General features: G+C 42.0%; 3 protein-coding genes across 3 annotated transcripts; 1 reads left to right on the top strand and 2 right to left on the bottom strand.

The window, feature by feature from the left end:
- Window positions 1-1,439: 1,439 nt before the first annotated feature.
- On the bottom strand, window positions 1,440-6,795 carry LOC112224940 (homeobox protein engrailed-1-B-like). Its single transcript, XM_024388533.2, has 2 exons — window positions 5,922-6,795; window positions 1,440-3,537 (listed from the first exon to the last, which is right to left on the bottom strand). The coding sequence occupies exons 1-2, from the start codon at window positions 6,448-6,450 to the stop codon at window positions 3,218-3,220; spliced, it is 849 nt and encodes a 282-aa protein (XP_024244301.1). The 5' UTR covers window positions 6,451-6,795; the 3' UTR covers window positions 1,440-3,217.
- Window positions 6,796-17,848: 11,053 nt separating this feature from the next.
- LOC112225499 (macrophage receptor MARCO) lies at window positions 17,849-25,948 on the top strand. The gene is made up of 14 exons (XM_024389514.2): window positions 17,849-18,008; window positions 19,302-19,403; window positions 19,544-19,834; window positions 20,423-20,449; window positions 20,570-20,623; window positions 21,674-21,754; window positions 21,974-22,006; window positions 23,371-23,448; window positions 23,890-23,934; window positions 24,154-24,243; window positions 24,484-24,528; window positions 24,660-24,734; window positions 25,005-25,169; window positions 25,358-25,948. Exons 1-14 carry the CDS (start codon window positions 17,891-17,893, stop codon window positions 25,486-25,488), a joined length of 1,335 nt encoding a protein of 444 aa, XP_024245282.1. The 5' UTR covers window positions 17,849-17,890; the 3' UTR covers window positions 25,489-25,948.
- A 24,414-nt stretch (window positions 25,949-50,362) lies between these two features.
- Window positions 50,363-52,362, bottom strand: LOC112224939 (complement C1q-like protein 2). Its single transcript, XM_024388532.1, has 2 exons — window positions 51,426-52,362; window positions 50,363-50,930 (listed from the first exon to the last, which is right to left on the bottom strand). Exons 1-2 carry the CDS (start codon window positions 52,032-52,034, stop codon window positions 50,751-50,753), a joined length of 789 nt encoding a protein of 262 aa, XP_024244300.1. The 5' UTR covers window positions 52,035-52,362; the 3' UTR covers window positions 50,363-50,750.
- Window positions 52,363-72,089: the final 19,727 nt, after the last annotated feature.

Here is a 72,089-nt window from a genome sequence, read left to right as displayed (position 1 = left end):
TATGATTATGCATCCTACCTGTATGATTATGCATCCTACCTGTATGATTATGCATCCTACCTGTATGATTATGCATCCTACCTGTATGATTATGTATCCTACCTGTATGATTATGCATCCTACCTGTATGATTATGTATCTTACCTGTATGATTATGCATCCTACCTGTATGATTATGCATCCTACCTGTATGATTATGTATCTTACCTGTATGATTATGTATCCTACCTGTATGATTATGTATCCTACCTGTATGATTATGTATCCTACCTGTATGATTATGTATTCTACTTGTATGGCTGTTGGTTAACTCAGATTGGAAAATAATATAAGAACAGTTACTTTCTTCTACCATAATAAACCATTCGTTTGATGATGTAAATTCAAATATTAGTAAAACAAAAGATGATTGAAATTAAGATTATTGAAATTAATTTAGAAAGCAGGGTGTAGGCCCTAATTAAAAACTCTCGATTAAGCAAAGGTTTTGGCATATTTCGAATGGGCAGGGGGGGGGGCGTAATTAGCAAATTAGCAAAAACATTAATAAATATGTCAATTGTAAATCAAAGATTGTGGATGAATTTACGTCGGGCATGTTTACCTTCAATTCCGGTTAGCTATAAGATAAACTAGATAGACATGGCCTAGGTCACCAATGGTCATAGTTCAGTGGAAAACGTACTAATTTTCCTGTTTTCATTATTATTATTAGTCTTATTTGTATTATAACTTGTTTAGTTTAAATCATCCGGTAACCAACAGGCAGTCATCAACTGGCAAAACATGTTCATCTGAATATTGTTAGACTACAGTGTCTCAAATTCAGGCAGCCCTCCTTATGTAAAGTAGGCAATGTACTGATCACAAATGATCTACAAAAAATGTATTGACAACGGGAAGACAGAAACAACGCATTGGTTTTGAGTCCACCTGGCGCTATCCAACTGGACCAACTGCATCTGAGCTTTAATCGACATCAGCGCTTACACAATAGGCATATAACGGATGTTGACGCTAGCTCATGTGGTAAATTATCAAATATATATATATATGTTAGCCTATATAAGCCTATCCATCTGTCATCTGAAACAGTAGGGCCTACAGCTGTTCTAAACGCAAGTACTCGCACAAACACAGAGAGAGAGAGAGAGAGAGAGTTACTTACTTTAACCATTTGTACATTGTTACAACACTGTATTTATATATATATATCACACACACACATATATATATATATATATGACATTTGTAATGTCTTTATTGTTTTGAAACTTTATTGTTTTGAAACTTCTGTATGTGTAATGTTTACTGTTCATTTGTATTGTTTATTTCATTTTTGTATATTATCTACCTCACTTGCTTTGGCAATGTTAACACATGTTTCCCATGCCAATAAAGCCCCTTGAATTGAATTGAATTGAATTGAATTGAATTGAGAGAGAGAGGGAGAGAGAGAGAGAACTGAATATTTGTCCGTTTGCTCATAACTGTAAAACGAGCTATAGGCTACAGTTTACTTATTATGTTTACGACAGCCTTCGGCCTACATTCCTGGTGAATAGGCTGGTAGAGGTTGCGTGTCAATAGTCTTCATTCATGCATCGTTGTTATAAGCCTATAAGATGTATTGTGTGGCTATTGGTTCTCTTTAATCAAAAAATAAGCCAAATTTGTACAAAAAGTGCAGTGCAAAGAGTGCTCTGCACGGAAAACAAAATGTATTATTATTTATCTGGGCCCGTTTATCCCCGGAAAAGGAAAGAACACCTTATTATGCTTAAAATGTGATCCAGTCCATTAGGGTGCGTTTCCTATTGAGTTTTATGGACTTCATTAAAGGCTATTTACCTGCTCTTCGTTTTCATCCTTTTAGATAAGACGCAGCTCTATATTGTGAGCAGGTCAGAATTCAAATTAATAATTTATTTTCAACTGATCAGGCTATAATATCCAAATGTTTGGGAAGATGTTTTTAATCGAAATGTTATATCTACAAGAATGCAAGAATAAGGCATGTCATTCTGAGTATAATTGTCATTAATAATGTTATTTTCATTGTTTATTTACCTGCAATATAGGCCTAAAGTGAAAAAGGAAGAAATCTTACATACTCGTGGACCCAACCTTGTGCACACAGACCGTGCGCATGATCTTGAAGAGAGTAGCGTGACCAATGACTCCAGCCGCACTTTGAGCCGCGTGCTCTGACTGGCTCTCATTCGTTACACGAGCAAATGGTGAGTTTTATCTTTGTAGTGCAACACAAAAAGTTAATGAAATGAGTGAGAGCTGTAGTAGTGCACGGCAAGGCAAGGCAATGTCATGCCCTGCAACGCTCTGAACAGGCCTGATGTCATGATGCCTCATAATAAAATGTTCCTTTGTAAAATACACCATGTGAATATGGATACAGTGACCCCACTCACTTGAATCAATGAGCTGTAAACCAACTCCATAGACACTACGATTTATTAATTTAATCATTGAACCTATTGCACAGAGTAGTGCACAATACAAAAAAAGAGTAGTGTTGCCTTTTTTCCAATATAAAAATGTTAATTTGGAAACATGGTTTAGATGTAGTAGATAATATACTCCCTCTAACTGTCGAGGGAGATCACATATATTTCGTTGTAGTATTCCAAGATATCGCGAATCCAACACGAGATGAGTCATATAGGCCAATCTTTCAGGCCCACACGTAGTTGAGGCAATACATCAAGCGGCAGGCAACGAAAAAAAAAAAACAGTGGCCTACTGATTGTTAGGGACTCGCAGTTCAGGAAGAAAGTATAGTCTATAAGAGAGAGATTCATAGATGTTTTTTTTCAGGCTGTTATTTCGATAAAATCTTTGGCTTGAAGTGGCAGATCACGCAGTCTGTAAATTCACCGAGGTTTGATATAAGAGAGAGATCACACATTAGGCCTAAAGCGACAAAGATAGCAATCATATCATTATCCAAGTGCAGGGTGAGTAGTACTGTATCCCTTTCTCCTTAAATTATCTATACAGTCTAATTTTTGGCTATTCATTTTCCATCATGTTCGTAGCTTGTATGCATATTTGTATCGTTCATCTTCATACACAAGCCTATCAACAAATTGAACATATTTTACACTAGCCTTGACTATCCACAAATATTTCGTCCCCAAAAGGTGACTCCTGCACCATAGTTTTCCGAGTTTGTAGCACATTTGGGGCAAGCGAAGGCTCAGTCACTCTCCTCCTTGTCTTCCTGAATGGTGGTGGTGGAATGGTTGTACAATCCTTGCGCCATGAGCTGGAGAGCCAGGCCGTTCTTATAGCCGTTGGCCTTTTTTATTTTGGCCCGTTTGTTCTGGAACCAGATTTTGATTTGTGACTCATTGAGGTTGAGCTCCTGGGCTAGAGACTGTCTCCTCTGCTCCGTAATGTAACGGTTGGCCTGGAACTCCGTCTTCAGTCTTTGAAGCTGCTCAGCCGTGAACGCCGTTCTGGGTCGCTTGTCTTCCTTTTCGTTTTTCGTCTTTTTCAATTTCCGTGTCCTTGGGCCTACAGTAGGGACGACAATAAAAACGGGAATATAAATATTCAGCGAGCGCCAGAGATCTATAGCTTTCATCACCCAGAAACAATTAAATTGAGGATTTTAGGTTAGACTTCATAATAATAGCCAAATAATAAAAGCAACGTACCCTAATAATAACCATGATCCTATATTCATAATAATAAAATTAAACAATGTAATAATGGTAGGCTACTAATAATAAACGATAATAAACTAAACGTTATTATAAGGTAAGTATTTGCTGTAGGCTATATAACGTTATGGCCATCCCAATGGTAGGCCTTTAATAATCACTGTGAATAACATTTGGCTACTGAAAAGAGTAAGGTCCACTCAGCGGCAGGCCTTTGTGTGAAGTAGCTATGGGTCGACTTTTCATAATTATTTAGCTAAAATTTGAAAACCATAAAACTTAAAGCCAACTACAGCAATTTTACAACATACAAGTTTTAGGACTTTTGGCAAGTGTGTCTGTTATAGGCCTACCATTGATCAAAAGCCTACTAAAAATATAAGCATTAAAGCTCAGTGATCTCTAGCTTTGTTGACATAGGCTAATAAAGGCATTCATTCAGATATCCTGAATTTACGTTAAAATATTTCGCCCAAAATGAAGATTTAGGTATAGGCCTATGTGCGTATGGGTACGCTACAGTATACATTTAAATATACAACATTATCAGGGGCTAAAGACAAACAAACAGCCACAAATAAACAATATGATAGGAAACAGGAAATATAATTTATCCGTTAATATTTATTTTTTAAGCTTATAGGCTATTTGATGCTAGGCCTATCTTCTTTTTCTAACACAAATACAAAATCTTCAGTGAATTGTTTTTTACATTTTATATTGATTTATATAGGCCTATCTTTAAATTCCCTGTCATTATTTTTGCAATGATTTTGTCAATACCTACTTTAGGTAGCCTAGTGGTTAGAGCGTTGGGCCAGTAACCCGAAAGGTTGCTGGATCAAATCCCCGAGCTGACAAGGTACAAATCTGTCGTTCTGCCCCTGAACAAGGCAGTTAACCCACTGTTCCCCGGTAGGCCGTCATTGTAAATAAGAATTTGTTCTTAACTGACTTACCTAATTAAATAAATAAATATAAAACGCAGTTGGACAAGTGTATTTTAATTATGAAAAGCTCATTTATTCACATGCCAAAACAGCATTGGAACCATTGGACTTTCTTAGCCCAAACAAAATAAACATTGTGCATGCTTACCATTTAACGTAGCCTAGGCTGCTATTGATTAACAAAGTAAGCGGGGAGAATTACACTAAGTCCATACACAGATAATATACATCCTCTATCAAGACAGTCAAAATTGTTAATTCATTCAATATGCCGACAGCAAATGAGATTCTTTTCCAGGTTCTCGTTTTTTCAAGTGCACCTTCTTTAACTTAATTATATTCAACCTTGATTTTTCTAGTCTCATTGAGATTTAAAAATATATTGAAAACGGTCCATTAAAATGATTGTAGGTTATGAATAATATACACTTATAGCCTATATGAGCCTACAGTTGTATTATGTCAAATGTAAGAACTATATGTCTCTTTCAATTCAATTAATGGAGTATGTTCTAATTTTAAGTTACATTCTTTTAAAAGATGTCACATCTGCAAGGATTTTGTTGTTGTAGGCCTTTAGCCTACAAGATGCAACCAGTGGTCATGGGACCAAGATTTCACTTGCAAATAAGAAGAGTGAAATGTTGGGCCACACAGTCATCAACGACATGTTGTTAACATGTTCTGATATGTTCTCAAATATGCTCTTGAAAACAAACTACTCGATTTTTCACTGTTTCCATTCATGTAACTTTATTGGTAGATTGTGCACATGCTAGACTAAGTCTTTCAGTCAATAGCTAGACAGATATTGGTAGACTATCTTGAATAGCATCAAACCAATACATTACTCAAGATCAATATATAAATGACAAAATATACAGTAGGTTAATACTGATGCTACACAATCCTTTTACAGTATTTATGTATAATTTCAACACACAATTGTCCAAGTGGCCTATATGTGCTTTATTGTTCCTTGTATTTTTTTTGTAATAAATGGAGAAGGTTTGATTCCAGTTGAACATTGATTGAGTCTGTTAGCCTATATTTTGCACTCAGTCAGTCATTATTTTCATGCAGTAACAGGACCACTAAGCATGCACTATAGCCTACATATTTTGTCCTTTTGTCGAAAAGAGAGTATAAAATACACTTTTATTTCACAAATAAAGGTATGAATTAATTTAAAACACATCAAATACAAGCGTATTGAGGAAAGACTACTATTTCTGCAATTGGACTATTGCGCATTTATAAAATTGTTAAAAAACTATTGCCTCACCAGATGAGGGCCTGTCCGAGTATCTAGTGCAATACACCCAGGCAGGCCACAGCAGCGGTTGGGCCTCGGGGGAGGGCGCTGCGCCGCCACTAACGCCGTTCACAACCATAACAGGAGAAGTGTTCTCGCCGAACTTGGGCGTGCTACCTCCAGAGCTGTCGTTGGCTTTCGAGGACGAGGTGCTCTTTTTGGGAGTTGGAGACAAGGCCAAGGACGAGGAGGAGGAAGAAGTGCTGTCGCTGCTGCAATTGGAATCCTGGCATGGCGTTCCAGGATGACTCGGTCTGGCGACCAAAGGGTGGGCGCGCTCTCGGCTGGAAGTCTGCGACCTCTCCCTCGCACCTAAACCCTGCTCCTTCCTGCAGCCGAAATCTGGCCGTAGAATATTGTCAATAAAAAAGTTGGTGGTTCTGTGCGCCTGCTGCGCTGCTTGGAGAGGCAGGATGGGCGGCGAAGGCAGACTTGGAGAAGGAGAAACGCTCTCCCCTTCACTCAACTCCGGGCTGTGTACATCCCTTTGCCCCTCCATCACTGAAAATGGTTGCAAAGGGGCCGATGCAGGCTCCTAACCAATTCCACTTGTTTGTGTGTATTTGAATCCAAATATGACAAGAATGAAGCTATACGGTGCACACTAAAGGAGAATTACTCCCTCTCTGATTTGGTGCACATATTGATTTCTAAATTGTTGACATCCCTCGTGCGTAACGCACCAACGTGTCATGGTAGTCGACTATGACAAGACTGACAAGGCATCGCACGCTCCTCTCGCAGCCACAAGCTTTTCACCACTGTCTATATGACAGTTCGATCTTCACTAACTCCTCACATCACTCAGCTTCTCCCACACGTTTCCCACACTAACCGGAAGCGCGTGAACCCCTTCGAACGTGCAGTGGGCCAATCAATGACTGAGACACTTTTGGACACGGGAGACGACATCCAATAAAGTCTCGCATCTCTGGGTAAGTAGGCTACATGGTACCAAATATGGGTTTTAAGAAAACCCAACAAGATTATCACCGCTACTCGCCTGCTGCAAACTTGCCTGTTGTATTCTCAGTAAAATAATGCTAGACCGAGAACACAGTAGTAGGCCTAAACTATACGGATGTATACACATTATACAATTGCAAATGCGTATAGCCCACATACGTCGCCTTTTTATAGGTTAGATGTATCTTTATGATATGTGCCCAAATTATAAGAAAGCTAAATGGGCTTATGCATGCACAAATGCTACTCTAAACAAAGTGGTGAAAGCGCATAATTCATTAATTGATTTTTAATATATAGGTATATTGATTGTATATATATATATATATATATATATATGTGTGTGTGTGTGTGTGTGTGTGTGTGTGTGTGTGTGTGTGTGTGTGTGTGTGTGTGTGTGTGTGTGTGTGTGTGTGTGTGTGTGTGTGTGTGTAAATATTGATATATGCAGGCTAATTTAATTCACGTGTGCCTTGGTCCCACAAACAAATGTGCAGACATAACCAGATGAGTGGCTTTCGCCCATAATCAAATACAAGCATAACCAGATGAGTGATCCATGATGTGTTTTGATTTATGCATGGTTATGTCCACAACATGAGCCCGTGTTCTATACCGTCTTTCGATTCTTTGTTTATCCATTAAAAAAAACGTTATTATGTATAGGCCCACTAACACACCTATCTGTGGGGTGTAATGGCATTATAGGTGTAATGGCATTATAGGAGCACCCACACGCACGCACACGCACGCACACACCAAAACATTAATTCAAAACAAATTAATAATTATAATGACTAGTAGGCCATGCAGATGCAACGCAATCATACGTCCAGCCCACATTGTTTTATTTCAGTTGGGCCTAAAGAGCTGAAATCTCTATCGACAAGCCATTTGCTGGTACTTAATTACATTTAAATTAGGACACTATCACTATTCCATTTTGCAAAGTAGCCATTGTGAGACGCAATTCTTTTCAGACGGTAAATGGGCGCAGGGACTGTTATCTTGCCTGCAAAGATACGCCTTGAGAGGGACTGCTAAGGATAATTTATAGCTTTTAATTACTCTTCATTCCGCTTGATCAGCTAGGCGTCCATCACACGGAACAGAGGAAAAAGCCAGTCAAAAGCTCTGTCACCAATCCCGCGCAGGAGGATTAATCAAAAAAGTGCAAGGGGCTGAGGCTCAAATACAGGCATGGGAGAAGCACTTCATTCTCAGGGTCCTCATAAAGCGCACTGAATAATACCAGGGTCCTCGGAGACGCAATTTACACAGATTACTTTACTGACGGTTTAACGTTCTGTAATTCATATCACCTTTCATGTAGCCTTCTGGAGCCGGATCCTCTACGGCGGAGATATGGATGTAGCTTTTATAATGTAAACGTCTTTGGATACGTTAACGGGAAATGGTCCGGAAAAAGCCGTTTCTGCAGTATAAAATTATTAATTTATATGTTCAATCACCATGAAGACTACAAGCACATTTTACTCGGCAAATCCAGAGAACAAGGTGTTCCAAAACGGCTGTTACACATCAATGAGGCATCGCGCAGTGGCTGTGAAAGGAACATAAGCCTACAGGCCTAGTAAACTATTGGAGAGGCATTTGTTAGGTGGCATATTTTTTTAGATGCGGTGAATTTGTTTGAAAATAAAATATGATAGTTTGATTTCTCCCCCACACTCACACACACACACACACACACACACACACACACACACACACACACACACACACACACACACACACACACACACACACACACACACACACACACACACACACACACACACACACACACACACACACACACACACACACACACACACTAACTGTGTCCTAAACGTCAACAAATTAATCCATAGGCCAGCATCCAAATTTCAAGATCCATTCGATGGAGGATTTATCCTCATTATTTTGACCATGCAGCCTTTAATTAGCCAGCTTCAACTCACTTAATAACTCACACCATGTAGTCACCTGTACATGCAGGCTGTCTGGGGGTTGGCGATGCCTTTGGAACTAACGATGCGCTTTGTTCATACAGTTGGAATGTTCACATCTTTTTGGAAACAGATGTTATTGAAACGTTGCATATATACATATATGTCAAACTCATTCCAAGGAGGGCCGAGTGTCTGCGGGTTTTCGCTCCACCCTTGTACTTGGTTGAAGAATTAAGGTCACTAATTAGTAAGGTATTTGTGGTTGACTTAATTGAAATAAGAAAAAAACGCAGACATTCGGCCTTCTGTGGAATGAGTTTGACACCCCTGCAATAGGCTATCTTGTATATAGGGCCTGCCTACCTTTCCATCATATTTCATTAGAAAGCATATATTGATTGCCTATAGCCTATGATACACACTTTTAAGGCACCTCGGAATTTTGTGATACATGGCCATTATACCACAGCCCGTGTCCTATCACTCAGCGTTGCGTCGAGAATAAGAACAGCCCTTAGCTGTGGTATATTGGCCATATACCACACCACCTCGAGCCTTATTGCATAATTAGCCAACACCACTGTCCTACTTCAATGCTTTATGCCTGAGTTGGATTAAGCATTTTATTTGTTACCCTTTGTAGGACGATTAGGCCTACATTCCACAAGCGTACTTTGTCATTTAAAAGGAATACTTAACATATTAACCGTTACTAAAGTGATTTTACTAAAGTAAAATTATTCTCTCAAACTTTTGCTCATTTGTTTACAAACTCTTAGGACAGTTCAACTGTATGTTTTTCCATCCAATTTATAGACAAATATTAGGGAAATGCTGTATCTGACACAGAAGGCTGCCTGCCGGTTGTTCGGCAGAATATAATAAACATTCATATGCGTGCCTCCAATCCACAGCTTTCCTTTTGAAACCGACATGCAAATCTGCAATATCATCAACAATAGCGGTCATGGGTACTAATCAACAGTAGGCCTAAACTTCAAAACTATTTTCTCTTTATCCATGATGTGTTTTTCTTTTATATGGTATTATGGAATTGTAAGTGTGAATCTTTCCTGACATAGCGCAATGAAGTTCAACAGAGAATTTACTGGAAGTTAGGAGAATGAGACAAAGGCGCATATGGTTTTAATTATAAGATAATTTACGATTTTCTGTCTTTACAATTCACTATAGGGCCTAGCATACTGGAACAACTAAAATGAAAACAGATTTAATTGACTATTTATAAAACATAATTCTACACTGCAGAATGACCTATCACACAATAATCTAATATGTCCACCAATGGCCAGTAATAATTTGATAGCCTAATTACCAAACTACACATTATTTCAATGTTTCTTTTGTTTTAACATACCGTGCCTTCAGAAAGTATTCACACCACTTTACTCTTTCCATATTTTGTTGTTTTACAAAGTGGGATTCAAATGTATTTAATTGTAATGTCAAAGTCGTAGAAGAATTCTAACATTTCTAAGAAATACATTAAAAAGAAAACACTGATATATGTTGATAAGAAAAGTATTCAACCCCCTGAGTCAATACCTGTTAGAATCGCCTTTGGCAGCGATTACAGTTGTGAATCTTTCTGGGTAAATCTCCTAGAGCTTTCCACACCTGGATTGCACAATATTTCCACATTATTCTTAAAAACGTTCTTCAACCTCTGTCATGTTGGTTGTTGATCATTGATAAACAGACATTTTTAAGTCTTGCCATAGATTTTCAAGCCAATATAATTCAAAACTTTACCTAGATCACTCAGAAACATTCAATGTCATCTTGGTAAGCAACTCCAGTGTATATTTGGCCTTGTGTTTTAGATTATTGTCCTGCTGAAAGGTGAATTTGTCTCCCGGTGTCTGTTGGAAAACAGACTGAACCAGGTTTTCCTCTAGGACTTTGCTTGTGCTTAACTAGATTCTGTTTATTTTCATCATTAAAAAAAACTCTGCCCTCCTTGCCAATGACAAGCATATACCCTTAACGTGGTGCAGCCACCACCATGCTTGAAAATGTAACGAGTGGTACCCCGTGATGTGTTCTGTTGGATTTGCCCCAAACATAACGCATTGTATTCAAGACATGAAGTTAATTTCTGCAGTTTTGCTTTAGTACCTTATTGCAAACAAGATGCATGTTTTGGAATATGTTTATTCTGTACAGGCTTCCTTCTTTTCACTCTGTCAATTAGGTTAGTTTTGTGGAGTAACTACAATGTTGTTGATCCATCTTCAGTTTTCTCCTATCACAGCCATTAAGCTCTGTAACATTGGCCTCATGGTGAAAGCCCTGAGCTGTGTCCTTCTTCTCCAGCAACTGAGTTAGGAAGGATGCCTGTATCTTTGTAGTGACTGGGTGTATTGATACACCAGCCGAAGTGTAATTAATAACGTCACCATGCTCAATGGGATATACAATGGCCTCTTTTTTTTGTTTGTTACCCCTTTACCAATAAGTATGCTTCTTTGCGAGGCATTGGAAAACCTGCCTTGTCTTTGTGGTTGAAACTGCGTTTGAAATGCACTGCTCGACTGAGGGACCTTACAGATACTTACTTGTATGTGTGGGGTACAGAGATGATGAGTCATTCAAAAATCACGTTAAATACTATTATTGCACACAGAGTGAGTTCATGCAACTTATTATGTGACCTATTAAGCAAATGTTTACTCCTGAGCGTATTTAGGCTTGCCATAACAAAAGGGTTGAAAACTTATTGATGCAAAACATTTCAGCTTTTCATTTAAAATGAATTAGTAAACATTTCAAAAAGCACAATTGCACTTTATGGGGTTACAGTTCAGCCTGTAACAACCAGATGTGGGAAAGGTCCAATGGTGTGAACACTTTCTGAAGGCACCTAACCTAATAATACACAAGCCTATTTTCTATGGAACAAGTGTGTATGCCCTACAACCCTACATGCCAATTGTGTATGCCCTACAACCCTACATGCCAATTATATGGGACAAGTGTGTAGCCCCTACAACCCTAAATGCCAATTATATGGGACAAGAGTTGTATTGTATGATATGAACCTAGATTGTTGGCATTGTCAGACTTACTGCATCTGTTGTCTGAGAACAAAATGTAAAAAAATTAATAATAATAATTAAGAGACAACAAACAATATCAGAACGTGTCAGAACGTAATATCAGAACTTCAGAACTTTAATGTAATTAAGGATCACTTGAAATGTGGGGTGGAAGACAATAACTGTCAAAATATAACAGCTTATCATAGCAGAATCAAATGTCTTAGCAGTGTATTTGATGCCAGTTCTGTTTGTGCAATGTCAGGGAACCACCTTGTGGTCATTCACAGCAGCACACCCTCACAAGTCTCTTCTAATTTCGTCCTACCATTATTGATCCTAAACCAGAATAAGGTAGCGTTGTATTACCAGACCATTCATGTAAGCTCGTGAGATCAGGCTGGTTTGCGAGTCTAAGAATAAGACACACTAACTCCAGTATTTATTATTGTGAAGTCATACCATATAAAAAAAAAAACACGACAGCTGTAATGGAAACAGGAAGTTTCGGTACAATTTTGTAAATGCCACAGATCATTTGTTTGTTTGACAGATCATTTGTTTGTTTGACATTGCAGATACAGTGTGGTTATAGCCTACATTGTGAAATTATTATTTACGAGATCATTTTAATTTGTCAAATGGCTGCCAAGCATCGATCATTATGTCACCAGAATAAGCCCACGATATTTATTGGAAAGGAGCATCAAGCTTGGCACTTTCACCACCCTGTCAAGTTCATCATAGCCAACAGCTTGCAGATACAGTGTGGTTATAGCCTGGCTGGCATAGCTTTCCAAGGGGGGGGGGTTGTCATTCGCGGTGCGATGCTTTCTCTCCTAACTCATAACAGTGTTCGGTTTTTACATGTAAGTTAACTTTAAGTAACTAGGTTTCAGGGACGAAATAACAGTTTTTTACTTTTAGTAAAAATTTTAAAAATCAACAGTTGACAGTACATGTCAAAGCAAAAACCAAACCATGAGGTCGAAGGAATTGGCATTGAGCTTCGAGACAGTATTGTGACGAGGCACAGATCTGAGGAAGAGTACCAAAACATTTCTGCAGCATTGAAGGTCCCCAAGAACACAGTGGCCTCCATCATTCTTAAATGGAAGAAGTTTTGAACCACCAAGACTCTTCCTAGAACTGGCCACCTGGCCAAACTGAGAAATCGGGGGAGAAGGGCCTTGGTCAGGGAGGTGACCAAGAACCCAATGGTCACTCTGACAGAGCTCCAGAGTTCTTCTGTGGAGATGGGAGAACCTTCCAGAAGGACAACAATCTCTGCAGCACTCCACTAATCAGGCTTTTATGGTAGAGTGACTAGATGGAAGCCACTCCTCAGTAAAAGGCACATGACAGTCCACTTGGAGTTTGCCAAAAGGCACCTAAAGACTCCTAAGACCATGAGAGAAAAGATTCTCTGGTCTTATGAAACCAAGATTGAACTCTTTGGCCTGAATGCCAAGCGTCACGTCTGGACGAAGCCTGGCAGCATCCCTACAGTGAAGCATGGTGGTGGCAGCATCATGCTCAGAGTATGTTTTTCAGCGGCAAGGACTGGGAGACTAGTCAGGATCGAGGGAAAGATGAACAGAGCAAAGTACAGAGAGATCCTTGATGAAAATGTGCTCCAGAGCGCTCAGGACCTCAGACTGGTGCAAAGGTTCACCTTCCAACAGGACAACAACCCTACTTCCCCTACTGTATTTATTTATTTAGCTCCTTTGCACCCCATTATTTTTATTTCTACTTTGCACATTCTTCCACTGCAAATCTACCATTCCAGTGTATTACTTGCTATATTGTACTTACTTCGCCACCATGGCCTTTTTTTGCCTTTACCTCCCTTATCTCACCTCATTAGCTCACATCGTATATAGACTCATTTTTCTACAGTATTAGTGACTGTATGTTTGTTTTATTCCATGTGTAACTCTGTGTTGTCTGCTCACACTGCTTTGCTTTATCTTGGCCATGTCGCAGTTGTAAATGAGAACTTGTTCTCAACTTGCCTACCTGTTTAAATAAAGGTGAAATAAAAAAGCACACAGCCAAGATAACACAGGAGTGTCTTCGGGACAAGTCTCTGAATGTCCTTGAGTGGCCCAGCCAGACCCCGGACTCGAACCTGATCGAACATCCCTGCAGACCTAAAAAATATCTGTGCAGCGATGCTCCCCATCCAACCTGACAGAGCTTGAGAGGATCTGCAGAGAAGAATGGGAGAAACTCACCAAATACAGGTGTGCCAAGCTTGTAGCGTCATACCCAAGAACACTCGAGGTTGTAATCGCTGCCAAAGGTCCTTCAACAATGTACTGAGTAAAGGGTCTGAATACTTATGTAAACTTCATATACATACATTTTTTTAAAGTTTGCAAACATTTCTAAATAACGGCTTTTGCTTTGTCATTATGGGGTAATTGTGTGTAGATTGATGAGGGAAAAACCTATTTAATACATTTTAGAATAAGGCTGTAACCTAACAAAATGTGTAAATACTTTCCGAAGACACTTCTTAGCTCAATGGTGCCGTCTTTTCAGCCGCATTTTAGTTAGCGAATCACTGGTCCTATGTTTAGTGTAGTTGAGTGCCAAATAGTTGTGATCTGCTCACTTATGACCACACCATTTCACTTTTGTTGTTTTGTTTTTGTGTTGTCTAGTTCTTCTTCCCTTCCCAAGGCTACGCTGTGCTTAACGCATCATACATCTAGATTTAATGCTTTCCGACGGAAATAAGCGGCTGAGCTTCTCCACATCGAACACAAAGGGAACGAGTCAGCTAATTCATCTTTTCTATAGGAGGCGCATCTCACAGAGATGGAGTACAAGAATCTGTGTAGAGGCTGGCTGGGTCATGTACTTTTTCTACTGGGTCTAGTAAGAGCAGTATCCGATTCTGATGGAAGGAGACTACAATCAGGTTCTTGATCCCATTCTGAATTCAGAAATTTGATGAAAATTACAGGTGTCTCTCATCTTTTTAAGTGGGAGAACTTGCACAATTGGTGGCTGACTAAATACTTTTTTTTTTGTATATCACATTGAAAAACGTTAGAGAAGCTCTACTACCCCCTTTCTCTGACCCCTTTTCAGAACAGATTATTATGATGTGTAGCCTATCAAGCTTTAGTTAACCCCCTATTTTTGTTGTTGTTTAAAAAAAAAAGATTATTTATTTTTGGTTTGCCCACTAGTGCTCTGTTTGTCTTGTTGGGTGTATGATTTTCTATTAGCTATTGAAGTGAGTCAGTGGCTGCGTTCGTTCGGATGTTTTGCAACAGTCTTTCGACTGGTCAGACCAGATCCTGTGTCAGTGTTTAGGCGGGGGATCTGGGTTTGGCTGACGCAGCCCATTATCACCAGGTGGGATACAGAATGTGTCTGATATTATATTGTAGGATAAAGTAATATTGTATAGAGTGTGGCTATTTTAAATGCATTATAGTATTGTACTGTGGTGTGGTTGTTTAACGTATGTTTGGGTATTTCATGTGTCTTAATGCTTATATTCCAAAGTACAGCAACACTAGATTTGTGTAGGGACTATATCTTGTGGAATGATGAAATAGTATGAGTACATTCATCAAAATAATGTTTGTAATTAAAATATGTCAATCATTATTTGAATATATTGGTAACTGTTGGCAATTCACAAGATATGATTTTGATTCCCATGATTCTATGAATTAAGTGATACTGCCTGAGAAACTGATGTTTGGAGGATATACTGGCACTGTTTGCCAACCCTTGACTTCGTCTCAGGCCTGACACCCGTACCAATATCTCCTCCAAACACTGGCCTCTGAGGGCATTATATTAATATAATAATGGGAATCAAAATAATAATATGTGAATTGCAAACAGTACAAGGAAAACATGTAGCTGTAGCCTTCCTTTCTAATTGTGTCCCTGCAAAACTAATTTAGTCGATATTCAAGTTGATTTGGACAATTATGGGACATTGCAACACAATAGATGCATGTAGTCAGCCTGAAGTTAACACCTGTAAAGGTAATCTATATAGTCTATTGGCTCTATAAAATTCTCATTACATGTTGAAAGTAATTTCCCCCCAAAACCTTCCCAATTAAATGTTGACTGCAAAGTTGGCCTACCTGGCAGAATGATATGATGATTTGTATCAAACGGGTGCACATTTGCTTTGCACACTCTACCATCATATGTGCAGTACAGAAACCTGACAGAAACACAGCTAGTCTAACACCAATGTACTGTGAATAAAACTTGAAGAGCTCAGTGACTTTCAACGTGGCACCGTCATAGGATGCCACATTTCCAACAAGTCAGTTTGTGAAATTTCTGCCATGTTAGAGCTGCGGAAAGGTCTAGGAGCAACATTGGCTCAGCCTCAAAATGGTAGGCCACACATGCTCACAAAGTCAGAGCAATGATACAGTTTCTGTTGGCTAAGTAATTTCTGGGGTTATCCTAGGGCTTTTGATTCAGTGAAGATCTTTCCATAATGAGAATAAGTTAAGGGGTTACCTCCTTCTGTTTGAGTGTGCTGGTGTTGTTTCAGGTGCCATGGCTGAGAAATTTGCTCTTCACACTCTGAGCAATGGTTAGGTTTCTCTCGTGATTTCTCAAGGTGCCTGATCTAGTGAATCTCTTCTCAAACACCTGATAAAGATAAGGTTTTATGTGAGCCCTATTCCCATCAGAATGGGCTTTTTGCTGTCTTTTAAGAACATAATCCTAAGAAATTTGTATCATACAGAGTGCTGTGGTGAGGTCTCTCTCCTGAGTAAGCTGGTAAGCTATACTCTTTGGTTTCTTGGTTTAACATTTCTCACCCTTGTGGATGTCCTTGGTTGTTTTTGTGTTTCTGATGCAGAGAACCTCTTTCCACAGTTCCGGTTATCATTAGGGATCTCTGCTGTGAGAGTAGATATCAACAGCTATGAGGCTACTTATCCTCTCCTCTTTTCCTTCAAAGCACTGATCAGTGCAGATGAAGGGGTGGAGACAAGGGCCCCGTTCCAGAGCTTAGATGTTGCTGACACATCTTCCAAAGCCTGGGTAGGTATTTTAAGTATCAGTGAACCACATCATATGTTATAGCAATTTGTCAGTTTATGACACAGTCAATGACCTGGCACGCAAACATTGGTTGTTGCATTACATTGCCTTAGCTGTGGAACCTGGCCAAGGAGAGGACAGATTTAGGCAATTGAGATAGAGCAACATTTCCCTCATCTAATCTAATCGACTGCAGTGCACAGCCACATTAAATGCACATTAGGGCAGGGAAGTGTTTTCGTTCCTTAGATTGCCTTCTGTCCAATGACCACAAGGTGGCAGGATGCAATCAAAAATCAGATGAGCCTGTTCAGTGCTGTCCTCTCAGTTGGGATTTCACATCTAAGATAGAGGGATAGAGAAGAAGAGAGAGGGGGGGAACGAGAGAGACAACAAAATAGTTGAAGGAAGAAAGGAGAAGGAAGGAATAAGAGTTGAGATGGAGAGAGAAGGCAACAGTAACCTATATAACCTTTGACCCACTGAGATCCCCACCAGGGAGAGAGCGAGAGAGAGAGAGATGTAATGTAATGTAATGTAGTGTTGTTTTCATTGCTTATATGCTTTTGTGTAGCAGTTCTCAATGAAAGATGTTTTTGTATACTTTTGGTATACTTCTCGAGAAACAGTACTTCCTGTGAAAGGCAATGGAACAGACATTCTTAGAAGGATATGTAGAATTTAGTGTCAGGATAATCCAAACGTATGTACCCCATGCTACTTCCCTTTTTCTACAGATTGCTGTTAACACTGTCAATATAGCTCATTTTTGCAACCTCAGCCCCAAATCAGATGACTTCCACTATGAGTCAAATGGGTGGGTTTTATGTTTTTTACGTAATGATGCGTTGTTATAAGAGGGTCTTGATGAGGATCTCAGGGGTGTTGTCTGTCACTTTGGAGTAACATGGAGACATCAGTAGAAAGAGGAGAGGATCACATCAGCTCGTTCTACCAGAGTAACCCACTGCTTGACTTGGACATGAAACTGAGCAGGACGGACATGTACACCTTCCAGAGCAGCGGTAAGCAGGGGTGGACCTGGGGGTCACAGGGGCAACATTTTAACACCTAAGTTCTTCTTGCGCCAAAGACCTGGTGATTCAACAGTAGTGAGCTATTTGTGTGATTTTTCTTATATTCCACCCCTGGTGCTAGGGGCCTATGTGGCCTTTCTTATTTCAAAGTATGTTCTTTACCCAATTCACTTTGAATTGGTGCAAAGTGTGATCCGTGGTAGCTCAGTTGGTAGAGCATGAGGCTTTGGATAAAACTGTCTGGATGTATTATATTATTACATTATAAAGTGGCTTGGAAGATCTTCAATACAGTGCATGGTAATTTATTGTAACTACATTCAAACTCTTAAGGGAGATAATCCTTGTGAGAACATAACTGGGAGGGATAAGATTGCTATGGTGCACACAATTTGAAAGTGCTGGTGGAGAATGAAACAGAAGTAGAAGTACTGTCTGTGCACTGCAAAAAATAACCAGTCTAGCCAAAGAGATTTTGCCATGTGCAGAGACCGATGACAGCACTGAGTTCTAACTTTATGTTCGTTAGCCAGACGCACCTGCTGTGGCAACCTACAGTAGATGAGTGCTATTAACCAAGCTCAACAGCCTGACTTTCTACACTGAGGCAGAAATAGAGAAATGGCCAGAAGAGAGCAGCCATGTCTGTGGATTTGTTGAGATCATTTCTCCATATTCCAAGGGATGCATTTATCTGAATTCTAAATCCCTACCTGTAATCCCTACCCCTTGACAGAACAAGAATTGGATAGGTTTAAGCAATATGATTGATTGTATGCTTTTGTGTAGCAGTTTTCAATGAAAGATAACGTTTTTGTATACTTTTGGTATACTTCTCGAGAAACAGTACTTCCTGTGAAAGGCAATGGAACAGATATTCTTAGAAGGATATGTAGAATTTAGTGTCAGGATAATCCAAACGTAAGTACCCCATGCTACTTCCCTTTTTCTACAGATTGCTATTAACACTGCCAATATAGCTCATTTTTGCAACCTCAGCCCCAAATCAGATGACTTCCACTATGAGTCAAATGGGTGGGTTTTATGTTTTTTACGTAATGATGCGTTGTTATAAGAGGGTCTTGATGAGGATCTCAGGGGTGTTGTCTGTCACTTTGGAGTAACATGGAGACATCAGTAGAAAGAGGAGAGGATCACATCAGCTCGTTCTACCAGAGTAACCCACTGCTTGACTTGGACATGTGCGTAGGGGAGTAGGTGGTAGTGGCCCATTTGGAATGTAGCATAAATGTTGTTTGTGTTCATGTCAACATGTTTCAGATCTAAAACCAGCCAAGGCCAGAGGAGCACAGCGATGTCAGAATGTTATTGTCGTTTACCTCGTCCTTCTGACTGCACTGAATATCTTCCTCCTTTACAAAGGTACATCAACCATTGGTTGGTTTTATGTCCAAAATGGTTCAAGCACATTTGTCTAATGTAAAGGAGAAACTAGATTTCCCATTATATCCTGAACTGTATTAGTGACACTATTTGTATGTCTCTGTGCACCTCTCCCCCAGTCTTTTCGATGGAGTCTAGTTGTTTCTCCTCCTCTGGCTCCAGGACAACGATGCTGACCGACATCCACATCCCCCTGGGGATGAACCAGGAGGAGGACCTCCGAACACTGGCCAGAAACACCAGCCTGGAGTCCAACTCTCTCAGAGGAGACCTGGGGAGGTTACAGGCCCAGGTCAGCAGCCTATGTGGGGAGGATGGACAGCTGGGCCAGCTGAGGACAGACCTGGGTGTGGTCAATGCAAGCACCACTCTCCTTCAGGACACAGTGAAAACACTCAGATTCCTCAAAGGTAGCTACTGTAAGAAATGGCAGGATGTCCAGGTTGATAGATTTGACATTTTATATAAAATATGGTTACACATGGACGTAGGTATACACCCATATTTTGTCATTATGCTTTGAAAAGTATAAAATACAAGAGTGTCAGGCTCTGTCGCAGCCGGCCACGACTGGGAGGTCCATGGGGCGACGCACAATTGGCCTAGCGTCGTCCGGGTTAGGGAGGGCTTGGCAGGTAGAGATGTCCTTGTCTCATCGCGCACCAGCGACTCCTGTGGCGGGCCGGGTGCGGTGAGTGCTAACCAGGTTGCCAGGTGCACGGTGTTTCCTCCGACACGTTGGTGCGGCTGGCTTCCGGGTTGGATGCGCACTGTGTTAAGAAGCAGTGCGGCTTGGTTGGGTTGTGTTTCGGAGGACGCATGGCTTTCGACCTTCGTCTCTCCCGAGCCCGTACGGGAGTTGTAGCGATGAGACAAGATAGTAACTACTAACAATTGGATATCACGAAATTGGAGAGAAAAGGGGGTAAAATTCAAAATAAAAATAAAAATACAAGAGTGTATCTGGTGTAATAATGCAGGTTATTTTTGCACTGCAGCTTCACCAGGCCCACAGGGACCTATTGGTAAGTCCCCTCATCCTTAGTGCAAAATCAACAACCACAGAAGAGAGTAAGAGAGCTATCAATGCCCCTTACACCACAAGCTTGGAATTCCCATGTCATTTGATGCTATGGTTTCCCTAGGTCCACCTGGTGTGAGGGGGGCAACTGGTGTGAGGGGGGAGAAGGGAGACACAGGTGAGTCCACCTAAAGTGCTACATTGCTCCATTGTAGTGGCATCACCGTGTCACTGCAACAACCAATGTTAGCTCAGCACCAATCTAACTCTACCACACATTGGAGGGTTGTAGGAGAGGAAATATGTAGCATTAGCATTTAGCTTCTCATCTGTCCAGTAATGATGAACTGATGACCTGTCATCTCCAGTCAGGATCAGAGAAAGTGAAGGATGAATGATCTGCCTGCCTCTCCATTTCATAATAACCCACTGCTTAGTCAATGCATTTACCCCTGTATGAAGTCTCAATCAGGGATGGACTTTCACACAAGCTAACATATTATCATTAGAGTCTGAGTCAGGCGTTTTCCAATAGGTCGTCCTACCAAAATGCCATCCTTCATCACACTATAGAGTGGATGCTAACTACTCCCGTTTAGTAAGCAGGCAGACAGTTTCAGTCAGCTAACATGGATAAGTGCCTTTTTTCGAGCCAATGATTGTATTTTTCACAATAACATAATTCATCAAAGAAAAATTAAGAATCCATCAGACTCAATATCAATAATGTTTCATACAGACCTTTCTCTGTCAAGTGATCTGTGACCGTTCTATGTAAAGCTGATTTGATGTAATTCGTAATTCACTCAGTAACATTTAAGGTTTGCTTTTGTATATAAGTAGATAGTGAAAGGGTTACTGTGTTCCACGTGAGACAGTAGATAGTGAGAGGGTTACTGTGTGTTCCAGGTGAGACAGTAGATAGTGAGAGGGTTACTGTGTGTTCCAGGTGAGACCGTAGATAGTGAGAGGGTTACTGTGTGTTCCAGGTGAGACAGTAGATAGTGAGAGGGTTACTGTGTGTTCCAGGTGAGACCGTAGATAGTGAGAGGGTTACTGTGTGTTCCAGGTGAGACAGTAGATAGTGAGAGGGTTACTGTGTGTTCCAGGTGAGACAGTAGATAGTGAGAGGGTTACTGTGTTCCAGGTGAGACAGTAGATAGTGAGAGGGTTACTGTGTGTTCCAGGTGAGACAGTAGATAGTGAGAGGGTTTACTGTGCGTTCCAGGTGAGACAGGACAAAAAGGAGACCCTGGAGTTGATGGCCAGACTGGTGCCAAGGGAAATCCAGGGGAACCAGGACCCAAAGGTGATTCACCTTACTCCTACTTGATATCAAAGCTTAACCTCAATCTAAACCCCAATAGGAAATGTGACATTATTACTGATCTTTTATGTCATAACAATGCATTTAGTAGTCTGTGGTTCTTAATGCTCATATCCACCCGCTCACACAGAGTTCACTTGTGGTTATATCACTATTGATCTCCATTCAGTACCTCAACTCTATAACATGTCAATGTTTCAGGTGAAGATGGTGCCACTGGACCACAAGGACCCGGTAAGTCTATTATTACTAACATAGAACCAGTCCAGTAGTACTAACATGGTATAGAACTCAAGCAGTAGAGTTGTGGAGAACATGGTGGATAAGTTAACTGTTTACCACGACAATTACCCATGCATCAACACTAACTTTATACAGCTCCCTAGGGGACAGGCTGGGAATATTTCACCATAGTTTGGTTGAAGTACTGTGGTATTAGTGAGCTCTTTTAGTCTAAGAGACATTTGGAGGCTAGATTAATTATTGACATTTTCACAAGGGCCGGGTCTGCAGGTGGAGTAGGCTAATTGTGTCAGGAATACTGAATATTCCCCCATTTTCCTTCTGACTCCGCCTCTCTCCCCCGCTCTCACCCCATCTGTCACAGAGTAAATGTGTGTCATGCACTTGTTGTCCCACAGCCCAATCAAAATAAATATGCTCTTGATTCATATTTGATTGGCTGAACTTGCTCCAAGACTTTGCTTTTTTTATAGCTGAAAAACTAGCCCTGACTCTTCAAAAGCTTTCGAGGGGTGACATTAATGCATTTTAAAAAGTGTAGGTTAGATGGTTAAAGCTACTGCTGCTGCTGCCCAGGCAGATACTATTCTTTCTCTCCATGAAAGGAAATGAATATTTTTACTTAATCGCCCTCACTGTTAATAGTCTTATCAGCCTGGTGAGCACAAGGATCTATTCCCTTCCACCCTTGAATAGGTAGGAGATTGACTCCTGACAATACACTCAAACTCCACTTTTGGGGTTAACAGTCATAAATATAAATATTCCCCACTAAATGTATCTTTTATATTATCCTATATTATGAGTTATCATAAATATGATGTCATCATGACTTGCACAAATGAACTTGTGATCTTTTCATCCAGTAGTTCCATTTCCATTTCAGCCTTCTCAGTTTCTGTTCCTGTTGTCACATTAATACGGAAACCATATCAGCAGATCGTTATTGTGAAATCTGTCCATTTTATGTCCTCTGAATTGAAATTAGAAGTGCTGAGTGAATGCATTCTATAAACAAAGGTAGTTTGGAGTTCTGCTTGCTTCAGCACAAATACAGTACATTTTTCTTAACATAGCCACTTCACAACAAGTAGCCACTGCTATGATGCCGGAGAAAATGTATATGATGTATAAAAGGGTTGAAGTTCCCCTGTGTTAAGTGTTTTAATGTGCATGTATTTGATTATCTTTAGTGGATAGTCTGTGTGTGTGTGTGTGTGTGTGTGTGTGTGTGTGTGTGTGTGTGTGTGTGTGTGTGTGTGTGTGTGTGTGTGTGTGTGTGTGTGTGTGTGTGTGTGTGTGTGTGTGTGTATATATATATATATATACAGTTACTCTGACTATGTGTCATACAGACAGTGCAGCCACTAATTGTTCAGGACCCCCTGGGCTGCCAGGACCACAGGGACCAAAGGGGGATATGGGTCACATTGGTGAGTCTGGGAGGGCTTAAATGGATCCTTCGGGGTTTTGGCAATGAGGCCCTTTATCTACTTCCTCAGTGTCAGATGAACTTGTGGATACCATTTTTATGTCTCTGTGTCCAGTATGAAGTAAGTTGTGGTAGATGTGTGAGCCATTGCTAACCAGCGTTAGCGCAATGACTGGAAGTCTATCACAATGGCTGGAATAGCATGCTAGCAGATACCCATAGATTTTCTGTCATTGTGCAAATGCTAGTTATCATTGGCTCGCAAAACTAACTCTAACTTCCTTCGTACTGTACACAGAGATATACTTCTCTGTGCATATTTGCATATTTGAAGTGCTTACTTCTAAACAACCTATTTTTTACTATTCAACAACAAGCTGAACCTGGTCTACTCTTTACTCTTGTTGCCACCTCTAACCTTTACCTTCCAACCTCTTCACAGGTTTACCAGGGATATCAGGCCAGAATGGAACCAAAGGGGACACTGGTAAATAACTGTTGATGTTTAACTGTTTCATGAGGCCAAGCTTGAGGTTGCCTTTACATGTTAGCGTGTGTGACTGGGTGCAAATCTTTTCAGATTTTCGTCTTTACTGTACTGTATAGCCTCCACATTGTAGAGCGAGTGTGACATAGTGTGCTGTGTGTACTGTATAGCCTCCACATTGTAGAGCGAGTGTGACATAGTGTGCTGTGAATCTTCCAGGAGTTCAGGGGCGTGATGGAGTAAAAGGGGCCCGTGGTCTGAAGGGTGACACAGGGCCGACAGGAGAGCCTGGACCCATAGGACCTGAAGGTGAATTTCACCCTGTCTCTGAGCTATAGGAGCCTCATAATTTGTACTGAAGCAATCAGGGGCGTAATAGAGTAAAATCCCCTCCTTCAAATGACTGATTACAAGAACGACAGGTTATGTAGATTGTCTACATTTTCCCATCTTTATTATATTCTCCTAACGTTAGGTGCTATTATAGTCATATGAAGTGTCATGTATGACTTTTTGTACAAATTTGTAGCTCTTGTTCTTCTTCCGCAGGACCAAGAGGACCTGCTGGTGTTAATGGAACAAGAGGACTTGCTGGTGTGTGCGTCTGTGTGTGTGTGTGTGCGTGCATGCGTGATGGCGTGTGAGTGTGTTTAATTTGTGTGTTTGTGCATCCGTGCGAGATTGTGTGTGTGTGTGTGTTTAATTTTAACTTCTGCATGTCCTAGGTCTTCCAGGGTTGCAGGGAAGTCCTGGAAGTCAAGGTCCACGTGGAGAAAAGGGTGAAAGAGCAGCTGGACCAGGTAAGTGTGTGGACCTATGGAGGCACACACACACACACACACACACACACACACACACACACACACACACACACACACACACACACATATATGTGCTGGTGTGCATTTGTTTACGTAAAATATATACTGTATGTAAATATCATATGTATTCATTTAACTAAATATTTATGTGAATAATCATTGGACTAATGGGCCTGGAATACAGTACAGTTCATTTTCAATCATTTGCATGTATAAGGTATTTTCAAATGTCTCTCTCTCTGGTGACAGCGAATGTGCGTATTGTTGGTGGGGTTACTCGTGGGAGAGTGGAGGTGATGTGGTTGGGGCAGTGGGGTACGGTGTGTGACGACAGCTTCGACACAGTGGATGGGACGGTGCTCTGCAAGACGCTGGGGTACCAAAGAGCCTCTGCAGTCTTCACGGCAAGCCCCGGTGAGTCCAAGAACCTTATCACTTCCATAGATCCTCCATTTGGTTTTGTCTGTTTGTTCCTACTGAGGATGTATAGAGATCCTTTCCTGGTTGAGTTTTGTTTTACTCTATATATATTCATGAATTGCTCATTGTTCATTGTTGAATCTCCTGGACTTGGCCTGTGGATTCTGTTGTGATTCTTTTAGGAGTGGGTAAGATCTGGTTTGATGACCTGCGCTGCACAGGCACAGAGGCCAGTGTGTTTGACTGCCCCCACAACGGCATGGGCATCAACAATTGTCAACACAATGAGGACGCTGGGGTGCAGTGTGTGTGAGTGTGTCCTGGATCCAAAAGAGAGACTCCTGGACTCCATCAAAAAGACTGGAGGAGAGATGCATAGAGACACACACACACACACACACACACACACACACACACACACACACACACACACACACACACACACACACACACACACACACACACACACACACACACACACACACACACACTTGATGCATCTACTTTGTCTCATCTTATTAAAACAACATTAATAGGCATTTCAATCAACATGGCATTTAACTAACATGAAGCTAACTTCTGATAATATAATAGTACCCTGGATGAAAGTTTATACAGAAAACAACATTAATAGGCATTTCAATCAACATGGCATTTAACTAACATGAAGCTAACTTATAATAATATATTGGATGAAAGTTTATACAGAAAAAACTGAATGGCATTTTGTAAACCAGTTTCATCAGTTTGAAGTAAAACAGTGAAAAATCAGACAAAATGAGTCAGATGCAGTTTGTTTAAATGTTGTGAAATGCTGTGTGACATCTACTTTCGCCTACACATACACACAAACACACCAAGACATCATTCTGCTTAGACAAGCATGGTTAAAGGTCCGTCTGAAGGACAAGCACCTCCTTCCTGACAGACATACAGAATTGGGGTCAACACTTCTACATGACACAGCCAGTCAGTCATGTTACATTAGATGAAGTGAAGTTAAGGGACCAAAATAACTTGAGTGTAAATATTATCTTGGGCTGGTGTCCAAATGATTAAATAAATGTATCCAAGCACATTTGGGTCCCGTGATCTAGAAAATGGCTAATAGTTTGTGACATAGGGCTTTTCACTTTGCAATAAGAAACTATTCAGTGTGAAACAAAATGTTTCACATTCAACATATGCCAACACTTTCATTTGCTGCCCAGTTAAGCAATGTCTTGTGAAAATGAAATGGTCTGTATTGTAGAATGAGGTGCTCTTAGTGTAAGACAGAAACAGCCACCTGCTTTCAGGGGAGCGACAGAGCATTTGATTCACAGCTCATTCGTCTACGACCATTCCCTTTCAGGGGACGCGAACCTGAGTCACTTCCTTAGGCACCACCATCAGCCCTCCTATAAGTGGCTCGCTTCTCTCCTCATCCTTCCATCTCTCCATCCATATGCCGGGGGACCAGGCATATTAAAACACAAAGTGCTGATTATCATTCAGCAGCCTTGTCTCTGTCTCTCCCGGGACTCCTGCTCTCAGCAAAGCTGGGAAATAAACATGAGGGGGTCTGTCTCCCTCGTTCATTAGCCAGTCGAAACCGGGGTCGCCCCGGCCCGTTCCCTGACCCCTGAACCACCGAATGTATTTGAGGTCTGGCGCAGATAAATAAATGATAGGAGCGGAGGGAGGGAGGAAGGAAGGGAGAGAGGGAAAGAGGAGGGGGCGGGCAGTGACAGAAAGGGTAATGAGCGTGACCTCCCTGTTCTCCTGACCTGTGTGAACTCAGCCACCTCAGAGCAGTCAGAGACTATGAGCAGCACAGACGTTTAGACAAATATTCATAACACATTACTGCCTATTACTACCATGGCCCTACTGTATAGAGATGTCTCAATATGTGCTATTAAAATAACATCAAATTGATCAGAAATACAGTGTAGACATTGTTCATGTTGTAAAATACTATTTTTTTATGGAATATCTACAGAGGCCCATTATCAGCAACCATCACTCCTGTGTTCCAATGCAACGTTGTGTTAGCTAATCCAAGTTTATAATTTTAAAAGGCTAATTGATCATTAGAAAACCCTTTTGCAGTTATGTTAGCACAACTGAAAACTGTTGTCATGATTAAAGAAGCAATACACCTGGCCTTCTTTAGACTAGTTGAGTATCCGGAGCATCAGCATTTGTGGGTTCGATTACAGGCTCAAAATGGCCAGAAACAAAGACCTTTCTTCTGAAACTCGTCAGGCTTTTCTTGTTCTGAGAAATTAATTCTATTCCATGCGAGAAATTGCCAAGAACCTGAAGATCTCGTACAACACTGTGTACTACTCCCTTCACAGAACAGCGCAAACTGGCAATAACCAGAATATAAAAAGTGGGAGGCCCCGGTGCACAACTGAGCAAGAGGACAAGTACATTAGAGTGTCTAGTTTGAGAAACAGACGCTTCACAAGTCCTCAACTGGCAGCTTCAATAAATAGTACCTGCAAAACACCAGTCTCAACGTCAACAGTGAAGAGGCTGTGATTTTCCTACCTCATGATGCCATCTATTTTGTGAAGTGCAGCAGTCCCTCCTGCAGCAAAGCACCCCTACATCATGATGCTTCCACCCCCGCGCTTCACGGTTGGGATGGTGTTCTTTGGCTTGCAAACGTTCCCCTTTTTCCTCCAAACATAACGATGGTCATTATGGCCAAACAGTTGTATTTTTGTTTCATCAGACCAGAGGGCATTTCTCCAAAAAGTACGATCTTTGTCCCCATGTGCAGTTGCAAACCGTAGTCTGTCTTTTTATGGCGGTTTTGGAGCAGTGGCTTCTTACTTGCTCAGCGGCCTTCCAGGTTATGTCGATATAGGACTCGTTTTTCTATGGATATAGATACTTCCTGAGTGGTATGACAGCTGCCTGGTCGCATGGTGTTTATACTTGCGTACTATTGTTTGTAGAGGTGAACGTGGTACCTTCAGGCATTTCGAAATTGCTCCCACAGATGAACCAGACTTGTGGAGGTCTACAAAAAAAAAATTCTGAGGTCTTGGCTGATTTCTTTTGATTTTCCCATGATGTCAAGCAAAGAGGCACTGAGTTTGAAGGTAGGCCTTGAAATACATCCACAAGTACACCTCCAATTGACTCAAATTATGTCAATTAGCCTATCAAAAACTTGTAAAGCCATGACATAATTTTCTGGAATTTTCCAAGCTGTTTAACAGCACAGTCAACTTAGTGTATGTAAAGTTCCAACCCACTGGATTTGTGATACAGTGAATTATAAGTGAAATAATCTGTCTGTAAATAATTGTTGGAAAAATTACTTGTGTCATGCACAAAGTAATGTCCTAACCGACTTGCCAAAACTATAGTTTGTTAACAAGAAGTTTGTGGAGTGGTTGAAAAACAAGATTTATGGACTTTAACCTAAGTGTATGTAAACTTCCGACTTCAACTGTAAATTCCCAGTGTTCCTCATGAGACACATTGTATTCAACAGCAGAAATTCCTGTCAAGGGTTAAGACCATTGTTTGCTGGTTTACCTTGACGTGACTCTCTGCCTAAACAGCAGTGAAAAGAAAAGGCTATTATGGTGGTGGGTTTTTAGGTAACCTCTCCTGACAGCTTTTGACCTTGTTTATTATGGTGTGTCAGTGTTTTTCACTAGAGCAGGCAGCACTCCAGCCAAGGCCAGACACTTCTTTCTGTGTTTTTATTCCATTTAGTGCCTGAAGTGCCCTCATCATCATTCAATTTGGCACACTGCATGCCGGAGCATTTGATCCACAACTCTGTATTCTCACACCTTTCTCCCTGAGTGCCCTTCAGGAATTTGGTTTCATGCCCATTGGATTGTGTTCTGCTCCAGTATTCTCACTGAGCATGTTTGGAAAGTCTTTCTTTGTGTTTGCCATTAAAGAACCATTAAAGCCTAACATTTTGTTAGTTTCATTTATGTGCTAATCGTATGACCGAGTTAACACTGACAAAGGACACTTGCAAGAAAATTGGGGAAGTATTTGGTTATAAGACTGCATGAAACTGTAACCCTCCTCGATTTCATAAAAGTGGCAGTTTCCCTCAACTTTTGAACAATAGGCTGTCAGCATGGGGAGTGCTGAGGGGTGACGTTTGCTGTTGGCTACGCTGTCGGTGTGTCCACTCCGTGACAGGACGGCGTCCGTGGATCGAGGCCAGCTGGACGCCCCTGCCGCACCGCAACACAGCGTAGTCCAGAAGACAAATCATCGATCATTTTCTTTCTCTGGCCATGGGCCTCGGACAGAAGACAGGGTCAGACCTGCTCCCTGAGACAGGCTCTGCCAAGACCACTCAAAAATTGACAGGCCCCGCCATGCCACACATGCCAAAAGATCTGCCAGCCATAGAGCCAGGGAAAGCAGTGCCACGCTTCATGGGAGAAATATATCTTATTGTATGGATCAACTGAACTTAACATGGCTTTACTTCATCATGGTATATCAAATATATTATATTAGTTGCTGATAAGACTATGTTTATTATGTATTCTAATACTTAGTGTATATAGGCCATGATCTGCTTCCATTTACACAAGGCTTGAGTCAAAATGAGCTGCTGTCATACTTGTCTTTTCTATGCATTGTTCAAACAACACATCTACACTATTTTTGGATTAGTCTGAAAGTGATCAAAATAGGTTGGTCATCCTTAGTACTAGGAGAGCAGAGTAAATTCATGTTTGCACCTTTATCTGTCAAAGGTGCTGCCCCTGACAGATCACCATAGTGTATTACCATGTTTTCAAAGATATTGCCTGTTCAGATACTAATGTTGCCCTCATATGCAAAGATTAGGCTAAATTAAGGAAGATTGCTGAGCAATCCTATATTTACATGGGACAAGTTGGTGTCAAAGAGGGCCAGTGGGTGACATGTAAATGTACAGTTTGAGGTGAAGTGTCATCTCTTTTGTACTCTAGGACAGATATGACATACAAATTAAGGATCTTCATTTGATCACCCTGTTGCGGGAAAACTTTCCTGATATGCAGGAAATTTCAAACCTGTAGTGTATTTGAAGTTTAAAAAGGCTTCTGAAGTTTGTAATTTCCACGTTGAAATTTCAGACTTGATTTTCCCTTATGAAAAATGTATCAACCCCTAACGAAATGTCCATTAATAATAATATTTCACATTTCCTGTTTATTATTATTTTCCTGCTGTAGCAAACTGACTCAAATTAAGATCCTACATCTGTTGAAACAGAGATAATTTATATGATGTTAAAAAGTACTGAAGTTCCCCTGTGTTAGGTGTGTGCATGTATTTGATTCTCTTTAGTGGATAGTGTGTGTGTATGTGTGTGTGTGTGTGTGTGTGTGTGTGTGTGTGTGTGTGTGTGTGTGTGTGTGTGTGTGTGTGTGTGTGTGTGTGTGTTTGTGTGTGTATATATATATATATATATACAGTAACTCTGACTATGTGTCATACAGACAGTGCAGCCACTAATTGTTCAGGACCCCCTGGGCTGCCAGGACCACAGGGACCAAAGGGGGATATGGGTCACATTGGTGAGTCTGCATGGGCTTAAAGGGATACTTTGGGATTTTGGCAGAGGCCCTTTATCTACTTCCCCAGAGTCAGATGGACTTGTGGATACCATTTCTATGTTTCTGTGTCCAGTATGAAGTAAGTTGTGGTAGATGCGTGAGCCATTGCTAACTAGCGAGCCATTGCTAGCATGCTTACAGACACCCATAGACTTCCAGTCATTGTGCTAACGCTAGTTAGTATTGGCTTGAAAAACTACCTCTAACTACCTCATATGGGCACAGAGATATGCTTCTCTGTGCATATTTGCATATTTGAAGGGCTTACTTGTAAACAACCTATTTTCACCCTGTCTCTGAGCTAAAGGAGCCTCATAATCACTGAAAATGTAGCTAGCTAGACTCTCTTGCCCATATACATCATGGATGGACGCTTCTCCCTGTCACGGATGTAATGGTTGCGCTTAGTTTGAAGATGTAATCTGGAGACAGGTGTTTTCTCCATCTCCTTAGCTATCATATTCTAATTCCACTGATTTCAATACTATTCCTCCAGAAAGTGGAGAGCAACATTTATGCAGTTCTACTACGCGATACATAAAAAATAAAGTCACTTTAGACAGGATTACCTACACATACTGACCAGCTCAAATAGACAGAAGAATGCTATATGGCAGACCAATCCGAACTCATCTCTCAGTATGTCCAACCCACTCATTATCTAAGCCAATAGTGGCTATTAGGAAGGTTGCTGTCTTTTCTGTGGCTATACCAACTAGGCTTGTAATTTAACAATCAAAGCACATGAAAGTTTACATGTTCCAGAAGGCATTTCTGCCAAAAAAAATACATTTTAATTTGAAAAAAAGTTTCCTGTGAAGTAGTGACCGCGACATCATATATCGAATCATATATCCACTCATGTGAGCGTGCCTGATTGCTGAGGTGTGGTCCTACCACCCAGCTTTAATATCTATTAAACCTCACCGTTGCTCCTATTGAGTCTTTTTGTTTGTGTACCTGGACAGCCGAGTGGGGTCTGATTCAGCCAACCTAATAAAATGGGCTCATTAAAACGCCTCATCTGCCATGCGGTGTGCAGACGCTAACCTTTGAGAGTGGCCCCGTGGGAGACATAGCCTCATTTGTATTCGGTGCATGTCAGATGAGGTGTTAAAGGGCAAGCAAACAGCACTCTGTGTGGACGGGAGTTTAGTAACAAGGAGTGTCATTATCCATGACTGTTTCCCCTGACTTTCCAAATAGGCCTCTTAGCAGCGTTGGCTCCGACTGTGTAAGTGGTGCCAAGCCTAAATGAATACAGGAACTGTAGCTAGATGTGTGTACTCCAATATAAACTGTCTAACAAATACACTATATCTACATATATATTATGATGTTGTGGATCCCTGGAAATAATCAGAATTCATGTAAACATTACAGTCTCTTGGCGCAACTTAACCCAGGTATGAGGTGCAATGCGTTCAGAAAGTATTCATACCACTTAACTTTTTCCACATTTTGTTACATCACAGCCTTATTGTAAAATGGATTAAATAAAACATTTTCCTCGCCAGTCTAAACCCAATACCCCATAATGATGAAGCGAAAACAGGTTTTTGGAAAGAAATTCAAATGTATTAAAACTTAAAAACAGAAATACCTTATTTAAATAAGTATTCAGGCCCTTTGATATGAGACACGAAATTGAGCTCAGGTGCATCTTGTCTCCATTGATCATCCTTAAGATGTTTTTACAACTGGATTGGAGTCAACCTGTGTAAATACAATTGATTGCACATGATATGGAAAGGCACACACCTGTCTATATAAGATCCCACAGTTGACAGTGTATGTCAGAGACAAAACTAAGCCATGAGGTCAAAGGAACTGTCCGTTGAGCTTCGATACAGGATTGTGACGAGGCACAGATCTGGGGAAGGGTACCAAAACATTTATGCAGCATTAAAGGTCCCAACGAGCACAGTGGCCTCCATCATTCTTAAATAGAAGAACTTTGGAACCCCCAAGACTCCTCCTAGATCTATCTGCCAAGCCAAACTGAGCAATTGGTGGAGAAGGGCCTTCCAGAATGACAACCATCTCTGCAGCACTCCACCAATCAGGTTTTTATGGTATAGCGGCCAGATGGAAGCCACTTGCTAAACCTAAGCTTCCAAATACTCTCCTGCAACCCGCCTCACCCAATGTAGCTATTTTTCCTAAAGTATTTATATTTACTTCGGAACCGGAACCCCTCAACTGAAGCTAGCCAGCTAACCACCAGCTATGCTAGCGGTCTTCAGCTAACCGGTCTTCAGCTAAGCTAACCTTTAGCTCGGAAAGCTCTCGCCAGCTCGAACAACGCGACTCTAACCAGAGCATAACGGACCTATTTATTTTTCATCCCCGGATTCATCCCCGGATTCCCACCGCAAACGGAACATTTTTCAGCTGGATCTTCACAACTAGCTATCTAGCTAAACCGCAACCCCGGATGATTACTCCTGGCTAGCGCTTCCACCCACTTAGCGTGAAGCTAGCCCGGCCAGTGCACCTGTACTACCACCGTAGCATACTCCTGGGCTACAATACCCGGGCCCACGACCGGTCTATCGATGTCACCGCATGAAGAGGAATAAACAGACTCACCCCATCGCGACGTCCCCCAAAGGCCAACTCTCTAGCCCTCGCTATCTCCCTGCTTGCTAACTCGGCCTGCTAACTGCTAGCTTGTCTAGCCCCGGTCCGCTAACTGCTACCTTGTTTAGCCCGGGCCTACGAACTGTTAGCTTGTTAGCACAGGCCTGCTAACTGCTAGCTTGTTTAGCCCGGGCCTACGAACTGTTAGCTTGTTAGCACAGGCCTGCTAACCGTCTGAATCGCCGCGTCCCAAACACGCACCGGACCCATACTCACTTTCTATCTCTTTTTGATTTTTAATCTGTTTATACCTTTCCGGAAACCTGCCTCACCCAATGTGACACGGAATCGCTATTATTTTTAATTTTTAGAACACACTCAAGAACCTCCAGAAGCCAACCAGCTAACTAGCTACAAGCTATTTAGTCATTGTTATCTTTTGTTTCAACCTGGATAACACTCGCCAGTCCAGCTCCCCTGCCCCATCCACCGCTGCCCCCTGGACACTGATCTCTTGGCTACATAGCTGATGCACGCTGGACTGTCCATTAATCACGGTACTCCATTCTGCTTGTTTATGTTTTATCTGTCGGCCCCGTTGCCTAGTCAACGCCATTTTACCTGCTGTTGTTATGCTAGCTGATTAGCTGTTGTCTCACCTACTGTTTTAGCTAGCTTTCCCAATTCAACACCTGTGATTACTGTATGCCTCGCTGTATGTCTCTCTCAAATGTCAATATGCCTTGTATACTGTTGCTCAGGTTAGTTATCATTGTTTTAGTTCACAATGGAGCCCCTAGTTCTACTCTTCATACCCCTGATACCTCCTTTGTCCCACCTCCCACACATGCGGTGACCTCACCCATTACAACCAGCATGTCCAGAGATACAACCTCTCTCATCATCACCCAGTGCCTGGGCTTACCTCCGCTGTACCCGCACCCCACCATACCCCTGTCTGCGCATTATGCCCTGAATATATTCTACCATGCCCAGAAACCTGCTCCTCTTATTCTCTGTCCCCAACGCTCTAGGCGACCAGTTTTGATAGCCTTTAGCCGCACCCTCATACTACTCCTTCTCTGTTCCGCGGGTGATGTGGAGGTAAACCCAGGCCCTGCATGTCCCCAGGCACCCTCATTTGTTGACTTCTGTGATCGTAAAAGCCTTGGTTTCATGCATGTCAACATCAGAAGCCTCCTCCCTAAGTTTGTTTTACTCACTGCTCTAGCACACTCTGCTAACCCTGATGTCCTTGCTGTGTCTGAATCCTGGCTCAGGAAGGCCACCAAAAATTCAGAGATTTCCATACCCAACTATAACATCTTCCGTCAAGATAGATCTGCCAAAGGGGGAGGAGTTGCAGTCTACTGCAGAGATAGCCTGCAAAGTAATTTCATACTTTCCAGGTCCATACCCAAACAGTTCGAACTACTAATTTTGAAAATTACTCTCTCCAGAAATAAGTCTCTCACTGTTGCCGCCTGCTACCGACCCCCTCCGCTCCCAGCTGTGCCCTGGACACCATTTGTGAATTGATCTCCCCCATCTAGCCTCAGAGTTTGTTCTGTTAGGTGACCTAAACTGGGATATGCTTAACACCCCGCCAGTCCTACAATCTAAGCTAGATGCCCTCAATCTCACACAAATCATCAAGGAACCCACCAGGTACAACCCTAACTCTGTAAACAAGGGCACCCTCATAGACGTCATCCTGACCAACTGGCCCTCCAAATACACCTCTGCTGTCTTCAACCAGGATCTCAGCGATCACTGCCTCATTGCCTGTATCCGCTACGGAGCCGCAGTCAAACGACCACCCCTCATCACGGTCAAACGCTCCCTAAAACACTTCTGTGAGCAGGCCTTTCTAATCGACCTGGCCCGGGTATCCTGGAAGGACATTGACCTCATCCCGGCAGTCAGTCAGGAAAGCAAAGGCCAGCTTCTTCAGGCAGAAGTTTGCATCCTGTAGCTCCAACTCCAAAAGTTCTGGGACACTGTGAAGTCCATGGAGAACAAGAGCACCTCCTCCCAGCTGCCTACTGCACTGAGGCTAGGTAACACGGTCACCACCGATAAATCCATGATTATCGAAAACTTCAATAAGCATTTCTCAACGGCTGGCCATGCCTTCCGCCTGGCTACTCCAACCTCGGCCAACAGCTCCTCCCCCGGCAGCTCCTCGCCCAAGCCTCTCCAAGTTCTTCTTTACCCAAATCCAGATAGCAGATGTTCTGAAAGAGCTGCAAAACCTGGACCCGTACAAATCAGCTGGGCTTGACAATCTGGACCCCTATTTCTGAAACTATCCGCCGCCATTGTCGCAACCCCTATTACCAGCCTGTTCAACCTCTCTTTCATATCGTCTGAGATCCCCAAGGATTGGAAAGCTGCCGCAGTCATCCCCCTCTTCAAAGGGGGAGACACCCTGGACCCAAACTGTTACAGACCTATATCCATCCTGCCCTGCCTATCTAAGGTCTTCGAAAGCCAAGTCAACAAACAGGTCACTGACCATCTCGAATCCCACCGTACCTTCTCCGCTGTGCAATCTGGCTTCCGAGCCGGTCACGGGTGCACCTCAGCCACACTCAAGGTACTAAACGATATCATAGCCGCCATCGATAAAAGACAGTACTGTGCAGCCGTCTTCATCGACCTTGCCAAGGCTTTCGACTCTGTCAATCACCATATTCTCATCGGCAGACTCAGTAGCCTCGGTTTTTCGGATGACTGCCTTGCCTGGTTCACCAATTACTTTGCAGACAGAGTTCAGTGTGTCAAATCGGAGGGCATGCTGTCCGGTCCTCTGGCAGTCTCTATGGGGTGCCACAGGGTTCAATTCTCGGGCCGACACTTTTCTCTGTGTATATCAATGATGTTGCTCTTGCTGCGGGCGATTCCCTGATCCACCTCTACGCAGACTACACCATTCTATATACTTTCGGCCCGTCATTGGACACTGTGCTATCTAACCTCCAAACAAGCTTCAATGCCATACAACACTCCTTCCGTGGCCTCCAACTGCTCTTAAACGCTAGTAAAACCAAATGCATGCTTTTCAACTGATCGCTGCCTGCACCCGCATGCCCGACTAGCATCACCACCCTGGATGGTTCCGACCTTGAATATGTGGACATCTATAAGTACCTAGGTGTCTGGCTAGACTGCAAACTCTCCTTCCAGACTCATATCAAACATCTCCAAACAAAAATCAAATCAAGAGTCGGCTTTCTATTCCGCAACAAAGCCTCCTTCACTCACGCCGCCAAGCTTACCCTAGTAAAACTGACTATCCTACCAATCCTCGACTTCGGCGATGTCATCTACAAAATGGCTTCCAACACTCTACTCAGCAAACTGGATGCAGTATATCACAGTGCCATCCGTTTTGTCACTAAAGCACCTTATACCACCCACCACTGCGACTTGTATGCTCTAGTCGGCTGGCCCTCGCTACATATTCGTCGCCAGACCCACTGGCTCCAGGTCATCTACAAGTCCATGCTAGGTAAAGCTCCTCCTTATCTCAGTTCACTGGTCACGATGGCAACACCCATCCGTAGCACGCGCTCCAGCAGGTGTATCTCACTGATCATCCCTAAAGCCAACACCTCATTTGGCCGCCTTTCGTTCCAGTACTCTGCTGCCTGTGACTGGAACGAATTGCAAAAATCGCTGAAGTTGGAGACTTTTATCTCCCTCACCAACTTCAAACATCAGCTATCTGAGCAGCTAACCGATCGCTGCAGCTGTACATAGTCTATTGGTAAATAGCCCACCCATTTTCACCTACCTCATCCCCATACTGTTTTTATTTATTTACTTTTCTGCTCTTTTGCACACCAATATCTCTACCTGTACATGACCATCTGATCATTTATCACTCCAGTGTTAATCTGCAAAATTGTAACTATTCGTCTACCTCCTCATGCCTTTTGCACACATTGTATATAGACTCCCCCTTTGTTTTCTACTGTGTTATTGACTTGTTAATTGTTTATTCCATGTGTAACTCTGTGTTGTCTGCTCACACTGCTATGCTTTATCTTGGCCAGGTCGCAGTTGTAAATGAGAACTTGTTCTCAACTAGCCTACCTGGTTAAATAAAGGTGAATTAAAAAAATAAACTCCTCAGTAAAAGGCATATGACAGCCCGCTTGGAGTTTGCCAAAAGGCCCTTAAAAGATAAAAAGACTCAAGATTCTCAATAAAAAAGATTCTCTGGTCTGATGATAACAAGATTGAATGCTTTGGCCTGAATGCCAAGCGTCACGTCTGGAGGAAACCAGGCACCGCTCAACACCTGGCCAATATCATCCCTACGGTGAAGCATGGTGGTGGCAACTGCTGTGGGGATGTTTTTCAGTGTCAGGGACTGGGAGACTGGTCAGGATCGAAGGAAAGGTGAACCAAGCAAAATACAGAGAGATCCTTGATGACAACCTGCTCCAGAGTACTCAGGACCTCAGGGAGAGTTTCTCCCATTCTTCTCTGCAGATCCTCTCAAGCTCTGTCAAGTTGGATGGTGAGCATCGCTGCACAGCTATTTTCAGGTCTCTCCAGAGATGTTCAATCGGGTTCAAGTCCGGGCTCTGGCTGGGCCACTCAAGGATATTCAGAAACTTGTCCCTAAGCCACTCCAGCAATGTCTTGGCTGTGTGCTTAGGGTTGTTGTCCTGTTGGAAGGTAAACCTTCACCCCAGTCTGAGATCCTCAGCGCTCTGGAGCACATTTTCATCAAGGATGTCTCTGTACTTTGCTCCGTTCATCATTCCCTCGATCCTGACTAGTCTCTCAGTCCCTGCCACTGAAAAACATCCCCACAGCACGATGCTGCCACCACCATACTTCACCATAGGGATGGTGCCAGGTTTCCTCCAGACGTGATGCTTGACATTCAAGCCAAAGAGGTCAATTTTGGTTTCATCAGACCAGAGAATCTTGTTTCTCATGGTCTGAGAGTCCTTTGGGTGCCATTGGCATACTCCAAGCAGGCTGTCATGTGCCTTTTACTGAAGAGTGGCTTCCGTCTGGCCACTCTACCATAAAAGCCTGATTGGTGGAATGCTGCAGAGATGGCTGTCCTTCTGGAAGTTTCTCCAATCTCAAAAGAGGAACTCTGGAACTCTGTCAGAGTGACAATCGAGTTCTTGGTCACCTCCCTGACATGCACTGTCAACTGTGGGACATTATATAGACAGGTGTGTGCCTTTCCAAATCATGTCCAATCAATTGAATTTACCACAGGTGGACTCCAATCAATTTGTAGAAACATCTCAAGTATGATCAATGGAAACAGGATGCACCTGAGGTCAATTTCGTGTCGCATAGCAAACGGTCTGAATACTTATGAAAATGAGGTATTTCTGTTTTCTATTTGTAATAAGTTTGCAAAAATTTCTAAAAACCTGTTTTTGCTTTGTTATTGTGGGGCATAGTATGTAGATTGATAAGACATTTTTTTATTTAATCAATTTTAGAATACGGCTGTAACGTAACAAAATGAGGAAAAAGTGAAGTGGTCTGAATTCTTTCCAAATTCATGAGCTCGCCTTGACTGACAGCTCTTTGAAAGGCCCTTGTGGTCGTTGCCAGATAACAAGGTAAACAATGGGCCACATGTCATGGATGACAAGGTAAACAATAGGCCACATGTCATTCCAAACCTAAATAGTGTTCCTAACCCTATTTTTTCTGCAAAGTGCTCTCATGGTCAACAGAGCTGATCATGGACTGTTGTATATCAGACAAACAGCAGCAATACGCAACTGCATTTCTATTGTTTGTAACTAATTACAGAATACAGTTCACAGAAACACTTCTTGACAAGAATTAGTAAAGCCTGAGTCACCTTAGAAGCTTAGACATGAGAGAATGGACATGAAAACAACGTACAATAAGTGTACAGGACAATTTATTGATGCATCTGCATTATAAATGACAATATGTTCAGAATTGTATGCATTGTTCAGACATTTATTTCATCATTCACAATTGGCCATTATAGCCAAAATATTGATCAACATAAACACTAATGAGACATGGGACCGAGAGAAAAACAGAAAAACAGCTTCTATCTCAAGGCCATCAGACTGTTAAATAGCCATCACTAGCCGGCTACGACCCAGCTACTCAACCCTGCACCTTAGAGGCTGCTGCCCTATATACATAGACGTGGAATCACTGGCCACTTTAATAATGGAACACTTGTCACTTTAATAATGTCTACATACTGCTTTACACGTCTCATATGTATATACTGTATTCTATTCTACTGTATTTAGTCAATGCCACTCTGACATTGATCATCGTAATATTTATATATTTCTTAATTCCATTCTTTTACTTTTAGATTTGTGTATTGTTGTGAATTGTTAGATACTACTGCACTGTTGGAGCTAGGAACACAAGCATTTCACTTCACCCACAAAACATATGCTAAATATGTGTATGTGACCAATACATTTGATTTGATTTGAACACAATAAATTCATTTGACTTGGTGAAAATCCGTTTTTTTGGACCTGACTTGCTTACCACTTTTTCCAAGTGGTTTCTTCTTTAACAGACTATGAAATGATGACCTCTTCTAAATATTTGGTCAACTTATTAATTTTGTGTAAGGTGTCCCAAAAACAATTGGCTCAACTTACCCCACTCTCCCCTAAATCAAAGGGATCTAGTGTTTTCCTCAACACCCCAAAGTCTGACCATTTTGTCGTTTTTTAGCATTTTAATATATTTAAGATTTTACAACATAATACACAAATGCACAGCTTACTGTAGCCTACTCGTGATATTGCCATTGTCCCTCTCCCTTATCTCTCTCTCTTTCTAGAATATTAAGTGGCTGGAGGGATCGTCTGTGTGACGCCACTAAAGTGGTGAATGTCAAGGAGTGATGCTGACGTTAGCCCACTCCAGAGAGAATGATGGGAAACTCCTGATAGCAGTAGCGTTTCCCACCGTCCACTCTGATGCCCTGGGGGTGGCCATGTTGGGTGATGGATTCTCTGCCCTGTGTAGCTTCTGCATTAATCATACGGTCCATGAATAGAGATGTGACACATCTAAGAAACATGCCTGTTTCACAGGATCCTGAGTTTAAAGATATGGGAGCTGAGAAGAGACATAACTCAGCCACTATGGCTCTGTCTCAGTGATGGATACTGCCAGGACAGAGTGGATACATCGGTGGATACATCTCACACGCAACGCAAACCTTTTGTGTGTGAGATTAAAAGAGCATAATCATCTTTTTGTAGAGTTTGTAATATGGGCTCTGTGGCTACTGTATCAATCCCAGCTGAAGGTTTTAAGGAGATATGTCAGTGAGGTTGGAGATTATAGGACAGTGTGATTTTCATCTCCTTTGCTCACTCCACAGTCCCACATAAATGTCAGAAACTCCTACTCATGTTCTTTTTCCTCTAGGGATTTTACATCCAGCCTTTTCAATGCTGTGTCTGTTTATAGTATCACTCACCACTGAGCTTAATAGAGGACATTTTACAGTGAGGTTGGAGAATATAGGACATGCTGACTCCTATCTCCTATCTCTTCTGCTCCTCTACAGACCCACATTTTAATTTCAAAGTCAGGGACTTGAGCCTGTCTCTAGCCGTCACAGCTGATCGTTCCCACAGCGCTTCATTGAGACGACACTGAATCAAAACAGTACAAACTCAAAATAGAGACTCACAGGAGTGGACAAGCTGCCTCAGCACGACTAGTTCCACCACCAAACATGCACTGAGGCACTGATGCCCTGTGATGAACTATTACAGGTTGACTAAATATTTGCTGTGAAAGCATGTAAAGGTGGAAATATTGCATTTTTGGAACTGGGAAGGCATTTCAGCCACTGTTTTGATGCTGTAGGTTGCAAACATTCAGTATGGCCTTATGTCTTTACATTTAGGCAGAATTTGTCAAATTCATTAGAAGATTCTAAAAAATAAATAGTAATTGCCTGTATAAGCTGGTGTCTTTGGGGATTGGTCCTTTGAAAGGGGCTCAAAGCAGGGACATCCAAGTCCAGTGGAGCCACAAAGAACCTGACAGTCACCGGACGAGGACAATTACTGATTCAGACGATGTCTACTCTGGCATCGAGAGCAATGACTGCTGGCTTTGTTGTACCATTAGAGACTACTCCCGACCTCCCTCCCAGAAAGTGAGGTGAAAGGTAGATAGAGAACACTCAGGAGGCCAGAGCAACAATAGTTGATAAAACTTACATGAGTTGAATAGTAATAAATGTCACAGACACAAAATATACAGAACCCACTACCGTTAGTGGTTAGCATACTGTACATGTCTTTTATTGCCTGTTCTTTTTTTGGAGAAGGAAGGATGTGACAGTGGTTGGATCTGAACACTTGTGGTGAGGGGGGAAATGAAATAATAAATGTATCTCCCATAAAATCTCATTGTGGCCTTCTGCTTTTGTAAGAATGTGACTTTTAGCAGCCTTTGAAATAAACATGGTTAACAGATAAGGGTTAAATGTTTGTTTGCTCGGATCTTATCACTCAAGTCGGTTGAGAATGTCAAGTCAGTCACTATGCACTTAATAAAATGCAAATAGATAAAAGTGTAAGGAATTAAATAGAGATGTCATTGCTTCCAATAGCAACATGGAACCATGTTCCAGTAAGTCTTTGTAGATTCAAAAAGAAAATGAAATCTGAAAAGAGAGAGAAAACAAAAACAAATATGACAGTTCATCTCTTTTCGTGATTGTTTCCTGTTATTTTGGTGGTAGTAACCCACAAAAACTATAGTACATTTGTTGCATCTGCATGATGTAGTGTTAGGTGCTCAGTGTGTCCCTCTCAGTAGAGGAAATGGTCACAGTGACGGTCCGGGGACCTTGCTCAGGACAGTGATGGCACGTTTGTTGCATCAAATGGCCGACAATGTGTACAGAACATCCAGGCCATTGTCAGGGTGATGACACATCCCCACGTTGTTGTCGTGACTACACAGTCACTTGACTTATTCACCCATCACTCTGTTTCGAGCACTCTCAGTGAAGGTTGTGAATATTATAGGATGTGAGGTGGTAAATGGTATTGGTTGTTCAACCTTGACGCTTGGAGACATCTGGGCTTTAAGCTTCATTCTGTGCTACATATGTACCCTTAGAGCCTGCTCAGAACTATATTCACTCTGTCTCTTCTCTGTCGGAGATGAGGGGACGGGATGAGAGAAGACAGAGAGCTATCATTAGTATGCATGGACAGGAAACCCAGCAGAGCTGACCTTTGACCTCAGAGCCACACAGAGAATGCGGAAATAGGAGTGATATGAGGAAAGAAGACCAGGGAGAGGAAGGATACAGGGGAGGAAGAGGAGAAGATATGAGGACAGAAGAACAGGGAGAGGAAGGATACAGGAGAGGAAGAGGAGAAGATATGAGAACAGAAGAACAGGGAGAGGAAGGATACAGGGGAGGAAGAGGAGAAGATATGAGGACAGACGAACAGGGAGAGGAAGGATACAGGGGAGGAAGAGGAGAAGATATGAGGACAGAAGAACAGGGAGAGGAAGGATACAGGGGAGGAAGAGGAGAAGATATGAGGACAGAAGAAAGGGGGAGGAGAAAGGATACAGGGGAGGAAGAGGATAAGATATGAGGACAGAAGAACAGGGAGAGGAAGGATACAGGGGGGGGAAGGAGGGGAGAAGATATGAGGACAGAAGAACAGGGAGAGGAAGGATACAGGGGAGGAAGAGGGAGAAGATATGAGGACAGAAGAAAGGGGGAGGAAGGATACAGGGGAGGAAGAGGAGAAGATATGAGGAAGGAAGAACAGGGAGAGGAAGGATACAGGGGAGGAAGAGGAGAAGATATGAGGACAGAAGAACAGGGAGAGGAAGGATACAGGGGAGGAAGAGGAGAAGATATGAGGACAGAAGAAAGGGGGGAGGAAGGATACAGGGGAGGAAGAGGAGAAGATATGAGGACAGAAGAACAGGGAGAGGAAGGATACAGGGGAGGAAGAGGAGAAGATATGAGGACAGAAGAACAGGGAGAGGAAGGATACAGGGGAAGAAGAGGAGAAGATATGAGGACAAAAGAACAGGGAGAGGAAGGATACAGGGGAGGAAGAGGAGAAGATATGAGGACAGAAGAACAGGGAGAGGAAGGATACAGGGGAAGAAGAGGAGAAGATAGAATAAAGGACTGTCCAATAGGAGGAAGGGAAAGAGTGAAAAAAAATCTGTTTTCATTCAGGGGATTTCGTCTATAAGTACAGAGCAATTAGCTAATTAGTTAGTCTGCTAATCATACACACTTGTGATAATTGGAAAAATACAATAAGCAGCTTAAGTCATTCAAGCAGATAGATGGTCAGTGTGTAAACTCTCCAGGTACGGAGAAAATAATTTATCCCGGATTATAATCAGTTTATTTAGGATAACCTGATATCATCCTCAAGAGACAACATAAAGTGTAAACATGATTAAATAGATAAGCATTAGGAAGGAGAGACGAGGAGAGAATCTGAATACGTGTTAACGGTGAGGAAACTATTTTGAGGTCAGACAATTCCAGTACACACCTTTCTCTGTTTTTAGCATTTTCTGTAAAATGATTTTCAAGATGTCATGAGTCCCCTTTTCCACTTTAGCCTACTGTTATTTCCAGAAGGAGGGACATTTCAGTGGGTGTTTGTGAGTGGCTATATCTGTCTTGCTGGCAGATTTATTAATATAATTGTGTTTAAAAAAAAAGTTCATTAGAAGCGGCTCAGAGACAGATGAGACCATGATAAAAAGAGAAGGGTCTTACAGAAGGGACAATAGTTGAAGGGAAGGCCATCTGTTCATTGGCATAGAAAACTAAAAGAGGCATTCTCTGCACTTTCCCTCAGAAAATTATGCTTTTGCATCACACTGGAATGCACTGTGTGACCAATAAGGTAATCAGGCAAACTCTGAATGATTCTGATGAGTAAGATAGTAAGAGGAAATAACTCACTCACAACCCACTGGGCACAGATGTCACTTCAACGTCTATTCCACGTTGGTTCAACGTAATTTCATCGAAATGATGTGGAAACAACGTTGATTCAACCAGTTTGTGCCCAGTAGGGAATCATTCATTGAGATTCAGCACCCAACTTTTACTTTTACTACAAATGTAACAATATTGCATAATCAAATGTATGGCTTCTGAATAATCTGAACACAGATGAAAAAGTATTTATTACAGGTACGCTTCTCAATCATCATGCTGCTAATTCTTGCTCTTGTCTAGCTCTGAGAATCCATATGGCCACTACTACCTTGAACCACATCAACATGCAGGACTGAGACTGAGATGTAGGTTTTTAATCAGTCAAAGTGACTGGGAAGCATCAGTGGCACGCTTGATGAGAGGGAACACATTCTGTTCTTTTTAGAGGGAAAACGGAGAGCAGTGTCACGCCAACTTGTTGTACAGGGACAGTCTTTTCACTTCAGTTCACCTTCCCCTCACTCTCCCTTTACCTCTGTATCCCATTCCCTCTGTCCCTCCCATTCCCTCTCTCCCTATATACAGTAGCTCTCTCTCTTTCTTTCTTTGCCTCTCTCTCTCTCGCTCTCTCGCTCTCTCGCTCTTTCTCTTTGATTCTGTGATAATATCTCCCCACTTCTGCCTCACCCTATAGTCAAACAGCCAAAGTTTCATGCTATCTGATGCATCGCCTTGTGGAGAAACATGTTTCCCAAGAACAAATAGAAGCCATGCCCATTACATTAGACTAACAATGATATAACAGCTAATGCATCAACAAGTCAACCATGGACACAGAACGGGGAGCGGTGTAAAGCATATTGTCTGTGTGAAGCAGTCACATACTACAGAATATAACCGAATATATTGTATAGCAGTAGTGTTTTGGTATTGTGTCAGTATTGCGTCAGCATTGTGGCATTGTGGCAGTATTGAGCAGTACTAACAGAAACCACGTAGTTATTTGAAGCTCAGTTAGTAGAGCATGGTGTTTGCAAAGCCAGAGTAGTGGGTTCAATTCCCGGGACTACTCATCTGTATAACGTATGCATGCGTGACTCTAAGTCACTTTGGATGAAAGTGTCTGCTAAATGGAATTTACTGTTATTATATTACTATGGTGTCATTGCGCAGACACCATTGAGTCTTGTTAGTGTCTGTGGTTTAGGTGCTGTGTGTTTAAATATAAACGCCTCCTCAGGCCTACAGACGATCACTGTGGTCTCAGCTGCAGAGCTTTAGGGACAGTCATATCACACACACACAGCCAAGCAGCAGCAAACTCCATTCTTCTTTCCCTCACGAGCACAAAACATCCACTCTAACGACTGCCTCTAAACACATCAACAAGACACTCAGACATGAGTCAATAGGCATTAGAGCTTTACCTTTAGGAGTTGAGTTCTTATTTACAGTCCCAAATTAAAGCTGACATTATTCTACAAAGTAGAAATGTGTTGTATTTTAATGTAGCCCTGCATAAGGTCATGTCTAATGAATTCTAAATGAACTCAGAGATGAGCCCTGAAGAACCCTAAGTATGATATGGCACTCCCAGAATCCCATAGTGGAGTCCCCTGATAGAGTGTGCGAGTCATGGGTAAAGGCCCGTCTCTGAGTGTTTAGTACATTCCTGACCCTTCCACAGAGGGGGCTGAGGCCGCCCACAGATATGCCAATCAAACGACTCATTATGCTAATTGTTCACTAGGGAAAACAAGTTTAATCCTTCCACAGCTACACAGTGTACTATGAGATATTCTCTCAGACGAAACAAATGAACGCAAAAGGATCAATTGAGATGTCCTAATCTACTATACCGTGCATGCATACATGCACATGCAAAACTATACACACACACACACACACACACTCACAAACACAGATAGACATTCACAAACCTACCTTCCACCTCACCCATTTTTGCATTTAAACTGCCTTGTTGAAGCTGCACACTTTGACTAAGTCCCCTTGAGCCCATTCTTTCTATTATTTATCAGCTCTCTGACAAATTGAGGGAGGCTGATTTCGGTTGGGTTTTAAGATGATGCGCATATGAGAAGAGCCTGTTGCCTGACAAGGTCAGACAAGGAAATAGGAAACTTGACTCGCCTAAATGTAAAGAGACCGACTCCCACCGTTTACTGTTCAGCTGTAACTTTTCCTCTGGGATTTGGATCTTGGCTAAGTGCCGCAGGATTTATGAGTATATCCTCTGAGCTGATTGGTCAATATGGATGTCTTCCATTTTCTGTAATGCTCTAAGGGGCCCAGGAATTGAGACACAGAGATTTCTGTTCAATGAAAGCCATGATCAAATCAAATCAAATGTATTTGTCACATACACATGGTTAGCAGATGTTAATGCGAGTGTAGTGAAATGCTTGTGCTTCTAGTTCCGACAATGCAGTAATAACCAATGAGTAATCTAACCTAACAATTCCAAAACTACTACCTAATACACACAAGTGTAAAGGGATAAAGAATATGTACATAAAGATATATGAATGAGTGATGGTACAGAATGGCATAGGCAAGATGCAGTAGATGGTATCGAGTACAGTATATACATATGAGATGAGTAATGTAGGGTATGTAAACATTATATTAAGTATCATTGTTTAAAGTGGCTAGTGATATAATTTACATCAATTCCCATCAATTCCCATTATTAAAGTGGCTGGAGTTGAGTCAGTGTGTTGGCAGCAGCCACTCAATGTTAGTGGTGGTTGTTTAACAGTCTGATGGCCTTGAGATAGAAGCTGTTTTTCAGTCTCTCGGTCCCTGCTTTGATGCACCTGTACTGACCTCACCTTCTGGATGATAGCGGGGTGAACAGGCAGTGGCTCGGGTGGTTGTTGTCCTTGATGATCTTTATGGCCTTCCTGTGACATTGGGTGGTGTAGGTGTCCTGGAGGGCAGGTAGTTTTCCCCCAGTGATGCATTGTGCAGACCTCACTACCCTCTGGAGAGCATTACGGTTGTGGGCGGAGCAGTTGCCATACCAGGCGGTGATACAGCCTGACAGGATGCTCTCGATTGTGCATCTGTAGAAGTTTGTGAGTGCTTTTGGTGACAAGCCGAATTTCTTCAGCCTCCTGAGGTTGATGAGGCGCTGCTGCCCCTTCTTCACGATGCTGTCTGTGTGGGTGGACCAACTCAGTTTGTCTGTGATGTGTACGCCAAGGAACTTAAAACTTACTACCCTCTCCACTACTGTCCCATCGATGTGGATAGGGGGGTGCTCCCTCTGCTGTTTCCTGAAGTCCACAATCATCTCCTTAGTTTTGTTGACGTTGAGTGTGAGGTTATTTTCCTGACACCACACTCCGAGGGCCCACACCTCCTCCCTGTAGGCCGTCTCGTCGTTGTTGGTAATCAAGCCTACCACTGTTGTGTCGTCCGCAAACTTGATGATTGAGTTGTATGATTGAGGCGTGCATGACCACGCAGTCGTGGGTGAACAGGGAGTACAGGAGAGGGCTCAGAACGCACCCTTGTGGGGATCAGCGGGGTGGAGATGTTGTTACCTACCCTCACCACCTGGGGGCGGCCCGTCAGGAAGTCCAGTACCCAGTTGCACAGGGCGGGGTCGAGACCCAGGGTCTCGAGCTTGATGACGAGTTTGGAGGGTACTATGGTGTTAAATGCTGAGCTGTAGTCGATGAACAGCATTCTCACATAGGTATTCCTCTTGTCCAGATGGGTTAGGGCAGTGTGCAGTGTGGTTGAGATTGCATCGTCTGTGGACCTATTTGGGCGGTAAGCAAATTGGAGTGGGTCTAAGGTGTCAGGTAGGGTGGAGGTGATATGGTCCTTGACTAGTCTCTCAAAGCACTTCATGATGACGGAAGTGAGTGCTACGGGGCGGTAGTCGTTTAGCTCAGTTATCTTAGCTTTCTTGGGAACAGGAACAATGGTGGCCCTCTTGAAGCATGTGGGAACAGCAGACTGGGATAAGGATTGATTGAATATGTCCGTAAACACACCCGCCAGCTGGTCTGCGCATGCTCTGAGGGCGTGGCTGGGGATGCCGTCTGGGCCTGCAGCCTTGCGAGGGTTAACACATTTAAATGTTTTACTCACGTCGGCTGCAGTGAAGGAGAGTCCGCATGTTTTGGTTGCGGGCAGTGTCAGTGGCACTGTATTGTCCTCAAAGCGGGCAAAAAAGTTATTTAGTCTGCCTGGGAGCAAGACATGCTGGTCCGTGACGGGGCTGGTTTTGATGAGGTCGCCTTCTAAAAGCAGTAGGTATTTGGATCTCATACAGCATACATTACCATCCTATGGGGGGGGGGGTCTTACTGTGATCTGTTATCTTTTAGAGGGGACAACCTCATCTCTAGGTTATTATCTAAATTATGTCCCAAATTTCCTCCAGCATTTTCCAGATGTTCTCTGTTCCTTGAAAAATTATGTTGATGATTTCAGAACAGTAACCAGCACATGTCAGTATATCACACAGACCCTGTCCCATCCCATACAACACCTCCAAATGCCAGCCCCTTGCCCCAGCCCCCAGCCTGATTGTGTGGCATGGCTCCTCATCAGACTGCTTTCCAGCTCAGATGGTGAAGGTTCTCTCTCAGCTCAGAGATCCCCCCCCAATGTATAACAACAGATGAACATATTAGCTATGTCAAACCGGTTAATGTAATCCTGTATGCTGACATTTACAGTAATTAGTACAATATGGCCTTTGAAAGAACACACTGAATCTGTGACAATTGGACTACTCTGCAATTGAACACTCTCAGTTCCTATATCAACTCCCCAACTTCTCTTTTTACAATTGTTCTCCATCATGTTGTTTAAGCATTTCCTTGAATATATTACTCTAGTTTTCTTCTGCAATTATTTCACAGTTCAGAGACAAGGCCACATTGCGCCCACTAGTGGTAAGAGGAAAATATATTCGCCTTTGCCTAACCCACGCTGTCCATGGTGCTGAACAGACTGGCGCCGTGGTGGTTGCTGTCCTAAGTGCTGAAGCCCTCTAACGCAGCAACTTGAATAAACAAATGCACCAGCTTGACTTCGGAAATCTGTAGGCCTATAGAACGATTTTTATCAGCTTATATATTATTTAAACGCAAAAAATGGGCTCCCAAGCGGTCTAAGGCACTGCATCTCAGTGCTAAAGGCGTCACTACAGACACCCTGGTTCGAATCCAGGATGATTGGGAATCCCATAGTGCGGCGCACGTTTTTTACACAACGATAACATTAGCCAGTGGATCTTAATCCTTAATCCTCTACTAAGACGCATGAAGAACACACATAAACATATTAAAAAGTGTTTGCGCAAACAACAACGGCATAGCACAGAATAAAACAAGATGCTTGATTGAATGACAAATGTTTACCCAGTGGGAGTGAGGAGGTATGCTATAAATATCTTAATATAGGCTTAACATGCAGGTGGCGTCCCTTGAGCATCAGGTCTTTTGTGATATCTGTTTAGCATGGACGGGTACCATAGTGGAGTTTAATTTCTAAGCTGTTTACTTATTTAATGGGACATCTTCGTAGAACATGAGGTGCTTACACCAACGTCCCGCCAATATTGCCGGGGCGTGGATAGATCAGTGTCGAGGTAATGCAGGCCCCTGTTCCCAGTAAGACATCCATCTCCAACCGTCCACGCCACAAACACCGGCAGTGACACCGGCAGTAACACCCCTAAATGGAGAATGAAGGAGGAGTGAGACAAGAATAGAGATTCCCCTGGCTGGAACAGCCTGTTAGTTCTAATGTGAGGTGGAGCACAGTTCCAAGCAAAGAACAGCGCTCTGCACGACAGAGTCAGACAAACGCAGCACAATGGCATTGTGAGGTCCTTTAAAAACATGTAGGCCGATTAGGCAGCAAAGTCTAGGATAAATCTATTGGAAGGGTTAATGTATGGTTAAAATGATATATCTAATCCACAATCTATTTGAGGAAATAATGTGATCTTAAACATGCCAAAAAATGTCACAAATAAACGGATATAATAGAAAACATAATTTATTGAAATACTTACTGTAATGGAATAAGCTACTAAGACAAAACATGTTGTACCATTCGGTCCTTGGTGGACCAATACATAGGACATCTTACTCCTTATTTAGATTTTTGTTGCTTATTTTTGATACATAAATAGAAGAAGGCTATATCTTGAGTGGAAACACAGACAGACGTTCAAGCAACAAAATATCACAACACACGGAAATGTCGTCTGTATTTGAGCGGTTGGCAAGTCTTGGCGCCCCAGACCACCCAAATACAAACAGATGACACACAGCCGCTTACAGTGGCGCCCGGACAATGGGCAACTTGCTCTAGTTATGATAGAGTCTAATAAATGATAGTAGAGTTCACATCCCTGCATGTCTGGGAAGCGGTTTAGTCCGGATACAAAATGAAACCGGAAAAAGTGCTGTACTTGTTGTTGTTTCCCCCATGCGCCTTTCCTCCGTCCAGCTTGATGTAGATCTCGTCCCCGGAGTCTAGGTGAAGCACTACACTGTTGCTGGCATAGTCATAGTTCTGGTCTGCGTCCTGGGCTATCGCACTGGCGCGGACCTGCGGATAAGACAAATGATTAAAGTAGTGAAGGACTTTGCATCATTACTTAATAGGCTATCGAACAACTCGTCCCCACCCTGACCCAATGCTAAAACATTATAGATTCACCACTTTGAACCTACCAAACGAATAATGGCTGTCTTGTTTGTTTATGTTGGCAATGTGTAGACACTGACACAGCTCAAATCGCTCTAGGTAGTTGACCAGTGTAGGGCTGACCGCTACAGTAAACAACAAAGCCCTTCTTAAACCCACCTAACGATTAGTTTGTCTTTGCTGACAAATAAAGTGGCCCGAGCCGAGCATATTAATTAACCTACTGAGCTCACGGTGTGAGATTAAGCGCATAGAGCAGATGCCGTTTACGAGAGATAAGCGCTTAATACATCCAATATTGATCTGGGGCAATGCACACTGAATGTGGCACACTGAAGGTGTACAGTAGCATAATAACTTTTAAAATATCATTGCGTAATATCAGGTATAGCATACCTGTCCGTTTCTGCACAAATCTGCCCACATGCTTGTCCCGTCGCCCCCGCGCATTAATACATGGTATGTAAAGTAGTATATCCCGGACACTTGGCACGTGAACTTGCCGGTAGAAGGGTCGTAATGGTTCCCTAGATTTGTTACCACGTCATCGAACCTTAGCACCTCGTATCCCTCGTGGGGGTTTTTAAGACCCACGTAAAAAGCAATTTTTGTGCCGCCAATTGCGGACTCTAGGCCCTCGGCATTTTCGGTCCTGTCACTGCTCACAGTCCCCTCCGCCGTCTCTCCAGTGGTATGCCCGGGATAGCCCGGTTTCCCCGAGTCCCCCCTATCCCCCGGCGGTCCTCTTGGACCTGGTGGACCCGGTTCGCCGGGCGGACCTCTCGGTCCGGGTTTCCCCGGCCGACCCGGCTCGCCTTTAGTCCCATGCGAGAACGCCGGGGGTGGTATGACGCTCAGGTCCTGCATGACTTCCAGAGCATTGGCGCTGGGTTTGGGGTTGTATGGATCACATATCATCCGACAGGTGCCCATCATCTCGTAGTGCGCGTCTGTCTTGGACGCTTGGACCAGAAGCGGTATCGCTATAATAAGAGCTAACACCATGACGATGCCAACCACAGGAGCAACGACACGTTTCCTCTGGAGAGTCCGAGAAACAAGAGCTAAAAAGTCAGTTTTCCTTTGGGAAGCAATGGTGAAAGGTTGCGAGTGCGCTCAAATTCTCTGCAGAAAAAGCGAGTGCACCAAAAAGGAATCACTTTATTCCAGGGTTAGAAAAAAATAAAAACAACAAATATGTTGTAACCTTAATTAAGCGTAGTTCACCTTGGAGCGGTGTGCCAGTATCACTGAACTTCACAAAATTGACAGGGGAAGTATTCGTTTTGGCATGGCTGGACACGCGCTGGATCTCCGAGCTGAACAGAGAAAGCTTCGAGCGATTTCTGCCAGTCTGCAACAACCGAGGGGACTAGAGCGGCGCTGACGTAACAAGTGAGGGCAAAGCCTGTTGCATTTGGATTAATACTGCAACAATAATCATGCCATCTTTATGTATGAATTATAAATCCCCTGCACCTTCGAGGAGAATATTGGATCAGAGAGCATCACTAACACGTAAACCCCATTATGGAAATATTGACAGCGAGTTGTCTCACCTATATTTCGGCATATTTGAGAGAAGAAATATAAGTGCACGTTTTTGTTATTAATGTGTCCTGTGAAATTACATGATTCTGTTAAAATGTCCGAAATTGTCCCCTACATTCAACATGAGGAAGACACACATTCCAAAGAACAATCAAAGATCACTGGAGAAAATAATCCACAATCAAGAGCCATATAGGATGTCTGGAATCCACTATGGCATCTTCACCAGCAGTGTAGCCTAATCTTTACCATAAAGCCAAGGCTGAAACAATTCAGTGCCCTGTGCTGATTTTTTCATGTAATGTTGAACACCTAGTCTTAGTTTATCCACAACAGGGGTTTTGGTGTCAAAAAGCTGAGCTAGGTCTGAGATAGGAGTACTCTCTGGGCAGACTGGTCAAAGACATCAACTTTGGGGTAGCTTTGAGACTAATATTCTGGGTCTGAACCCTGGTCTCTTGCGGGTTTTATTAGACTGTCATTGTGATAACCCGCTGAGCTAAAGCCCAAACATTTGCTTGGGAGGCTAACTGAAGTCTTTAGGTGTCAGGCTATGTTACAGTACTCATCACAAGAACATTGCAACAGTGTAAAAGAACCACCTCCATTACACTGGCAAACACAAAGTATACCACTAAATACAAGTGGGCCTGCATGCCATTTGTAGCCTGTAGCTCATACATGAGGGCTGCAAAGTGGCACCCCCCCTGCTGCTGGCTGGCACTCTCCACTGTAATCTGGTGCAGAGCTCCGGCTTCCCTTCTGTTGCTGGGCTCAGCTAATCCTTATCTCCTAGATCCGGGGTTTAACTTCTCACACCCCTGTCTCAGCAGGCTAAGCTAGCGGCTAACAAGGCACCAGTGTTTATTCCCCCTCATCCTTGCTGATGAGTTTCTCACAAACACAGGAAGGAACAGGAGGCGGCAGGGAGCCTGCAGTGTCACACCCTCCCCCCATGTGACGCCCCCTGGGGGAGGTAATGAAGTCATTACACTTTGTGATTAGCATCCTTCATCCTTCTCCTGGATTTTGAGAAAGTTTCTCTGCACAAACTCTGAGCTCTTCACTAGTTTTATCAGTGTGATGTAATACACAGTCATTAGAGTATTGTCAGGGTGTGCTTGTCGGTTTACTTGGCACATTCTAACATTACCAGGCCCATCAGGCTTTTCATCAGTAGTGCCTTTGATGGCCTGGTTTGAATCTACATGCATATCCAAAAGGTTTCAGTTTACATCATAGACAGTTTGGTACAACCTGCTTTTCTCTCTATTGGGGTTATAAGGTAAGGCTAATGGGATGTGGAAGCAGCAGCGTCTTTTTACCTCACCTCTACTGTAGAAGAGAGGAGAGACTCCTAAGACAGGGAACATAAATCATCAGATACTGTAGAAGTCATTGTCCATGAACAGGAGGATGAAGGGGGACTGTTCAAAGGAAGTATCCTCCATACTCCAATTACTGCATGAAGGCTTTCATTACTGCACATGTTATTTGTGGACCAGTTAGTCTCTCTCTCTGTCTCTCTGTCTCTCTGTCTCTCTGTCTGTCTGTCTGTCTGTCTGTCTGTCTGTCTGTCTGTCTGTCTGTCTGTCTGTCTGTCTGTCTGTCTGTCTGTCTGTCTGTCTGTCTGTCTGTCTGTCTGTCTGTCTGTCTGTCTGTCTGTCTGTCTGTCTGTCTGTCTGTCTGTCTGTCTGTCTGTCTGTCTGTCTGTCTGTCTGTCTGTCTGTCTGTCTGTCTGTCTGTCTGTCATTGTCTGTCATTGCTCATGGGATGTGTTTTACTCACCGCCAGTGATGTCCTAAATATAGTTCACTGTGCCCGAGGCATCTACACTTGGGCTCTATAACGAGACTGTTTACCAAGACCTTTTACTCCTATGAATATGTCACCACTGTGTACTACTAATGTGATACAAAGAGAGCAATGAAACTTTTTAAGCTGTCTGATAGTGGGAGTAGATCTTTCTCTCTCTTTCTTCTTGTCATGTCTACAATCTCTCACAACAGACTAAATGAACCCCCTACACAACAGACTTCCTGTCAGATTGGGAGACACTCAAAACTGTTTTGTTCCAATGAGCTCGTAGCGCTGGGGAAAGATAACCACGCAACACAGCACTAAACAGCTCTAAGTGTTTTGCGTCTGAGCCTCTGGAGGCTGTGGGATCACATGTGAAGGCTGGCTGACTAACAAACACCCAACATGGAGAATATACTCACAGGCCTTGCTGAGGACAGCTGAAGGTGAAATCAAAGATAGTGTGACTGACTGGGTTTGAACCAGGCTGTCTTCATGCCACAAGAGTGTTAGCCCACAGCCTTGCCACTCACTTGGGGGCGCTAATACAAGTCACACAAACATAGACACATACAGTGTAAACAGAAATCACCATGGCTCTCTCTAGACTTTGCAATGATTCACGTCTGTATCATGACTCATTTTCTGCAGTAAAAATACGAGTGGCCAATTCCTACATGTAAACAGTCTCTTATGCCACTCTAGTGTCAGTCTGCCATTTATAGCACACAACGTGTCACAGTGCAGCACAGGACTCCAGGCAGGGGCTGCCCTACACCACTACACTAAGCCACTTGGCAACCTCCTTGAATTTAACAGACCTCCAGGTCATGAGAGAACAAGTTGCCAGCTCTGTGTCACACTAACACCGTGCCACTGCCTGTGACATCTCCACACACTGCTGTGGGAGCACAGCATAGCCCAGTCAAACTGTCTCCACCTATCACACTGCTCTCTTGAAGCTGCCCTGAGGGGTGATTGGTCGAAGCAGACATGGACTTTGTGCTTGATATACTGGTCAAATCTTCAGCTGTAGCATTTGCTAATAAAGTTGATAAGGTTGTTTAGAGTCACTAGAGCTGGGCAATATGGACAGAAATCCATATCACGCTAAATTGACAGAAATTTTACGATAATGATAAATAGAACAATTATTTATCGTAATGAACGATATCAGCAAAATGTCCATGACAAGTGGACGGTTTGGCCGGAGTGGTTCTTTTTAGGTTTATCATCCCAGTTCTAAAAGTCACAAACATTTTTATAATAATATATAAAAAGGAAAAAACTCCCAGCACACTGGTGATCTGTGTAATTAATGGATCTTACGAACAATATTTCTATTTTAATTAAATTGTTTGTGGAGCATCTAAGATATTCATTAATAAATACAGGGGCAGGCTTGCATACAGCCAGGACCATGAGGCTCTGCTGTTCTCAATCTGTGTGCTCAGCTGTAACCCTACCCAGAGAGCCACAACCACAGGTTCTTCCCAAACACCTCCCTAATGATGAACAGCACAATCAGCCACTAACACAGGGCCCATTACAGTTCACTCAAAGGCACTCCAAAGTGTTTTTCCACTAGACAATTCTGATGTAATTAAATATACTTTACATGAACGTCTCAAAGCATGACTAGTGTGAGACTCGATGAAGCGTCGTTTCAATTCATCTTTTTCTGAACAAATATTTTGTATACCCAGTGTCCTGCTGAATACACTGGCTGTGCTTGCATGTAATCCTTTCTAACACATAACATCCACATCAACCTGGCATGTCACACTGTGTATCATCACCAAAGGCAGACATGTTTGGCATGTCACTCTGAACTGCCACTACCCAGGGTCAACATGGAACCTGCTACCAGCCAACATCTCTGTTCCATATTATTCAGCCTACAAGTCAACTGTGTTTAAACCCTTTAGCTGAAGAGAAATTAATGTATTTCCATGTTCCAGTTCTATCTATGTTCAAGCAAATGACACACCAATACCACCGATTCAATACACCAATATATTGCCATTATAAATGTGTGCAGAGTCACAAGAGGAGAAAGTGAGTGAATAAGCTCAGTTAATGCTGAGTTTTGAGACTATAAGACATGGGGACATGGTGAAGAACACAGACCAGTATGTGAGCTGCTGCATAAAACAAGACAAAGGAAAATACATTTAATAACAAGCCTCCTCAAACAATCTTCTCTGTTCGGCTCTCGGTAGCTTTACAATCTTGCCAGAGAAAAGGGGATTTGCAATTGTACCCTTTAACCCGGTTCCTCCACCTCCCATTGGAGGATAAGATCAAGAGAAATGCCTCTGCCATGTAAATATGAAATGGAAACAACGATCATAAATTCATGAGCTTGGCGGTTGAGAAGCTCAGTTACGTCAAACATGAAGCCTATTTTTATTCCATCATGATAGAAGAGATTTGAAGGTCAATGTGAGATGAGGGGTTATTTATATTGGATACAATACTATTATAAATGTATTTATGCACTGGATGTTCTTCTCTACCTTGAAAAATAAACGAAAGCTGTAGTTCATCCCTGTCTAATCTGGTTTCAGATCATTCTTATTTCACCCTAAACCATGTTCAGGTATCAGGTATATATTTTGTAAAGTTTGAAGGAACATTTTGTCTTTCCATTGCTTTGAGCTGATGTTTGTTCTGGTACATATTTGTTTTGTTCTGGGTCAGTATTTGCCGTCTCTTCATGCCTGTATGTTTTTTGTTCCTGTAATTGTTCAACTGCATCAGCATTTCATTAGTTGGAGCTCTCTTTGTGTCAGCTCCTGTCGGAGTTGTACTCCAATCCTCTTCAGGCAAGGTTTTGCATTATTCTATTCTGCTCCAGTCTCCCAGCATGGATTTGTCTGTAGTAGTTAACATTGGAGATAACTCTGAGGAAGATCAATTGAAAGGAATGTAAATCAAATCCACCTGAATCACATCTGCCTCCCCTCTCCTCACGTCAGCACTACATCATACTGGAAACATCTGCCTCCCCTCTCCTCACGTCAGCACTACATCATACTGGAAACATCTGCCTCCCCTCTCCTCACGTCAGCACTACATCATACTGGAAACATCTGCCTCCCCTCTCCTCACGTCAGCACTACATCATACTGGAAACATCTGCCTCCCCTCTCCTCACGTCAGCACTACATCATACTGGAAACATCTGCCTCCCCTCTCCTCACGTCAGCACTACATCATACTGGAAACATCTGCCTCCCCTCTCCTCACGTCAGCACTACATCATACTGGAAACATCTGCCTCCCCTTCTCCTCACGTCAGCACTACATCATACTGGAAACATCTGCCTCCCCTCTCCTCACGTCAGCACTACATCATACTGGAAACATCTGCCTCCCCTCTCCTCACGTCAGCACTACATCATACTGGAAACATCTGCCTCCCCTCTCCTCACGTCAGCACTACATCATACTGGAAACATCTGCCTCCCCTCTCCTCACGTCAGCACTACATCATACTGGAAACATCTGCCTCCCCTCTCCTCACGTCAGCACTACATCATACTGGAAACATCTGCCTCCCCTCTCCTCACGTCAGCACTACATCATACTGGAAACATCTGCCTCCCCTCTCCTCACGTCAGCACTACATCATACTGGAAACATCTGCCTCCCCTCTCCTCACGTCAGCACTACATCATACTGGAAACATCTGCCTCCCCTCTCCTCACGTCAGCACTACATCATACTGGAAACATCTGCCTCCCCTCTCCTCACGTCAGCACTACATCATACTGGAAACATCTGCCTCCCCTCTCCTCACGTCAGCACTACATCATACTGGAAACATCTGCCTCCCCTCTCCTCACGTCAGCACTACATCATACTGGAAACATCTGCCTCCCCTCTCCTCACGTCAGCACTACATCATACTGGAAACATCTAGGCGGGACAGACAAAAAAATGACAGACATGGAAAAGGAGAGTTTTAAAAGAGAGAGTGAGAGAGAAAAAAGAGAGAGAGAGAGAGAGAGAGAAAGAAAGATCTAGAAATACGAGAGAGCATTGGACATGCACACCTCTAGCTCAACTTTGATAGGGGTGGGGGTCACACAAAAAAAACAGAACAGAACTCATCCTGAGGAGCCACAGTTGCTTCCCCCCTTGCAACGGTAAGTTGAGGCCCGAACTGAGTTCCAACATTTTTGGAGGGAAATTGATCCGAGGGCCTTGGACTGCCAGTTGCCCATCCCTGCTATAGCTAAAGGACCAGTTTAATCTCTCTGGTTTGAGACCCAGGGTTGGTTGTCTGCTGTGGTAATATAAAACTTCTCTGTTGTTCTGTCTGGCTATAACAGAGTCATGGCCAAATTACAGACGCTATTGGTCTGATATTGGTCTGTTTCCTGATTCGTCATTGTAGAGTTCTTATTAAAGACGGTCAGTGTTGTATGATTGTTGTTTTGTCCAGTTTGACCCACAGAGTGTGTATGACTCTGACTATAGATGTGTCACATTATCGCTTGGTCCATTGTAGACCTTGGAGCCTGTATTGTGATTCTGACCCAGTTCCTGGGCTCTGTTGTGGCTAGAATGAGAAGCTGAGGCTGACTCAGAGACATGTGGGATAATGTTGCATGCTCAGGTCTCACAATAGATACCCAGTCCAAGTCATGAGGACCCAGTCACAGGGGTAAAACACAGAAAGAGAAAATACACTTGTTTCAAAGCAAGTCCTTAGATGTAGGTTAGTGTAGGCTTGAACTGTGGGGTCATCACTTGAGTAAGTACATTCTATTCTCTTTTATTTTATTGAACCTTTATTTGACTATGCATTGCTAGGAATGGTTCCCTGTTGGTCCACTAGAAAATGTAACTTTCTATTGAACTATGAGGCAACATCTTCGATATGTTCAGGATTGGGTGTGTCATTCACAGAGATGTCACTCAACAGGTGCTCCCCCTATCATTGTCCACCACCCTGGCACATCCCCCATCTCAGCACTGCCTTTAGGGGTAGCAGCAGAGTTCATGTTCATCACACACACACACACACACACACACACACACACACACACACACACACACACACACACACACACACACACACACACACACACACACACACACACACACACACACACACACACACACACACCAAGTTGTGGACATTCTGCTGTGACATTCATGGCCCCATCGCTCAGGGTCCTACAGACACCAGCTGTATGTAAGAAAGAGACTGCTGCCTGAGAAGTATTTTAAAGAAGTCTGTGACATTTAGAGAGGAGAGGGAGCCTGCTAGTCAAGGTACTACTCCGGAGAGAATAATATCTGATAAAGCCCAACAAGTGGTGGAAAAATAACCCAATTGTTATACTTGAGTAAAAGTAAAAATACCTTAATAGAAAGTGTGAAAGTTTAAGTCACCCAGTAAAATCCTACTTGAGTAAAAGTCGAAAAGTATTTGGTTTTAAATATACTTTCGTATCAAAAGTAAAAGTATAAGTCTAGGAAAATGGATTATTTTACAGTTTTTTCCGATTGCTAAATGACAGTGGACACAACTGGAGTCACATGTGCAAAACTCTAACTACAGTCTGCACAGCAGCAGTTCATGTGGACCAAACTCTAGTTCGTTTTTCATTGCTTGAACACAGTTTTCAAAACTCTATACACTTATCCCATGACTTTAACCACAACCTGCACAACACTGTGGATTTACAGCACTTTGTTCAAATGCTAACACACTGCTGTCAAAACTGTGAACCACACATTCAAAACGGAATAGATTTCAGCCTAGTGCCTTTCAAACACTGCTGATTGCAATTTCAGCTGAAAGGCTAAGCAGGTGTCTTGTTTTAGACTTGTTAGTGAACACACACACATATTACAGTATATATAGGTAGAGCTCAGAAAGACTCATTTTGGAAATGGAACAAGGAAGATGAGTTCGTGGAGGGAGAAGGGTGGCAGGGAGAGGGCGGATGCGTGGAGGAAGACAAAGAAGACAAAGAGCTGTTATTTCAGATGAAATAAGGGCTACACTTATAGACCATGTCGTGAACCATGGTCTCTCATTGAGAGAGGCAGGGTTGAGGGTGCAACCCAATCTGCAAAGATCCACAGTGGCATCTGTAATGCGAATTTTCCATCATGCAAACAGGTGATAGTTACATCCTTACAGTAAATGAAAACATTACAGGAATCTATTTTGTATTGCAATTATAGAATATTTACACAGATATATATTACAGTAAGTTTGACTGTAAAATATATTTTTACAACAGGACCCAAAGGCTGCCCCCAACAGGGGGAAGAGGAAAAATATTTTCAGCTGCGCAGGAAAATGCTATTGTTGACATGGTTGTTGTCAACAATGCAATAAAACTGCGGGAGATTCAAGATAGAGTGCTGGCTGATAATGATATATTTGAAAATGTTAATTCTGTCAGCACAACAACTATTGCTCGAGTCCTATAGAAACACCAAGTTACAATGAAACAGTTATACACTGTACCGTTCGAGAGAAACAGTGAACGGGTAAAAGAGCAAAGATACCAATATGTCCAGGTAAGACGTCTGAGGTTACGTACACAGCTATACAAAATATTTACAGTAAAAAAAAACACTAGCATTTCTACAGTAAAACTGTGCACTTACTGTTTTTCAGAGAGTAATGGAGGTGGAAGCACTGGAAAGACCACATTCATTTGTATTTATCGATGAAGCTGGATTTAACCTTGCCAAAACACGGCGCAGAGGAAGGAATGTTATAGGTCAAAGGGCCACTGTGGAGGTTCCAGGCCAAAGGGGGGAAATATCACCATGTGTGCTGCAATGGCCAATAATGGTTTGCTTCTCAACACACCACTCATTGGCCCATACAACACAGAAAGGCTTATAGCTTTCCTAGAACAGCTCTATTCTCAGCTAGTGCCAGCAGAACAGGGGGAGCCAGTAAGAAACCCCCAAGTTTTTGTCATAGTTTGCGATAACGTTGCTTTTCACCACTCTGCAGCTGTCACAGATTGGTTTGCAGCACATCACAGATTTATGGTTTTGTACCTGCCTGCATATTCACCCTTCCTCAACCCAATAGAGGAGTTTTTCTCTGCCTGGAGGTGGAAAGTGTTTGGTCACCACCCACATGACCAAATGTCTCTTTTGGAAGCCATGCGTGCCGGATGTGAGGACACGAGTCCAGAGGACTGCCAGGGATGGATAAGGCACTCCAGAAGGTTCTTCCCCAGGTGCATGGCAAGAGAAAACATTAGATGTGATGTTGAAGAAAACCTGTGGCCTGAGGCTAGAGAGAGGCAGGATTAGCCCCTCAATTATTTGTTCGAATTACAGTATGTACTTTTAGTTTCTACCTTTTTTTTCTCATTACTGTAATTCCGTAAATTACTACAGACTATTGAAGCAAACTGCTAATTTTCATTTACCTTAAAGAATTTTATGTTCTAAAAATTTTAATAAATCATGTGAAAGAATGTCACTCTTTTCTTTGAAGAAAATATTACTTTGTATGAAGTCACTGAAATTGTTCAAACTGTAAAGATGAAAAGTTTGTATTTTCTGTATTGGTGTTTGATGCTAGTGTTTTTACTCTCAGTGTGTTCTGAGTGACAGTGTGTGTTATCTCAGTGAGGGTTGTGCATAGTGTTTGGCTGCACTGAGCGTGTTTTGAGCCATGTGTTAAGAGTTGTGTTGCTTGGAATGAGTTTTGCAGGTGATGTGAACTGTTTAGCTCAGGTGACTGTTGGTAGTGCAGACTGTAGTTAGAGTTTTGCACATGTGACTCCAGTTGTGCCCACTGTCGTTTAGCAATCGAAAAAAAATGTAAATATGCTATTGGACCAAAAACAGATCTGGCTAAATAATCTACAGTGGGGCAAAAAAGTATTTAGTCAGCCACCAATTGTGCAAGTTCTCCCACTTAAAAAGATGAGCGGGGCCTGTAATTTTCATCATAGGCACACTTCAACTATGACAGACAAAACGAGAAAAAAAAATCCAGAAAATCACATTGTAGGATTTTTTATGAATTTATTTGCAAATTATGGTGGAAAATAAGTATTTGGTCAATAACAAAAGTTTATCTCAATACTTTGTTATATACCCTTTGTTGACAATGACAGAGGTCAAACATTTTCTGTAAGTCTTCACAAGGTTTTGACACACTGTTGCTGGTATTTTGGCCCATTCCTCCATGCAGATCTCCTCTAGAGCAGTGATGTTTTGGGGCTGTTGCTGGGCAACACAGACTTTCAACTCCCTCCAAAGATTTTCTATGGGGTTGAGATTTGGAGACTGGCTAGGCCACTCCAGGACCTTGAAATTCTTCTTACGAAGCCACTCCTTCGTTGCCCGGGCGGTGTGTTTGGGATCATTGTCATGCTGAAAGACCCAGCCACGTTTCATCTTCAATGCCCTTGCTGATGGAAGGAGGTTTTCACTCAAAATCTCACGATACATGGCTCCATTCATTCTTTCCTTTACACGGATCAGTCGTCCTGGTCCCTTTGCAGAAAAACAGCCCCAAAGCATGATATTTCCACCCCCATGCTTCACAGTAGGTATGGTGCTCTTTGGATGCAACTCAGCATTCTTTGTCCTCCAAACACGACGAGTTGAGGTTTTACCAAAAAGTTATATTTTGGTTTCATCTGACCATATGACATTCTCCCAATCTTCTTCTGGATCATCCAAATCCTCTCTAGCAAACTTCAGACAGGCCTGGACATGTAGTGGCTTAAGCAGGGGGACACGTCTGGCACTGCAGGATTTGAGTCCCTGGCGGCGTAGTGTGTTACTGATGGTAGGCTTTGTTACTCTGGTCCCAGCTCTCTGCAGGTCATTCACTAGGTCCCCCCGTGTGGTTCTGGGGTTTTTGCTCACCGTTCTTGTGATCATTTTGACCCCACAGGGTGAGATCTTGCGTGGAGCCCCAGATCGAGGGAGATTATCAGTGGTCTTGTATGTCTTCCATTTCCTAATAATTGCTCCCACAGTTGATTTCTTCAAACCAAGCTGCTTACCTATTGCAGATTCAGTCTTCCCAGCCTGGTGCAGGTCTACAATTTTGTTTCTGGTGTCCTTTGACAGCTCTTTGGTCTTGGCCATAGTGGAGTTTGGAGTGTGACTGTTTGAGGTTGTGGACAGGTGTCTTTTATACTGATAACAAGTTCAAACAGGTGCCATTAATACAGGTAACGAGTGGAGGACAGTACAGCCTCTTAAAGAAGAAGTTACAGGTCTGTGAGAGCCAGAAATCTTGCTTGTTTGTAGGTGACCAAATACTTATTTTCCACCATAATTTGCAAATAAATTCATTAAAAATCCTACAATGTGATTTTCTGGATTTTTTTTCTCTCATAGTTGAAGTGTACCTATGATGAAAATTACAGGCCTCTCTCATCTTTTTAAGTGGGAGAACTTGCACAATTGGTGGCTGACTAAATACTTTTTTGCCCCTCTGTATATGGGCCAAATAATGATGATCCACACTTTTTCGAAAATATATATAATAATCTATTGAGCTCACAAGCAACAAAATAATCTATTATTATTGTGGAAGATTATAATACGGTTTTAAGTACCTCAAAGGATCGTAAAGGAAATCATTCTACAATATATCACCCTCAAGCACTTAAGGAGCTTACAAAGTTCATGGATACATTAGAACTAGTAGATATATGGAGGTTTAAAAACACAGACCTAGTGAGGTATACATGGAGGAGGCTTCATCAAGCTATCCGTCTTGATTACTTCCTAGTCTCATTCCTGTTGGCATCAAAAGTTTAAAAAGTATTAATATGAGACTGAATGCGATCGTACCACCATCTAATTGGCCTCCATAAAACTCTTAAAGAATTTCCACGTGGACGGGGGTATTGGAAATTGAATCAAAGCCTATTGGATGACAAATTATTCTTAACTAAGACAAATAATTAATAATTGACTTTTTTGTACAACATAGGTACAGCAGATCCCCTTATTGTATGGGACACTTTCAAATGTACTTTTAGAGGCCATTCAATGGAATGCTCATCATTAAAACAAAAGCAGTTTAGGTCAAAAGAGATTAGACTAATAAAGGAAATAGAGGAAGTAACAGCGCAGGTAGATGGTAATGGAAACTGTACTACAGAGACACAAAATTGTTTAGAGGAAAAACAAAAAGAAATGTAATTAGATGGAAAATGGGGAAAAATGCAAATTTTTCTTGAATATTTAACACAGAAATTCTACCAAAAAGAATTTACAGAAACCTGTACCAAATTATGGAGTTGTCCATGATTCAACAAATTATATTTTGAAAAAGGAAGCAAAATATTTTAACCATATGTTGTCACGTTGGTATAAATGGTCGGGAGACAGGCACAGGAATGCGTAATAGGGTTTTTTATTTCCCAAAATCACACAAGCGCACAATGATACCACACGGGACGAGACATGTAATCATCTGCGCAATACACGTGGCACGAAAGCCAAAAGAACACAGCACAGGTACTCACAAGATCAACGGACATTGGAACAATAATCAACAGGACAATGGTAAACAAAGACACACTTCTACAATTACTAATCAATGGGAATAGGGACCAGGTGTGTGTAATGACAGTTCCAGAGGGATCTAAGACATATGGTTTCTTTTCAGTCTCCTCTATTTCCACTGAAATATGTTATTTTATGTTATTTTAACCCAATGCTCTAACCACTAGGCTACCTGCCGCCCCATGTTAACTGTAAGGATATCTATCCTAATAATAATAATAATAATGTAAAATTAACAAATTTACAGAAAGACTGGTGTGAAGGCCAACTTACAGAAGAGGACATTTTTGTGGCAATAAAATCTTTCAGTCTGGTAAAACACCAGGGCTTGATGGTATACCAGTAAAGGTATATCAGACCCTTTTTGATGTACTCAAAGATCCATTATTAGCATGTTTTAATTACTCTTATACAAATGGTAGACTTTCAGGTACTTAACAAGAAGGTCTGATTTCATTACTACTAAAACAGGACCCAGGTGGTAAGTATAAAGATCCAGTCCATTTAAAAAAAACTGGAGGCTTCTAACACTTCAATGATGTGATGCGAAAATCCTGGTGAAATGCATAGCATATAAAATAAAAAAGGTTATACCAGATATTGTTCATCCTGATCAGACAGGTTTTTTACATGTACAATATATTGGAGATAATATACAACAATTACTTGAAATTATTGAACATTATGAAACACTGAAGATACCAGGTCTGGTCTTCATAGCAGATTTTGAATAGATGTTTGATAAAGTACGATTATAATTTATATATAAATGCCTGGAATACTTTAATTTTGGCGAATCTCTTATAAAATGGGTTAAAGTCATGTACAGCAACCCAAGATGTAAAATAGTAAACAACGGTTACTTCTCAGAAAGTATTGAGCTTTTAAGAGGAGTAAAACAAGGCTGTCCATTGTCTCCATATCTATTTATTACGGCCATTGAAATGCTAGCTATTAAAAATAGATCCCAACAAGAACATCAAGAGTTTAGAAATCCAGCGGATAAAAACAAAAGTGTCAATGTATACTGATGACTCTAGTTTTTTCTGTCTGCAATCTTATTGAAGATCTTGATCATGTTTCTAGCCTCTCTGGATTAAACCTAATTATGACAAGTGTACCATATTAAGTATTGGAACATTAAAAAATATAGTGTTTACACTACCTTGTAGTTTACCAAATGGGCTGATAGTGAAGTAGACATACTTGGTATTCACATCTCAAAAAATATAAATGAACTTACCACAATTCATTTTGATAGAAAGTTAACAAAAATAGTTTATGATTTTGCAACCATGGAGAGATAAATACTTGTCTATTTATGGAAAAATTACATTGATTAACTCTTTGGTCCAATCACAGTTTACTTACTTACTAATGGCATTGCCTACTCCAGATGATTTTTTTTTTTAATCATATGAGCAAAAAATATTTCATTTTATTTGGAATGCTAAGGCTGACAAAATTAAACGTGCCTATCTATATAATGAATATGATTTTGTGGGGCTAAAACTATTACATATAAAATATTAAAGCTTTAAACCTCTCACTAAAAGCTTCACTCATACATAAATTATATTTAAACCCAAAATGGTTCTCCAGTAGATTATTAAGAAAAGTTATTTGTTAAAAAATTGCTTTTTTGCCTTCATATAGATTACCACTTCTCATTTCCGACTAATTGAAAATGAAATATTGTTTAAAGTATCGCCCTTTCTTAAACAAGCCATATAAAGCTGGTTACAATTTCAGTTATCCTCCAGAAAAGATAGAACAAATATTACAGCAAATGCTATGGTTAAACTCAAATATATTTATGAATAAAAAAACGTTAAAAATCCTCTTTATGGATTTCTAAAAAATGGTGTTATATTTATTAAGGATATTATGAATAGAAATGGAGGAGTTATGTCACATATGCAGATATCGAAAATATATGAGAATATCTGCTCAATCCAAATTTACAACCAACTGATTGCAGCACTACCACAAAAATGGAGGAGGCAAGTGGAAAAGGGAGAAGGTAGGAAACTTGTTTGCCCAGCGTATATTAAAGATACAAATTGGCTGAAAGAAACTGACATAATTAGAAAAATATACCAGTTTCATCTGAGGACAAAAATGTTGACAGATGCACCATACAGATTGCAATTTTTTTTAAAGTATAAGTCTATCACAACATAGGATATGACCCAGATGCAGACACAGGAGGTGGATAGTACAGTTCTCATAATATTTATAATACAAGGGGACAGGCCAGACCAGGTCGAGGGCAGGCAGAGGTCAGTAATCCAGAGTCAATGAGGTACAGATTAGTAGGCAGGCTCAGGCTCAGGCTCAGGCTCAGGCTCAGGCTCAGGCTCAGGCTCAGGCTCAGGCTCAGGCTCAGGCTCAGGCTCAGGCTCAGGCTCAGGCTCAGGCTCAGGCTCAGGCTCAGGCTCAGGCTCAGGCTCAGGCTCAGGCTCAGGCTCAGGCTCAGGGCAGGCAGAATGGGGAAGACTAGAAAACAGCAACTAGACCAACTCAAAACCGTGAAAACACACTGGTAAGACACGACTGGACAAGATGAACTGATAACAGACAAAAAGAAAACACTGGTATGAATACACAGGGGATAATGGGGACAAATGAGAGACACCTGGTGGAGGGTGGAGACAAGCAAAAGACAGGTTAAACAGATCAGGGAGTGACCAAGTCATTTCAAATTAATATATTAAGCAAACTAGACAGCTCCATTTAAATGTTTTATTAACAGATACAGTAGCAAGGGGCGTGCTCCAATGCTCAGACATCATTTTCAGACGAAGCATGTGTTCAGTTAGTCTGCCAGTTCAGAGGCAATAGGGATGACCAGGGATTTTCTCTTACAGTTTATCTCAATTGCTAAAACACAATTTCTTAAACCTTGCTCCATTTCCTGAAAATATTAAACACAAAACCTCATCTTCAAGCACTATTTACCTCTGACTCCTCGCGCAAAATGAAACATTCGCCTCAAAACAGTTTTACCTGTGTTCAAAATCAAACACTGCTCTCAAATCATAAACAAAGTGATCAAAATGATATACACTCTCAAGCAGTCAGTAAACAATATACCGAAAAATAGAAAACACATTGTTCAAAACATACAATTCTCAGGGAGAAGTACATTTTTAATCTAAAAAAATATTCATATTTTTCCGTCATTGTCTTTTGATGAACGAAAACATGTTCTATCATAGTAGCTCAAAATTGATCAGAAATTACTACTCTGCTTTGCTCTTTGCAATTTTGTTTTTTGTTCTTCCTCCTCCCTGTACCCCTATTTTTACAGTACTGTACCCTGCATCTCACAAACTTGTCCTTTGTCTCTGTGATACTGTAATTCTTGTTCTTTGTTGATATGAACCTGCAACCTGTCACGACTCCGACCGAAGGTGGCTCCCCTTCTCGTTCGGGTGACGCTCGGCGGTCGTCGTCACCGGCCTACTAGCTGCCACTGATTCTTTCCTCCCCCTCCTTATGTGTTTATTGAGTAGACCTGTTTTGAGTTGGGAATAATTAGTGAGGCTTTATTAGTCAGCCGGCCCGCCTGGTTCTTTGTGCGGGATTCATTATTGTGACCTTCTGTTTTGTAGTAGAGGAATGTGTTTGTTCCTGGTCGTGCATTTTGGTTGTGAGCACCCTGTGTTGCGTTTTGTGCATTAAAGAGCACAGCATCGCACTCTATGTTTCCTGCGTCTGACTCCACACCCACGTTACACAACCAGTCAAAATCTATTGAGCAGTCAGTACTGTTAAGAAATGGAAAGCACAATGTTCAGGGCCATACAATTTGTCCATTGTACAGTATACAGCCTACAATGCACTGTACTACAGTATACAATACTAAAAGGGACAAAAATCAAAGGAGTAAACATGTGATCAATGTGCTTCTTCTTGTCTTTGGGCTGGGTCAGGCCCGAGCACTTCGTCGACATCACGAGCAATATTGTCCCTCCTGAGGCAACGGGGGAAGAAGCCTCTTGTGTGCCGTATCCAGCCCTGACATGATTCCTCACCTATATCACCACACTCTAAATCCATGGCTTGCAGCAGATTTACTCTGTGTAGGGTTGTCTATCATACACTTTCCATCTCCAAGAGGAGAAAAACTCCTCAATCGGATTCAGGAAAGGCGAGTATGGAGGGAGGTACAAGTTCATAAACTGCCCATTGATGTTAAACCATTCCCTTACCTGGACAGCTCGGTAGAAACTGACATTGTCCCACACTATCACATAGGTGGGAATGGGATTCTCATTTAGCTCTTGACCCTGCTGCTCAAATAAAATATCTCTTAGATTGGCAATAAATCTTAGAAGGTGCTGGGTGTTACAGTATATGGCCCGAGTGTAACATGGTGATGTAGAGCACCATGGTTGCTGATAGCAGTACAGATTGTGACATTGCCACCTCGTTGACCAGGGACTTCAACAATGGCCTGCTGTCCAATCATGTTTCGGCCTCTCCTTCTCCTCTTTGTTAGATTGAAGCCTGCTTCATCGAAAAAAATGAACTCAAGGGGTCTGTCCAAGGATTCCAAGTCAAATATTGTCTGTGTAGAAATACAATATACTGTATGTAGGATTTTGTAAGTCGTACAGAGACAGTGCTATACTGTAGAGTACAATTAGGCTTCTGATTCACATACATTGTATGTACTGAAGAGTAATGTCATTCATATAGTATGTGTTAGTACTGTAGACAATCTGGATTACAGTAAATGTTTCTGAATGTACACTTACTTGCACATACTGAGCTCACAGTTCTTTCACCCTTGGTGAGTTGCGTTCAAAAGGTACTCTGTATAATTGTTTCATTCGCATCCTGTTACGATGGAGGACACGGTCAATTGTGGAAATGCTCACACTGTCGATTCCCTGGAAGTGTGTGTTGTCTTGTATCACTCGTTCCTGGATTTCTCTGAGTCGTATTGCATTATCTTGAAGGACCATGCCAACTATAACGGCCTCTTGCTCCTGAGTGAATATAGCTGTCCTCCCACCTGCATGTGGTAGCCTTGCAATTCTACAAAAAGTAGTTGTGCAGTTATAAAACATATTCATGCAGTACAATACATACAGTGATTAACTTTACAAATGTCTATTAAAACAGCTGCATATAGTGTAGTACAGTAAATTTGCAATTACAAAAATACAGTAGTATCCTGTACCTGTTCTCTTCTCTGAATGTCCTTACTATGGTGGACACAGAAAATCCTGCTTCCCTCATTGTCAGTCCATGAACAAGAACATGGTCTAACTGTTGCTCGAATTTTATCAGATATTTCCACTCTTTGTCTTCCTCTTCGTCCTCCTTTTCCTCTTTCTTGCACTCCTCCTCGTCACCCACCTCGCAGACACACTCGTCCTTGTCCTCTCACATCGTTTCTTCTACCCATTCTCAGACTTTCTCCTTCCCACCTTCAACAACCGGTTTGCTCTCTGAACTGGTTGTGTCGCATCTTTTGAAACAGGTTAAATCCATTTTGAGTGGTTGTGTTCAATCAATGACATGTGTTCTCTAAATGTATTTGATTGTTGCCACTTGTGTTTACCAGTATGGATGACATGTGCATTAGAGTGCAGAATGTGTTTTGAGAATGAGAATGTGTTTAGAGTTTTGCTGAAAAGTCTAAGTGAGATCTGCAAATTGTGTTTTACCATGTGAAATGGTTTAAGGTATTGACAACAGACTGCATAATTAGCTAAATGAGTCCAGGCAACTGAGAACTTTGTTCAGCCAATGGGTTTTAGTGTTTTAGCTATTGAGAAAAACTGTAATAAGCATGTGAATTAGACCATTTTCCTATCCTGCTAAGCATTCAAAATGTGTCAGAGAAAATGTATGGAGTAAAAAGTACATAATTTTCATTAGGAATGTAGTGAAATAAAGGTAAAATTTGTCAAAAATATAAATAGTAAAGTAAAGGATGGATACCCCAAGAAATGACTTAAAATTGGATTTGATTTAAAAGTACTACATTTACACATATTTAGCTAATGTTATTGCGGGTGTACGGAAAAGCTTGTGTTCTTAGCTCCAACCGTACAGTAGTATCTAACAATTCACAACAATACACACATCTAAAAGTAAATTAATGGAATTAGGAAATATATAAATATTAGGACGAGCAATGTCTGAGTGGCATTGACTAAAATACTTTTGTTGTTGTATTTTTACTTAAGTACTTTACACCACTGAGCCCAACACATACAAATGAATAAAGGGGGGGGCATGTTGGCTGGGTGGGGTTGGAGGAAGGGAGATTAGGGGTGGAGACCCACTTCTTTTTTTTCTTTTTTTTCTGTTTATACTGAATGTATTATCACTTGCACATAAAAATGTTATCAAAATGATCAATATTTTGTAGTTAAGTACACTATATGACCTGGTCGTCGAATATCTCATTCCAAAATCATGGGCATTAAAATGGAGTTGGTCCCCCCTTTGCTGCTTTTGTTGCTCCTAGACGTTTCTACTTCACAATAACAGCCCTTAGAGTTGAGCGGGGCAGCTCTAGCAGGGCAAACATTTGACAAATTGGCTTGTTAGAAAGATGACATCCTATGATGGTTCAACATTGAAAGTCACTGAGCTCTTCAGTATTGCCATTCTACGGACAATGTTTGTCTATAGAGATTGTGTCACACTCTGATCTGTTTCACCTGTCTGTGTGATTGTCTCCACCCCCCTCCAGGTGTCGCCCATCTTCCCCATTATTCCATGTGTATTTATACCTGTGTTCTGTTTGTCTGTTGCCAGTTTGTCTTGTTTTACATGTCAACCAGCGTTTGTTCTGTCAGTGCCTGTCTTTTCCCAACCTCTCTTTTTCTCATCCTACTGGTTTTTGACCCTTGCCTGCCTTGACCTGTCATTTGCCTGCCCATGTTACAATAAACATTGTTACTTCACACAGTCTGCACTTGGGTCTTACCTGAAATGTTATAGATTGCATGGCTGTGTGCTCGATGTTATACATCTGTCAGCAACGGGTGTGGCTGAACTAGCCGACTCCACTAATTTGAAGGGATGGCCATGTCATTGGCGACCCGTCATTCAGGTCAGGTGGGGTAGCTCCATACCTGTTTTGAGCTCCACATTTTTAGAAAAAAAATAACATAAAATGTCCATGTAAAATTGGTG

The sequence above is a fragment of the Oncorhynchus tshawytscha genome, linkage group LG26, assembly GCF_018296145.1.
Source record: "Oncorhynchus tshawytscha isolate Ot180627B linkage group LG26, Otsh_v2.0, whole genome shotgun sequence".
Taxonomy (NCBI): Eukaryota; Metazoa; Chordata; class Actinopteri; order Salmoniformes; family Salmonidae; genus Oncorhynchus; species Oncorhynchus tshawytscha.
Note: the sequence above shows the minus strand (reverse complement) of the source record. Positions and strands in the feature narration are given on the sequence as shown.

Bases quoted from the DNA above. Each gene is read 5' to 3' on its own strand.
- LOC112224940 (XM_024388533.2), bottom strand. From the start codon at position 6,450: ATGGAGGGGCAAAGGGATGTACACAGCCCGGAGTTGAGTGAAGGGGAG. The intron at 3,538-5,921 runs GTGAGGCAATAG...TCCCTACTGTAG, and splicing joins CTCGGACAGGCCCTCATCTG to GCCCAAGGACACGGAAATTG.
- LOC112225499 (XM_024389514.2), top strand. From the start codon at position 17,891: ATGGAGACATCAGTAGAAAGAGGAGAGGATCACATCAGCTCGTTCTAC. The intron at 20,450-20,569 runs GTAAGTCCCCTC...TGGTTTCCCTAG, and splicing joins AGGCCCACAGGGACCTATTG to GTCCACCTGGTGTGAGGGGG. The intron at 25,170-25,357 runs GTGAGTCCAAGA...TGATTCTTTTAG, and splicing joins AGTCTTCACGGCAAGCCCCG to GAGTGGGTAAGATCTGGTTT.
- LOC112224939 (XM_024388532.1), bottom strand. From the start codon at position 52,034: ATGGTGTTAGCTCTTATTATAGCGATACCGCTTCTGGTCCAAGCGTCC. The intron at 50,931-51,425 runs GTATGCTATACC...TCTTATCCGCAG, and splicing joins ATTTGTGCAGAAACGGACAG to GTCCGCGCCAGTGCGATAGC.